General features: G+C 43.3%; 1 protein-coding gene and 1 long non-coding RNA gene across 3 annotated transcripts; both read right to left on the bottom strand.

Annotated features, from left to right (window-relative positions):
- Window positions 1–30020: 30020 nt before the first annotated feature.
- LOC115777755 (UDP-glucuronosyltransferase 2A1-like) lies at window positions 30021–44858 on the bottom strand. Its single transcript, XM_030725729.1, has 7 exons — window positions 44601–44858; window positions 32091–32580; window positions 31842–31990; window positions 31627–31758; window positions 31337–31424; window positions 30987–31206; window positions 30021–30732 (listed from the first exon to the last, which is right to left on the bottom strand). The coding sequence occupies exons 1-7, from the start codon at window positions 44856–44858 to the stop codon at window positions 30453–30455; spliced, it is 1617 nt and encodes a 538-aa protein (XP_030581589.1). The 3' UTR covers window positions 30021–30452.
- A 6630-nt stretch (window positions 44859–51488) lies between these two features.
- Window positions 51489–61517, bottom strand: LOC115777759 (uncharacterized). Of its 2 annotated transcripts, none has more exons than XR_004019674.1 (3): window positions 61395–61517; window positions 56277–56375; window positions 51489–53397 (listed from the first exon to the last, which is right to left on the bottom strand). It is a non-coding gene; the product is annotated as an uncharacterized LOC115777759 (long non-coding RNA). The 2 variants fall into 2 exon arrangements; XR_004019673.1 differs by lacking the exon at window positions 61395–61517 and adding an exon at window positions 57585–60509.
- Between the last annotated feature and the right edge of the window lie 10572 nt (window positions 61518–72089).

The raw sequence follows: 72089 nt of genomic DNA, 5'->3' as shown, positions 1-72089 counted from the left end.
TACTTTTGCCACCTCTGGAGAGCACTAGGGTGGGTAGGGGAGGGGCTGCCAGCCGAGACGAGCAGGATACTGTGATGGACACACAGCTTCCAGACCAGCAGTTCATGATAATGTTCATGATAAGATGGTACAGTCAGCCTTGGTTGCCAGGATACCAGTTCATACAGGTCACAGGGCGGGGGTGAAGAGCATCTGTTTACAAACATCTCCAAGAGGCGATTTAGATAGACAGCATCCAAGGCCGTCTGGGAGCCAAACTCCAAATACTCTCTGGAGCTTGAAAAAGGCGACTGGACTTCTTTTTGTTTCTTGAAGACGTTTCACCTCTCATCCGAAAGGCTTCTTCAGTTCTCAACCAAAAGGTGGAGAGACCCAGGTATTTAAACCCCTGTGGGCGTAGTCCCCTGGAGGTGGTTATGACCCTCTATTGATCATGTGCGTGAACACATGTGCCCAGGTGTGAAGGGGGCGTGGGTCATGTTTAATCAGTGGTTTCAGTTGAAACCAATTTAGGACTCCGCTCCATTGTTTCCTCTGGCCTATTGAGGTCACTGGAACAAAGGTGTGAATGGGGGTTGAGACGTCTGGGAAGGGAGCTCAGGACAGCACTGTAAGCGGGGGAAAGTTGGTGACGTAATCCACCTCCTCTGTTCAATGATGGTTGTTCACAGTGGACATAGATGGCTTCTTTCACTCCTCTTTCAAACCATCTGTCTTCCCTGTCCAAAATGTGAACATTGGCATCCTCAAAAGAGTGCCCTTTTTCCTTCAGATGCAGATGTACTGCTGAATCTTGTCCTGTCGAGGTGGCTCTTCTATGTTGTGCCATTCGTTTGTGAAGAGGCTGTTTGGTTTCACCAATGTAGAGGTCCGAGCACTCTTCACTGCACTGAACAGCATACACTACATCGCTGATCTTGTGTTTGGCGGGTTTGTCCTTGGGATGAACCAGTTTTTGCCTTAGGGTGTGACTTGGTTTGAAGTATACTGGGATGTCATGCTTGGAGAAAATTCTTCTGAGTTTCTCTGACAAGCCTGACACATATGGGATGACAATGTTGTTCCTCTTGTCCTTCCTATTCTCTGTAGTTTGTGTTTGGCCTTCATTCCTGTGCCTCTTAGCTGATTTGATGAAGGCCCAGTTGGGGTAACCGCATGTTTTGAGGGCTTTCTCAATGTGTGTGTGTTCCTTATGCTTCCCTTCTGCCTTAGAGGGAACACTTTCCGCACGGTGTTGTAGGGTCCTGATCACCCCAAGTTTGTGTTCCAGAGGGTGGTGGGAGTCAAAGAGGAGATACTGGTCTGTGTGTGTGGGCTTCCGGTAAACTTCAATGTTGAGGCTTCCATCTTCCTCAATAAGCACCGCACAGTCCAGGAATGGTAACTTGTTATCTCTGGTGTCCTCCCTGGTAAAACGTATGTATTTATCCACTGAGTTAATGTGACGAGTGAAGGCTTCTACTTCTTGGGTTTTGATTTTGAACTGAAGAAGCCTTTCGGATGAGAGGTGAAACGTCTTCAAGAAACAAAAAGAAGTCCAGTCACCTTTTTCAAGCTCCAGAGACTACTATGACCTGGATGACTGAGAATCTACACAGACATAACTCCAAATACTGCAATTGTTTTGGTTCAGGCCGTCATAACTCTTTGCTGACAGACTTACAGTTTTCTGTTACCTCTCAGAAGTCCAATAATCCGAATTTGGTTCTACTCCACCACACAGAACAGAGACTCCAACACTCCTCCAGATGTAATCCATTTCAATTCAGCTCTACTGAGTCTGATTGAGTTCGTACTGTTTCTGTATCCCTCATAGGCAGCCTTACTAGGGCCTGAACAGCTGCCCGGATACCAGGTATCCCCAGGTCCAATTCGGGAATAAAATCCTGGTATCAATATAAATGCCACGTCCACACAGTGCAGCCAGGAATGTTATCTTCCATCCCCACAGGAATCCATAACATAACCAGCCGGGTGTGTAGTCGGACCAGAGGAAAGAGGGTTCCCCTTCTCCCAATCTCCTCGTTATGAGAATTTGGCCATCAGTAGTGTTGAGAGACCAGCTGACCAGATCCATAATTTAATTTCCAGTTCGGGGATGTGTGAAGAGATGCTCTAAGCAGCGAAGCACCAAAAAGCAGGGGTAGATAGGGAAGGCTGGGGAGAAGAGGAAAATGCATCCGTCTCATCTGAGAGCAGGAAAGAAAAAAAAAAAAAAAAAAAAAACCCTTGGGGCACCTTTAAACTGATTATACATTTTTTATCTTTAGGTCCCAAAATGTTACAGCTGCTAAAACTATAAACATTCAGTGTTAATTATTTTCACCTTCACTGTATCTCCTTTTTATATACATTTTGGGTTAAAAAAACAATAAGTAATATTTTCCAAAAATAAAACTGCATTTTCAAGCTAACTACACAAATACAGCAGACCAACAATACAATCCAACACGTCTTACCTGCTTCCTTCTTGCACGTCACCGGGCAGGATTTTTAATGGCTGCTGTTAGGTTCGGACCACCGTTAAATAAAGAAAGACACAGAAACCCGTAGTTGATTTTTTAACCTGCAGGGAGAGTCTCAGTCAGCTCACACTCGTTTGCGTGTCTGAAAGAGAGTCTGACTTCCTTCTTCCTGCCGGTGCTTTTATTTTAGCGTCATGTAAGTGTGTGGGGGTGTGTGTATGTGTGTGTGACGTCAGGAAACAGGCGTTACCTGCTTTCCTCACCTGGAGGGTCCGGGTGTGTGTGAGTATGTTTTGTGCTTACAATCTGATGGTCATGTGCATGTTTATGATGAACACATTATGATACATAGAAAAACAGTTAAACGTTTATCTATTCTAACATTTCCTCCCTGTTTATCATGAACATAGCACATACAATCCTGAATGAGGTTGAGGCGAAAAACCTGTCATGCGGCTGTCTATCCTTCTTTTGACCCAAAGTCACTCTCTATTCTTTCAAGACAGGAAAACTCCTCAACGGCCCCGCCGCTCACGGCAGCCACTGCTAGTCAGTCTCACTCAGGGAAGCACCTACATACATTTGCAAAAATTAAACATTAGTTTGAAAACCAGTTTACATCCACCCCATCACTTGGTCTCCCATTTTCAATGGGGGTTTCATATTTGGTCTTCTGTTTCACCCTCCTGCTCACCCTGCACAAGGGTATACTGATAGAAAGCCGAAATGAAAACATTTGTCATCATTTTCCTTAAACATGGAACAATACAACTGAAAAATAAACAAAAGAGTAGCAGAATGACCCCTGGTGGCACTAAGACTTTCAGCAGAATTTGCCACCAGGCTCCAGTAGTCAGCCAAGAGAGCCAGTCCTGACTCCCTCCAGGTGTCTGCCGTTCTACATACTGCTGCAGGGTGTCTAAGCCAGACAAAGCAGTGTGGATACTCCCCCCATCACCGTTTTCATCAGGGATGAAGGTGCAACAAGTCTGTCCAATTATCTTGCATACTCCTCCTTGCGGGGCAGCCAGCAAGTCCAAAACCACTCTGTTCTGCATCACCATTGCATGCAAGGCGCTCAACTCCCGTGAAGTTCCTTTGCCTAAAGTTCTTGTGGCATTTATCAGATGGAGTAGGGCGTACCTGTTTATCTCGACATGATCCCGAACCAGTCCGACTCCGACCCATGGAAACAGGCTCTGTCCTATCTTTTCCCCGGTTCCCCATATTCTCCATTCCTTGGGAACATCCTCGACCCGTTCAGTCACTTCACGGAGGTGCCTGCTGGTTGTGCTTGTTCTTTGCATAAAGAACATGTGGTCTGATAATGATGCTATGGTACACAGTTCATTCCAGTCAGGTGGTAAGGAGACATAGGCTTTGTGTCCACATACAAAATACCAGTCCGTCAGTACCCGGGTTCCTTTAGGCCCAGGGGCTATGCGGGAGCAGTAACTCTGACTTCCATCTTCCAGCGGTAACGAGCGGTTGGTCATCGCACATGCTGCCTCTTGGAGCGTACTGTTCTTTGCACACGTGGGATTCTGGAGGCAGTACATGCACTTCGTCTCGTTCTGTCGTGGACAGTAGGAAAACGTCCTGTTACACAATGTGTGAGGCAGCTTCCCCACCTCTCGGGATCCATTGTTAACCACGCATGCTGGAAAAGCCTTTCTGGGAAGATGGGTTAGCATTAATACTTCTGGTAGTGCTACGGACAGCTGTGGCCATGCTACCAAATCTTCATTTGGGGTACATTCAGCTCTAGTGATCGGTGTTTTGGCCCAATTGATTTTTAATGGTTGACTGAAGTTAGAGTTCTGCCACAGTTTACCACTTCCTGGGTGGGTTGACAGGCCGTACAGGCACCATGACTTTGTCCACCTGACATTATATGGCCTGAGGCCTGAATTATGGGCTGCTACTGGCATGTGGGAGCACACATAGCAATTGGTGTAGTTTCTATTATAAGCTGTTGCGTTCATCAGTCGCCACCATTCGTGGTTGCGTAGGCATGTGGGTACTTGAGGTGGTTCAGTGGTGTTGCAGTCGCGATGGTCATCAATGCGCCCAGGGTCCAGATCCAGTTCCACGTGGTCATTGCACGTGAATGAGCCATCCCTATTTAGTGGGGGGTTCAGTTGTTTTCTTCATGGGTTTGAGACGAAAGTGGCCTAGGGCTCACTTCCCCCTTTGAACCCCGACTTCCGCCCCCTACTCAACGTTGATTGGCTCAATCCTTTTGCAATGGCTGAGGTGTATCCACGTGGATCTCTCTGCTATTTTGACTGCAGTTGGTGTGGTCAGTAGTACTTTGTAGGGTCCGTCCCACCGGGGTTGGTTCCAGCACTTCTTCTTAATCACTCTGACCAGGACCCAGTCTCCCACCGCCACCAGATGTTCCTGTGGAGAAGCAGAAGGGCCTTCCGGCAGTTTATTTGTATCAACAACATTTTTGCTTTGGAACAACTTTCTCATCCAATCACTTAAGTCTGTCTCTTCCTCTGCTTGTTGTTCTTCTGTGTATACTGTGAGTCTAAAAGGTCGGCCAAACAATGCCTCATAGGGGGTTATCCCTGTGTTGTTGGGGGTCACATGCATGTATGTTTTTACTAAGTCTATGCATTCTACCCAGGGCCTTCCCGTTTCTGCCATACATTTCCTTAGTCTGTTTTTTACTGTACCATTCGTTCTTTCAACGAGTCCAGCGCTTTGCGGATGATAAGAGCAGTGATTTTTTAGCTGTACCCCTAGGTTTTGCGATACTTTGCTCACTATTTCATTTACGAAATGTGGGCCATTGTCGCTCCACAGTTTTTCAGGTACCCCATACGTGGGTACAATAGTTTTGCACAAAGCTTTTGCTACTGTGAGTGCGTCCGCTTTCACTGCTGGAATTATTTCGACCCACTTAGTCAGAGGATCTATTAACACTAAGCAATAGTTATAGGTCTTACATGGGTTTAGCTCTATAAAATCCATGTGCAGAAATTGGAACGGGTAGCTGGGGGTAGGAAAGGTCCCTCGCATTGGCCTTATGTTGCCTTGGGGGTTATTCTTACAACAGATGATGCATGCCCTACAAAACTGTTTTGAGTAATTATTGAAGCCTTTAGTATAGAAATGCTTATTTATAATATTCACCATACCCCCTGTTGACACATGTGTTAAACCATGTGTCAATATGGCTGCTGTTTTGAACAGTGACCTAGGAAGTACAGGTTTTCCATTTATGTGGTACAGCTGGTTTAGTTTAGATGCCCCATCCTTTAGCCATTGCTCTATTTCAGGTTTAGGAGCTTGCTGCTGCATGTCGTGCAGCACGTCGGTTCACAAGGGTTCCACAGTTGTTGTATAAGCATCTGAGGTGCCATATTTACCCCTTGCAGACAGTTTTGCCACTTTGTCAGCGTAGTTGTTTCCTAGTACTATCAAGTCTGTGCCTGTTTTGTGTGCCGCGCATTTACAAATGGCCAGGGCTGATGGCAGTTTTATGGCTGCTAATAGGTTTTTTAACAGTTCAGCATGTTTCACTGGCTGTCACTTGGTGTTGGCTCTCACTGCGGTATTGTATCACTTCCTGTTCCTGTTTCGGAGCACAGTGTTTTGCTGTCTGTTAGCTGTTATATCTGTATAACTCGATTTATCTGAATAATAACATATTTTAGTGTAATCTTCACCTACTTTAAATAGCATTCTCTTTGCTGAATCACCTGTATTCACATTACTCACTTTATTTGTTTTTAGAAATTCGCTAGCTTAGCTCAGCTAGTAGCTTAGCCCTTAGCCGACTCACTACCAGCATGGCTTCTTCTCCTGTCTCTCCTGCACTTTCCTGCTCTGGGTGTCACATGTTTAGTTACTCCTCGGCCTCCTTTAGCAGTAACGGTACTTGTAATAAATGTAGTCTGTTTGTAGCTCTGGAGGCCAGGCTTTCTGAACTGGAGACTCGGCTCCGCACCCTGGAAAATCCTACATCTAGCCAGGCCCCTGTAGCGGGTGCGGACCATGGTAGCTTACCCGCCGTTAGCTCTGCCCCAGCAGATCCCGAGCAGCAGGGAAAACAGGCCAGCTGGGTGACGGTGAGGAGGAAGAGTAGTCCTAAGCAGAAGCCCCGGGTACACCACCAACCTGTTCACGTCTCTAACCGTTTTTCTCCACTCGGCGACACACCCGCCGAGGAACAAACTCTGGTTATTGGTGACTCTGTTTTGAGAAACGTGAAGCTAGAGACACCGGCGACCATAGTCAAATGTCTTCCAGGGGCCAGAGCAGGCGACATTCATGGAAATTTGAAACTGCTGGCTAAGGCTAATCGTAGATTTGGTAAGATCGTTATTCACGTCGGCAGTAATGACACCCGGTTACGCCAATCGGAGGTCACTAAAATTAATATTGACTCAGTGTGTAACTTTGCAAAAACGATGTCGGACTCTATAGTTTTCTCTGGGCCCCTCCCCAATCAGACCAGGAGTGACATGTTTAGCCGCATGTTCTCCTTGAATCGCTGGCTGTCTGAGTGGTGTCCAAAAAATGACGTGGGCTTCATAGATAATTGGCAAAGTTTCTGGGGAAAACCTGGTCTTGTTAGGAGAGACGGCATCCATCCCACTTTGGATGGAGCAGCTCTCATTTCTAGAAATCTGGCCAAATTTATTAACCCTCCTAAAAACTGACTACCCAGGGTTGAGACCAGGAAGCAGAGTTGCAGTCTTACACGCCTCTCTGCAGCTTCTCTCCTCCTGCCATCCCCCCAAAACCCCATCCCCATAGAGTCGGTGCCTGCTCCCAGACCACCAAACACCAAAGCTAAAATCAGCAAAAAGCTATTTAAGCATAAAAATTCAAAAACAATAAATAATACAGCTTCATCAACTGCACCAAAAAATAAAACAATTAAATGTGGATTGTTAAACATTAGGTCTCTCTCTTCCAAGTCCCTATTAGTAAATGATTTAATAATTGATCAACGTATTGATTTATTCTGCCTTACAGAAACCTGGTTACAGCAGGATGAATGTTAGTTTAAATGAATCAACACCCCCGAGTCACAGTAACTGTCAGAATGCTCGAAGCACAGGTCGAGGAGGAGGATTAGCTGCAATCTTCAATTCCAGCTTATTAATTAATCAAAGACCCAGACAAAGTTTTCATTCTTTTGAAAGCCTGACTCTTAGTCTTGTCCATCCTAATTGGGAATATCAAAAAGCTGTTTTATTTGTTATTATCTATCGTCCACCTGGTCCCTACTCAGAGTTTCTGTCTGATTTCTCAGACTTTTTATCTGATTTAGTGCTCAGTTCAGATAAAATCATTATAGTGGGTGATTTTAACATCCATGTAGATGCTGAGAATGACAGCCTCAACACTGCATTTAATCTATTGTTAGATTCAATTGGCTTCTCTCAAAATGTAAAGGAGCCCACCCACCACTTTAATCATACTCTGGATCTTGTCCTGACATATGGCATAGAAACTGAAGACCTAACAGTATTCCCTGAAAGCCCCCTCCTGTCTGATCATTTCTTAGTAACATTTACATTTACTTTAATGGATTACACAGCAGTGGGGAATAAGTTTTATTACAGTAGAAGTCTTTCTGAAAGTGCTGTAACTAAGTTTAAGGATCTAATTCCTTCATTGTTATGCTCTTCAGTGCCATGTGCCAACACAGTGCAGAGCAGCTACCTAAACTCTGCTCCCAGTGAGGTCGATTATCTCGTCAATAGTTTTACATCCTCACTGCGTATAACTTTGGATACTGTGGCTCCTCTGAAAAGGAAAGCTTCAAATCAGAAGTGCCTGACTCCGTGGTATAATTCACAAACGCACAGCTTAAAGCAGATAACCCGAAAGCTGGAGAGGGAATGGCGTCTCACTAAATTAGAAGATGCTCATTTAGCCTGGAAAAAGAGTTTGTTGCTCTATAAAAAAGCCCTCCGTAAAGCTAGGACATCTTACTACTCATCATTAATTGAAGAAAATAAGAACAACCCCAGGTTTGTTTTCAGCACTGTAGCCAGGCTGACAAAGAGTCAGAGCTCTGTAGAGCCGAGTATTCCTTTCACGTTAACTAGTAGTGACTTCATGGATTTCTTTACAAATAAAATTTTAGACATTAGAGAAAAAATTATTCATAACCATCTCAAAGATTATTCTTCATGTTCGGCTGCTTTCAGCACTGCTGGTATTTGTTTAGACTCTTTGGCTCCAGTTGATCTTTCAGAGTTAACTTCAATAGTTACTTCCTCCAAACCAGCAACATGTTTGTTAGATCCCATTCCTACTAGACTGTTCAAAGAAGTCTTTCCAATTATTGATGCTTCAATCTTAAAAATGATCAATCAGTCTTTATTAGTTGGCTATGTACCACAGACCTTCAAGGTGGCTGTAATTAAACCTCTGCTTAAAAAGCCATCACTGACCCAGCTGTCTTAGCTAATTATAGGCCAATCTCCAACCTTCCTTTTCTCTCAAAGATTCTTGAAAGAGTAGTTGTAAAACAGCTAACTGATCATCTGCAGAGGAACGGTTTATTTGAAGAGTTTCAGTCAGGTTTCAGAATTCATCACAGTACAGAAACAGCATTAGTGAAGGTTACCAATGATCTTCTTACAGCCTCTGACAGTGGACTCATCTCTGTGCTTGTCCTGTTGGACCTCAGTGCAGCTTTGATACTGTTGACCATAACATTTTATTACAGAGATTAGAGCATACTATAGGTATTAAAGGTACTGCACTGCAGTGGTTTGAATCATACTTATCTCATAGACTCCAATTTGTTCATGTAAATGGGGAGTCTTCTTCACACACTAAGGTTAATTATGGAGTTCCACAGGGTTCTGTGCTAGGACCAATTTTATTTACATTATACATGCTTCCCTTAGGCAGTATTATTAGAAAGCACTGCATCAATTTTCATTGTTATGCAGATGATACTCAGCTTTACCTATCAATGAAGCCAGATGACACACATCAATTAGTTAAACTGCAGGAATGTCTTAAAGACATTAAGGACTGGATGACCTCTAATTTCCTGCTTCTAAATTCAGATAAAACTGAAATTCTTGTTCTCGGCCCCACAAATCTTAGAAACATGGTGTCTAACCAGATACTTACTCTGGATGGTATTACTTTGGCCTCCAGTAACACTGTGAGAAATCTTGGAGTCATTTTTGACCAGGATATGTCCTTCAATGCACATATTAAACAAATATGTAGGACCGCTTTTTTGCATTTGCGCAATATTTCTAAAATTAGAAACATCCTTTCTCAGAGTGATGCTGAAAAGCTCATTCATGCATTTATTACTTCTAGGCTGGACTATTGTAATTCATTATTATCAGGCTGTCCTAAAAGCTTCCTGAAAAGCCTTCAGCTGATCCAAAATGCTGCAGCTAGAGTACTGACAGGGACTAGAAAGAGAGAGCATATTTCTCCCATATTGGCTTCTCTTCATTGGCTCCCTGTTAAATCTAGAATAGAATTTAAAATTCTTCTCCTCACATACAAGGTCTTGAATAATCAGGCACCATCTTATCTCAAAGATCTCATAGTACCATATCACCCCAACAGAGCACTTCGCTCTCAGACTGCTGGCTTACTTGTGATTCCTAGGATACTTAAGAGTAGAATGGGAGGCAGAGCCTTCAGCTTTCAAGCGCCTCTTCTGTGGAACCAGCTTCCAGCTTGGATTCGGGAGACAGACACCCTCTCTATTTTTAAGATTAGGCTTAAAACTTTCCTTTATGATAAAGCTTATAGTTAGGGCTGGATCAGGTGACCCTGAACCCTCCCTTAGTTATGCTGCTATAGGCCTAGTCTGCTGTTTATACTCCACTCTGCATTTAATCATTAATTGATATTAATCTCTGGCTCTCTTCCACAGCATGTCTTTCTCTCCCCTCAGCCCAACCGGTCGCGGCAGATGACTGCCCCTCCCTGAGCCTGGTTCTGCTGGAGGTTTCTTCCTGTTAAAAGGGAGTTTTTCCTTTCCACTGTCGCCAAGTGCTGCTCATAGGGGGTCGTTTTGACTGTTGGGTTTTCTCTGTATTATTGTAGGGTCTTTACCCACAATACAAAGCGCCTTGAGGCGACAGTTTGTTGTGATTTGGCGCTATATAAATAAAAATAAATTGAATTGAATTGAATTGAATTGGCTTTCCTGTAGAGGTCAGCATTCCCCTTCTCGCCCACTGCGCTGCAAACAAATGTACGGCAGAAAAGGCATACTGGCTGTCAGTGTAAATCGTGACTGCTTTACCAGCATAATGCTTGCATGCTTCGGTTAATGCGATTAACTCGGCTGCTTGAGCAGAGAGGTGTGAGGGCAGTTTCTCAGCTTTGATTATGGTGGTATTGGTGACTATAGCGTAGCCCCTGTCTGTTTTGCTTCTATCATTTTTCCGGCTTGAGCCATCCACAAACACAACGTGGCCTCTCGCCAGTGGTTCGTTTTGCAAGTCTAATCTGGGCTTACTGGTTTGTTCCGCCAGCACTTTGCAGTCATGAGGGTCGCCGTCATGTGGCGTTGGTAGTAGAGTGGCTGGGTTTAGAGTGGTGCAGCGCTCTATAGTTATGTGTGGTTGCGATAACAGGAGAGCTATGCAGCTCAAGTGTCTGGCTGGAGATAAGAATGTCATTTTGCTCTGTAAGAGCAAAACTGATACTGCATGTGGCACTTTAAGTGTAAGTGAGTGGAAAAGCACCAGTTCTCTGGAGGCCTCAACAGCGAGTGCTGCTGCACATACTGCTTGCACGCAATGTGGTAATGCTCGCGACACTGCATCTAGGCGTTTGGAGTAATAAGCGATTGGCCTTAACAGGAAATATTGGAGTGTTACATTTAGCGTCTGGCATTTCTATTATTATTCCAGCTTTGATCATGTCAGTTATTACTGGCTCAATTCCTGCTTGGGCGTCTGGTTTCAGGGGGTATTGCCTCACAATTGGCCTGTAAGCAGTTTTGTGTTTGATGATTACTGGTCGCGCAGTCTTAAGAAGACCTACATCGGATGGCCCTTTGGACCACAGATGGTCTGGAACGTCTTTTAGTTCGGGATGGTCCTCTAAGCTGACAAAGGATCATGCCTGATCTACAACGCCTGTGTCCGGGAATGGCAAAGCTGGACTCCAGTAATAATGTTTTCCTTCTTCTTCTTCATTGTGATGTAGTTCACTAATAGTCTTGGCTTGCATGCCGGTGGGTGTTGGGATAACAGCTATTTTCAGTTTGGCCATCATATCTCTACCTAGTAGATTTACTGGACATTCTGGGCTTAAGACCACTGTCCCTCTGACTTCCGAGTCCAGTTCAGAATTGTAAATTTGTACTGGGCTGGATAGTGACAGAGTACTCAGGTGTCCATTAGCTGATTTCACGTATACTTTATCTCTTGTTGGTTTGCGGTTTGGGAACGGTTCTCTAATTACTGTTCGGTCTGCCCCTGTGTCACACAAAAACTCTAAGTCTTTGCCATTTACTGTGAGTATTATTGTGGGTTTTTCACCTGGCTTGGAAAGCATGGCCAGTATGCTTTGGAAATCCACAGTGATTTCCTGGCCATGTTCTCGTGGTTCCTGGTCTAGTCATGCTATGTTGTGGTCGCTGTCATAGTCAGGATTGTATGGGGGGTCTCTCCTGCCTTTCCTGTGACCTGTCCTTTGCCGTCTTCCGTCCCTCCTTTCCCTCAGGCAGTCCCTGGTGAAGTGACCTTTCCGGCCACAATTGTAACATTCATCACTTTTGGCTTTCCCCTTCTGGTGTTGAAACCTTTTCCCTTGGCTGCTCTGAGAAGGGGCGACGAGAAACACTTGGGAGTCCTGTGGCATAGTGTCGGTCATGAACGCGCTACTGCCCCCCCCCCCCCCCCCCCCCCCCCCCCGATTTAGATTTTTCGCCTTTTTTTCTCTGTATCACTCACTCTGCGTGTGTTGCCCAGTTCATAATTTCATTTATATTAGCCGTCGAGTGATTTACAAAGTGTTTTCGAATAAAATCAGAATATTTGAGATAAGATAAGATAAGATAAGATAAGATAAGATAAGATAAGATAAAACTTTAATGATCCCACGACGGGGAAATTTGTGCTGAAAAATTTGGGCTGAAATCCTGACATTAGTGTTAGTTTTAGGTGTTGTTGGTAGGGGTTGTTTGGTTCTGTACTTTCAGGAATGCCGCTGTGGGCTTTAAAAACTGCTTCCAGGCAACCTTGGTACTCGTACACATCTTCACCCTCCTTTTGTCTGCATTGGCTAATTTTGTCATCATTTGGGGGTGGCACTAGGGTCTGTTTTGTTCTCAAAATTACTCCTTCCATCCCTTGCCGTAAGATTTCTGAATTATGCCTTAAAATGTTGCCGCCCTCATCTCTTCCTGTGAAGGTGTCCCTTACTCTTCCCCACTCCTGTTTAAAATGGTTGCGGAACACACGAAACATTTCATCCCCATTCAGGTTAAACGAGGTTTGTAATCCCCTTATATCTGTCGCCCATTGCTCTATGACAATTTTGTGTGGGGTTAAGCCTCTAACGGCCTCTTGCATTTCAGTTTCAGTCCAAGGTCGGTAAACCAAAATAGTAGGAGGTTGAGGGGCGCTTGCTGTCCCTATGTTTGGGTTCGCGACTTGGAGCATGGGGAAGGTTTGTGCCACTGGTTCCAGTGCAGGTGGGGGCCCTCCACAATTGAAACAATCCCTTTTATGCCCGTACTCTGATAAAACGGGATAACCTGCTGGCTTAGGTGTGGCATGCACATCTATGTGCGCGAGTGTTTTAAGTTCCCCATTTCTGGTGCGGCTGGCAATGGGAGAAAAAGCTGCGGGAGAAACAGCTGTTAAGCCTTCCCTTGCTTGGGTCTCATGTTGTTTTGTCCCCCTAGCTCCTCCCCCCTCTAAACATGGCGCGGCTTGTTTTACGCCGTTAGCTCCTCCCGCCTCTAAACATGGCGCGGCTTGTTTTACGCCGTTAGCTCCTCCCCCCTCTAAACATGGCGCGGCTCAGGGTGCCGCAGGGTCAGGCCCACTATGGTCTTGCTGGGATCTACATACAATGTGAGTTTCCTCATCTGCCTTTATTAGAGCTGCATGCACGTGTGTGGGTGGTTTTGCTGCTGTGGCTTTTGCCTTCCGCTGTTCCTGTCGGCGTTTAGCGTGTAACAGCCACAACTTAGCACACTGCAGTTCCAACTGCGCCTTTTTGCAAAATGCTGCTTTTTGTTGCAGCTGTGTTACTAAGTTTTCACATTCTGTCACTACCAACTTTCCCTTAAACCCATATTTTTTCTTCCATTTATTTATATATTGAGTTGACCCTTGTTTATGCCATCCATCCATCCATCCATTTTCTTCCGCTTATCCGGGGCCGGGTCGCGGGGGCAGAAGCCTAAGCAGAGAAGCCCAAGCTTCCCTCTCCCCAGCCACCTCCTCCAGCTCATCCGGAGGGACCCCAAGGCGTTCCCAGGCCAGCCGAGATACATAATCTCTCCAGCGTGTCCTGGGTCTACCACGGGGCCTCTTCCCGGTGGGACATGCCCGGAACACCTCACCCAGGAGGTGGCCAGGAGGCATCCTAATCAGATGCCCGAGCCACCTCAACTGGCTCCTTTCGATGTGGAGGAGCAGCGGCTCTACTCTGAGCCCCTCCCGGATGGCCGCACTCCTCACCTTATCTCTAAGGGAGAGGCCAGCCACCCTTCGAAGGAAACTCATTTCTGCCGCTTGTATTCGCGATCTTATTCTTTCGGTCACTACCCAAAGCTCGTGACCATAGGTGAGGGTAGGAACGTAGATCGACTGGTAAATCGAGAGCCTCGCTTTTACGCTAAGCTCCCTCTTCACCACGACGGACCGGTGCAGCGTCCGCATCACTGCAGAAGCAGCCCCGATCCGCCTGTCGATCTCCCGTTCCCTTCGCCCATCACTCGTGAACAAGACCCCGAGATACTTAAACTCCTCCACTTGAGGCAAGAACTCGTTCCTGAGCCGGAGATGGCACTCCACCCTTTTCCGGCTGAGGACCATGGCCTCAGACTTAGAGGTGCTGATTCTCATGCCAGCCGCTTCACACTCGGCTGCGAACCGTTCCACTGCGAGCTGGAGGCCCCTCCCTGATGAAGCCAACAGAACCGCATCATCTGCAAAAAGCAGAGATGAGACTCTGAGGCCACCAAGGAAGAAGCCTTCCGCCACCTGGCTACGCCTAGAAATTCTGTCCATAAAAATTATGAACAGAATCGGTGACAAAGGGCAGCCCTGACGGAGTCCAACACCCACAGGAAACAAATCCGACTTATTACCGGCTATACGGACCAAGCTCTCACTGTGGTTGTACAAGGACTGAATGGCCCGCAACAATGGGCCAGACACCCCATACTCCCGCAGGACCTCCCAAAGAACACCCCGAGGAACACGGTCGAATGCCTTCTCCAAGTCCACAAAGCACATGTAGACTGGTTGGGCAAACTCCCACGCACACTCGAATATCCTTGAGAGGATAAAGAGCTGGTCCAGCGTTCCACGACCAGGACGAAAACCGCATTGTTCCTCCTGAATCCGAGGTTCGACTAACGGACGCACCCTCCTTTCCAGCACCCTGGCATAGACCTTACCGGGGAGGCTGAGGAGTGTGATCCCCCGAAAGTTGGAGCACACCCTCCGGTCTCCCTTCTTAAAGATGGGGACCACCACCCCGGTCTGCCAATCCAATGGCACTGCCCCAGATCTCCACGCGATGTTGCAGAGGCGTGTCAACCAAGACAGCCCTACAACATCCAGAGCCTTCAGGAACTCAGGGCGAATCTCGTCCACCCCAGGGGCTCTCCCACCAAGGAGTTGTTTAACTACCTCAGTGACCTCACCCCCACCTCAGTGACCTTCGCAGCCCGAAGAGGTTACATGGGCCCGCCCTCCTGCAGGCCCACCACCCGCAGGAGGTGTCGTAGGGGTCGGGTGCAATGTGTGTCGGGCGGTGGCCGAGGGCGGAGGCCCTGGCGGACCGATCCCCGGCTATCGAAACTGGCTGTTGGGACATGGAATGTCACCTCTCTGGTGGGGAAGGAGCCTGAGCTAGTGCGTGAGGTTGAGAGATACCAGCTAGACATAGTTGGGCTCACCTCAACGCATGGCCTGGGCTCTGGAACCAGTCTCCTGGAGAAGGGCTGGACTCTGTTCCAGTCTGGAGTTGCCCTCGGTGAGAGGCGGCGAGCTGGGGTGGGTATTCTTGTATCCCCCCGGCTTGCTGCCTGTACGTCGGAGTTTTCACCGGTGGACGAGAGGGTAGTTTCCCTGCGCCTTCGGGCTGGGGAACGGGTCCTGACTGTTGTTTGCGCTTATGCGCCGAATGACAGTTCAGGGTACCCACCCTTTTTGGAGTTGCTGGGTGGGGTGCTGGAGAGTGCTCCATCTGGTGACTCCATAGTCTTGCTGGGAGACTTCAACGCTCACGTGGGCAATGACAGTGAGACCTGGAGGGGCGTGATTGGGAGGAACGGCCTGCCCGATCTGAACCCGAATGATGTTTTGTTATTGGACTTCTGTGCAAACCACAGTTTGTCCATAACAAACACCGTGTTCGAACACAAGGATGTCCATAAGTGCACATGGCACCAGGACACCCTAGGTCGCAGGTCGATGATCGATTTTGTAATCGTATCATCAGATCTGCGGCCGTATGTTCTGGACACTCGGGTGAAGAGAGGAGCTGAGCTGTCAACTGATCACCACCTGGTGGTGAGTTGGATCAGGTGGCGGGGGAAGATGCTGGACAGACCTGGCACACCTAAACGTATTGTGAGGGTGCGCTGGGAACGCCTGGCAGAAGCCCCAGTCCGGGAGATCTTCAACTCCCACCTCCGGCAGAACTTCGACAGCATTCCGAGGGAGGCTGAGGACATTGAGTCCGAATGGACCATGTTCCGCACCTCCATTGTTGAGGCTGCTGCTCAGAGCTGTGGCTGCAAGGTGGTTGGTGCCTGTCGTGGTGGCAACCCCCGAACCAGATGGTGGTCACCGGAGGTGAAGGGAGCCATCAAGCTGAAGAAAGAGTCCTATCGGGCTTGGTTAGCCTGTGGGACTCCGGAGGCAGCTGACAGGTATCGACAGGCCAAGCGGAATGCAGCTCGGGTAGTGGCCAAAGCAAAAACTCGGGTGTGGGAGGAGTTCGGTGAGGCTATGGAAAAAGACTTTCGGACGGCATCGAAGCGATTCTGGCAAACCGTCAGGCGACTCAGGAGGGGAAAGCAGTGCTTCACTCACACTGTTTATAGTGCAGGGGGGTTGCTGCTGACTTCAACTGAGGCTATAGTCGGACGGTGGAAGGAATACTTCGAGGACCTTCTGAATCCCACTGACACGCCTTCTGTAGTGGAAGCAGAGTCTGGGGATGAGGGGGATGACTTGACCTTGTTTATGCCATTCCATAAATTTTACATCGCCCTCTAATACGGCGGCCTCGCATTTCGAGAGGACTTACCCATTGTTCCCGATGTACAATCAGCCTTTTCTTTGTCTCGTACAGACCACGTGTCTTTATTGAGACCTAAACCCAAATCCGCCCTTCACTGTGTACTCCAACAGACCATGAAGTTGAAAACTGTTAGATTTTCTTCATGCTGCTGCTTCCACTTCAATGGCGGCTTTCACGCTCTCAGTCACTCACTTTCACACACACATACGCGTATTTATGGCGCCTATTTTAAATCTTTGTTTATGGTGAGAACACCAAAATTCCAAATTAAGGCCAAATTAAAATTCCTCCGTTGGGCGGGAGTTACCAATTTACTTTCTCCTGTCGGCGAGAACACCTGCGGTACCGTTTTATGCTTTATTTGCTTTTCCCTGAAAAGCTAACTTTCCCTGAAAGTTACTTCGGCTGGTGCCCCTCGTGAACCCTGTTCTGAGGGCGCTTTTCCCTGAAAAGCGAACTTTCCCTGAAAGTTACAACGGCGGTTACCTCACGAACCCGGTTCGGAGGACGTATACTACAGTTTTCCCTGAAAAGCCAACTTTCCCTGAAAGTTATCCTGGCGATCGGACCCGGTCCGACTCAGTAGTGTACGATTTGTTTGTGCTTTTCCCTGAAAAGCTCCGGCCGGTTACCTCACGAACCCGGTTCGGAGGACGTAGACTACAGTTTTCCCTGAAAAGCCAACTTTCCCTTAAAGTTATAATGGCAATCGGACCCGGTCCGACTCAGTAGTCTACGATTTGTCCTACCTGGTTTCTGTCGTCTTCACGTTGGTGGATCGGGTCTCGAGGAAAGCGTTCCCAGCGACCGCGGAGAAACCTATGAAGCCGGGCCTGGCGACAAACGTCATGCCCCAGGTCTTTTGTGCAGCGCCTCTATTGCAGCCGGCTGTCCGGACAGTCTGCCGGCATCGCTCCATAGTCGTTGGGAAAACCTCCTCACTGCCCGCCCGGCTCTCGAAGGACCAAAAAATGTTAGGTTCGGACCACCGTTAAATAAAGAAAGACACAGAAACCCGTAGTTGATTTTTTAACCTGCAGGGAGAGTCTCAGTCAGCTCACACTCGTTTGCGTGTCTGAAAGAGAGTCTGACCTCCTTCTTCCTGCCGGTGCTTTTATTTTAGCGTCACGTGAGTGTGTGGGGGTGTGTGTATGTGTGTGTGACGTCAGGAAACAGGCGTTACCTGCTTTCCTCACCTGGAGGGTCCGGGTGTGTGTGAGTATGTTTTGTGCTTACAATCTGATGGTCATGTGCATGTTTATGATGAACACATTATGATACATAGAAAAACAGTTAAACGTTTATCTATTCTAACAGCTGCTTTTCCTGAACGTAAGCCTGACTGTAGCGGAAGCTGCGGCGAACCGTCTGTAGGTTTAATAAGAAGCTGGAAAACATTTTTGTACATTGTAAATAAAGAGCATAAACACAGTGTATACATAAACATATTCAGGCAACAAACACAAACAACACCAATAGATCCTTACACACAATTATATCCCGGTCCACGCATTATGAACACTCACACTCGCGTTGTGAGGCGAACACAGTCTGTGGAAAATAAAGGTGAAAATAAATAAGAGTAAAAACATTTGAAGTTCTTCTCTCCTCCACACATTGAATACTGCTGCTTTGTTTCTGATTCTTACCTCTGCAGAGGATCATACCGGCTTTTATTGGATTCAGAGTTGTGCAGGAACTGCTTCCTATAAGATGAAACCAAATAAAAAAAAGAAACCAAATCACAATACGTCTGTCAGCTTACTGTGACCATTCCTCCACTCTTAGTATTTTTGTTTTAGAAACGACCAAGTCTTACCACAGTTTTCGGATTGCGCTGCCGTCTTTTCTTTGTTAGAGTCCAGAGCATCGAGTCTGTACACAATAGACGCCATCTTGTCTTTCAGCAACGCTAGTAGAAACTTGAATAACTGAGGAGATAACCCACTCATTGCAGCCAGCAGTGTCTTCTCGTCTGCAGAGGGGCTGGTTGAAGCTGGCCGGTAGAGAGGCCCGCTTTCACGAGGAGCTTCTGGGGTGTTGAAATATAGACAACCTCCATTGTCGTACCAGGAAAGCAGCGTAGACAAAGAATGCCATTCAGTTTGAACGGAAGAGAACGACCGCGCTGATTTCCTTTGGTCTTGCGAGACCTTCAGCGTGATCCCGCACGTGATCTGTATTGTCCAATCACAGGCGAGGACGGTGCCACACGGAATTTAATTCATTTCATTTGAATTCAATTCAATTCAATTCAATTTTATTTATATAGCGCCAAATCACAACAAACAGTCGCCTCAAGGCGCTTTGCTTGGTAGTCTTTACTGTCATTAATGCATGTGAACATTCACTGAACGTTTATGGCAGCGTTCATGGTGTGAACGTGAATTAGACTGAAAACTGAGTATGCTTTTCAATGAAAATAATGCTTGTAGTGTCACCAAAATCAAGTTATAGCCTTTGTTTATCTCCCTCAGTCCACTAAAGTTCAGGGTTCACAATAAACTCCATGACAAAGGCTCACAGACAGAAGCTCACAGACAGAAGCTCACAGACAGAAGCTCACAGCCTTATTGGAAAAAGGGACAAAAGCTGAAAACGTCCAAAAGTATATTTCCAACTAGATAATACTAATTTATAAATTAGAATGACTTCTTCTGAGTTTAGTCTTGTTTGAATGTTTCGCTGTATAATAATTTATGTGCAGTCACATTGTAATGGAAAAAGGCTTAAAAGATGATAATGTAAATTTGATTATATATATCTCAAAATAAAAATATGCTGCTTACAACTGTTAGGAGGGGAAGACCACTGGTGAGTACTTGATTTGCATTTGTATGACTCACAGAAACCTCCTTTACATATGAGAGCCTGCCCTAGACCTGAGGAGAGTGGGGGGGGAGCTGAGGGAGCTCTGATACAGAGAGTCCAACCAAAGCCTCCTGCTGAGAGCCCTAAAGGCGCGTGGCAATATTACATGCCAGAAACTGTCGAAAACCCCACTTTTCATGCAGTGTAATTATAGGCCAATCTCCAACCTTCCGTGCCTCTCAAAGATCCTTGAAAGAGTAGTTGTAAAACAGCTAACTGATCATCTGCAGAGGAACGGTTTATTTGAAGAGTTTCAGTCAGGTTTCAGAATTCATCACAGTACAGAAACAGCATTAGTGAAGGTTACAAATGATCTTCTTACAGCCTCTGACAGTGGACTCATCTCTGTGACTGTCCTGTTGGACCTCAGTGCAGCTTTGATACTGTTGACCATAACATTTTATTACAGAGATTAGAGCATACTATAGGTATTAAAGGTACTGCACTGCAGTGGTTTGAATCATATTTATCTAATAGACTCCAATTTGTTCATGTAAATGGGGAGTCTTCTTCACACACTAAGGTTAATTATGGAGTTCCACAGGGTTCTGTGCTAGGACCTGTTAGGGATTATTTTTACTCAGTGAATAAAGGACAAATGTTTAAAGGTAAACTCCAGTAAATTAATTAATAAACAGTGAATCAACCAAATAATAATCAATGAAATAATACATTAGACAGAGAGCAACTGATCAGAAAGTAGTAGACTAACTTCTCTGTTCCAGTACATCTTATCTTGAGGAACGGCCACAAGGACGTATAATTAAAGCATCAGGGGAGACAACAGGCTCCACTGTGGATGAGAGGAATCTGAATCATGAAAACCAGCTCGAACAAGACTGAATGATGAAGGTCAACTCGTAGCACCCAGAGATTGTTTATGTTTAAGATAAGAGGAGGCTGACAGTATAAAAATGTTGTGGATAGACAGGAACACAGTCTCAGAGAGAGAGAGAGCACACACACAGGCCTGTCTCTTCCTCTGAGTCCCCGCATGCATGTGTGTATTTTTTCTGATTCTTTAATTTAAAAAGTAAGACATTTAATATATTAAAGTGTTTCAGGTGTCTTTCTTCACAAAAAACCTGTTTACCTAACAAACCAATTTGATTTACGTTATACATGCTTCCCTTAGGCAGTATTATTAGAAAGCATTGCATCAATTTTCATTGTTATGCAGATGATACTCAGCTTTACCTATCAATGAAGCCAGATGACACACATCAATTAGTTAAACTGCAGGAATGTCTTAAAGACATTAAGGCCTGGATGACCTCTAATTTCCTGCTTCTAAATTCAGATCAAACTGAAGTTCTTGTACTCGGCCCCACAAATCTTAGAAACATGGTGTCTAACCAGATACTTACTCTGGATGGCATTACTTTGGCCTCCAGTAACACTGTGAGAAATCTGTCCTCACAACCAGCCCTTAGGCAAATTTGGCCCTAAACTCTGTCCAATATTTGGCTAGTGTACGCTCTGGGATGTTTGTGCCCTTCTAGAGGGTAGCTGAGAGCCCCTATCTTACAGTCTGCCGAATATGGCAGGTGATTATGTCTTCAAAAGTGCAGACTCAGCACAAATCTTAGACAAAGAAAGGGGAAGAGCATAAATACCATGCTTAGAAGAGGAGTAGTAGAAGGGGAGGATGTAGTGTTAGTCTTTGTCCATGTTGTCTGTTATTTCCAGTCATAACCTCCCAGGAGGGCTTTTGCTTTTATTTTTTGTTTTTTGCTTATTTGCTTTTTGTGTTTGTATATTTTTGAGTGCTCATAACTTCTTGCAACAGAGCTTGCTCATAGCCATGGATCATTTGGACAGTTTGATTTTGTTTGGACATTCACTCAGTCTCTGCACGAGATCCAGAGAGAGGATCTGCACGAGGGAGCCGGGGGCATTAACTATGTTACCATCTGTGTCTTGCTTTTTGACTATGCTGTGTGTGTAAAACTAAGATGACTAATAAACAGCCTGCACCAGAACCTGCCCAATCAAATGATTTTTTGGAAACTTTGGTTTTAATTGTGTTTGAATTATCAGCCAAAAGAATGAAGGAGACCCCCAAAATAGGACCCACAGTGGCCAGTTGCAAGTGTTTCTCCTCTTTGCAGCTTCTCTGAAGAGTGGCAACATGGGAGCCTCCAAACAACTCTGAAATGAGCTGAAAACACAGATTGTTCAACTTCATGGTTTAGGGGAAGGATCCAAAAAGCTCTGAGATTTCAGGAATCAGTTTCCACTGTGAGGAACATAGTGAGGAAATGGAAGACCACAGGCACAGTTCTAGTTAAGGCCTGAAGTGGCAGGCCAAGAAAAATCTCAGATAGGCAGAGGAGAAGGATGGTGAGAACAGTCATAGTCAATAAAAAAAGAGGAGGTCCGCACACCAAAGAGCTCCTTGAAAAATTTTAATCCATCAACGTTTAAAACAGTGACATTTCAGGCTGGAGTGCCCTTCTTCAGACTACCAGTCATAGTCAACCCACAGAGCAGCTCCAAAGACCTAAAACATCATCTTGGTGCAGATGGTGTCACTGTGCATCGTTCAACTATTCAGCGCACTTTGCACAAGGAGTGGCTGTATGGGAGCGTAATGCAGAAGAAGCCTTTTCCGTACACAAACAGAGTCACTGAGGTCTGCTAAAGCACATTTGGACAAGGCAACTTCAGTTTGGAATAAGGTGCTGTAGACTGATGAAACTAAAACGGAGTTATTTGGACATAACAAGGGGCGGTATGCATGGTGGAGAAAGAACACAGCACTCCAAGACAAACACTTGGTACCCACAGTAACATTTGGTGGTGGTTCCATCATGCTGTGGGGCTGTGTGGCCAGTTCAGTTCAATTCAATTCAATTCAATTCAATTCAATTCAATTCAATTCAATTCATATAGCGCCAAATCACAACAAACAGTCGCCTCAAGGCGCTTTGTATTGTGGGTAAAGACCCTACAATAATACAGAAAAAACCCAACAGTCAAAACGACCCCCTATGAGCAGCACTTGGCAACAGTGGGAAGGAAAAACTCCTTTTAACAGGAAGAAACCTCCAACAGAACCAGGCTCAGGGAGGGGGGGTCATCTTCCGCGACCGGTTGGGCTGAGGGGAGAGAAAGACATGCTGTGGAAGAGAGCCAGGGATTAATATCAATTAATGATTAAATGCAGAGTGGAGTATAAACAAAGTAAATAAGGTGAATGAGAAGAAACAGTGCATTATGTGAACCCCCCCAGCAGCCTAGGCCTATAGCAGCATAACTAAGGGAGGGTTCAGGGTCACCTGATCCAGCCCTAACTATAAGTTGATCATAAAGGAAAGTTTTAAGCCTAATCTTAAAAATAGAGAGGGTGTCTGTCTCCTGAATCCAAGCTGGGAGCTGGTTCCACAGAAGAGGCGCCTGAAAGCTGAAGGCTCTGCCTCCCATTCTACTCTTAAGTATCCTAGGAACCACAAGTAAGCCAGCAGTCTGAGAGCGAAGTGCTCTATTGGGGTGATATTGTACTATGAGGTCTTTGAGATAAGATGGTGCCTGATTATTCAAGACCTTGTAGGTGAGGAGAAGAATTTTAAATTCTATTCTAGATTTAACAGGGAGCCAATGAAGAGAAGCCAATATGGGAGAAATCTGCTCTCTCTTTCTAGTCCCTGTCAGTACTCTAGCTGCAGCATTTTGGATCAGCTGAAGGCTTTTCAGGGAGCTTTTAGGACAGCCTGATAATAATGAATTACAATAGTCCACCCTAGAAGTAATAAATGCATGAATGAGCTTTTCAGCATCACTCTGAGAAAGGATGTTTCTAATTTTAGAAATATTGCACAAATACAAAAAAGCGGTCCTACATATGTGTTTAATATGTGCATTGAAGGACAAATCCTGGTCAAAAATGACTCCAAGATTTCTCACAGTGTTACTGGAGGCCAAAGTAATGCCATCCAGAGTAAGTATCTGGTTAGACACCATGTTTCTAAGATTTGTGGGGCTAAGAACAAGAATTTCAGTTTTATCTGAATTTAGAAGCAGGAAATTAGAGGTCATCCAGGCCTTAATGTCTTTAAGACATTCCTGCAGTTTAATTAATTGATGTGTGTCATCTGGCTTCATTGATAGGTAAAGCTGAGTATCATCTGCATAACAATGAAAATTGATGCAGTGCTTTCTAATAATACTGCCTAAGGGAAGCATGTATAATGTAAATAAAATTGGTCCTAGCACAGAACCCTGTGGAACTCCATAATTAACCTTAGTGTGTGAAGAAGACTCCCCATTTACATGAACAAATTGGAGTCTATGAGATAAGTATGATTCAAACCACTGCAGTGCAGTACCTTTAATACCTATAGTATGCTCTAATCTCTGTAATAAAATGTTATGGTCAACAGTATCAAAGCTGCACTGAGGTCCAACAGGACAAGCACAGAGATGAGTCCACTGTCAGAGGCTGTAAGAAGATCATTGGTAACCTTCACTAATGCTGTTTCTGTACTGTGATGAATTCTGAAACCTGACTGAAACTCTTCAAATAAACCGTTCCTCTGCAGATGATCAGTTAGCTGTTTTACAACTACTCTTTCAAGAATCTTTGAGAGAAAAGGAAGGTTGGAGATTGGCCTATAATTAGCTAAGACAGCTGGGTCAGTGATGGCTTTTTAAGCAGAGGTTTAATTACAGCCACCTTGAAGGTCTGTGGTACATAGCCAACTAATAAAGACTGATTGATCATTTTTAAGATTGAAGCATCAATAATTGGAAAGACTTCTTTAAACAGTCTAGTAGGAATGGGATCTAACAAACATGTTGCTGGTTTGGAGGAAGTAACTATTGAAGTTAACTCTGAAAGATCAACTGGAGCCAAAGAGTCTAAACAAATACCAGCAGTGCTGAAAGCAGCCGAACATGAAGAATAATCTTTGAGATGGTTATGAATAATTTTTTCTCGAATGTCTAAAATTTTATTTGTAAAGAAATCCATGAAGTCACTACTAGTTAACGTGAAAGGAATACTCGGCTCTACAGAGCTCTGACTCTTTGTCAGCCTGGCTACAGTGCTGAAAACAAACCTGGGGTTGTTCTTATTTTCTTCAATTAATGATGAATAGTAAGATGTCCTAGCTTTACCGAGGCCTTTTTTATAGAGCAACAAACTCTTTTTCCAGGCTAAATGAGCATCTTCTAATTTAGTGAGACGCCATTCCCTCTCCAGCTTTCGGGTTATCTGCTTTAAGCTGTGCGTTTGTGAATTATACCACGGAGTCAGGCACTTCTGATTTGAAGCTTTCCTTTTCAGAGGAGCCACAGTATCCAAAGTTATACGCAGTGAGGATGTAAAACTATTGACGAGATAATCGACCTCACTGGGAGCAGAGTTTAGGTAGCTGCTCTGCACTGTGTTGGCACTGAAGAGCATAATAATGAAGGAATTAGATCCTTAAACTTAGTTACAGCACTTTCAGAAAGACTTCTACTGTAATAAAACTTATTCCCCACTGCTGTGTAATCCATTAAAGTAAATGTAAATGTTACTAAGAAATGATCAGACAGGAGGGGGCTTTCAGGGAATACTGTTAAGTCTTCAGTTTCTATGCCATATGTTAGGACAAGATCCAGAGTATGATTAAAGTGCAGGTACTGGGAATATTGTTAAAGTTGAGGGTCCCATGGATTCCAGTCAATATCGGCAGACTCTTGAGAACAATGTTCAAGAATCAGTGACAAAGTTGAAGTTGCGCCAGGGCTGGTTTCTCAAAGCCTCATTTTGCCCATCGCTAGCCCTCCTGTCGTGTTTGGGTCAAATCTGACCGATTTACAACTTAAAACACTAATAAATATTGTGTTTTACATCTGATCGCCTCAAGCCCTTATGACATCCTCCACACTGTGCACTTGAACATATAAAAGTGATGATCACCTCTTTCTTTGAATTTTGAGTGTTTTAATCAACTTTGTTACACCTGTGGTGTTCCCAGTCAAAAGTGACCGCCATAGGAAATGAATGGGTATCCAGACTATATTCATCCATCAGACAGAAAACATCCCCATACACACCACCCCAACTCACTCACTCACTCACACACACACACACACACACACACACGCACACACACATACACACACACATACACGCGCACACACACACACACACACACGCACACACACACATACACGCACACACACACGCACACACACACACACACACACACACGCACATACACACACACACGCACGCACATACATGCACATACACGCACACACACACACACACACACACACACACCCCTGCCCGCTCCAGGCTCACTCTGGCCCGGCTAAGGGTCTCCACAGCATCCCCTGGAGCTCCTCCAGGGGAGAGGGAGAGCCTCCACACACACACACACACACACACACACACACACTTTTGTATTTATTTTATTTTTATTGATATGATCTGTTATATTGTAACTACAGCACACAGTTGCAGAACAGTGACCTGTTATTTTACTACTAGTAATTTTAGCTAACCTGAGTATTTAAAAGCAGTGGTGGCGCTTTTACATATATACATATATGTATGTATATATACATATATACAATGTATATATATATATGTATATCTGTGTGTGTGTGTGTGTATTAGATACATAGATATCACATTAAATAGTTGGACCTTGGCCTCATGACATTTTGACCTCTTTAAATTTTCTTTGAATACCCCTGATGTAGAGGATGGTTTGTGATGGTACAGTTCAGTGTGACCATTAGATTTCAGTACAGCTCATCGGGGCAGACTGCCCTCTAAAACTTCAGGTGGCACTTAAAAACTGAAAGGAAAGAAAGACCAAGAAGAATCCTCAGATTTACTGTAAATTCAGTAACACATGTTCTAGTTTGGTGGGTTGGATCCTGCAGAGGACTCAGAGTTCAGCCTTTCACTCAGTTTAAACTTGTACACATTAAATATGAACATTTCTTTGACTTCAGTGTTTCTGATTAAATCTAGTTTGTATTTGAGTGACTGACTGTAAACCTGCTCTCTGCTCCCTGCAGATAATCGTGGACTCAAACCCACAGCATGCAGTTCATTTGTGTTTCTGTTTGTGTGTCCTCACACTTTCCCAGCATGCCCCGGCTGTGCTGGTGGAGGTGAATGAGGGGGCGGAGTCTGTCCCGCTGCCCCGTCAGTACTCAGGGTTTCCACCCGAGGAGCCCGCAGTGACGTGGACTCGCAGTGATCTGGATCCCAAATCTGTCCAGGAGGAGATGATGTTAGAGGACAAAACCAGCGTTACAGCGGACGCACATCAGTGAGGTCTGATGCTCTGGACTCTGGAGACTTCAGCCTCACTCTGAGGAACCCACAACTGACTGACAGCGGCAGCTACACCTGCTCCATCAGTGATGGAAGACGAGAACGGAGACTGGGAGACAGACAGCTGCAGGTCAAAGGTCAGCAATAAACCGTCAAACTTAAGGAAACATTTCCTAAATTGTTTTGACACAATATTTTTCTAGTGACACTGTGAGAAATCTTGAAGTCATTGACCAGGATTTGTCCTTCAATGCACATATTAAGAAGAATCAAGAAGACTTTATTGTCATATATATGTAAACATATAATGAAAACATATAATGAAACTTGCGTTCCAGAACACCCATCCAAGAACAAATATGTAGGATCGCTTTGATGCAAGCAGCCGAACATGAAGAATAATCTTTGAGATGGTTATGAATAATTTTTTCTCTAATGTCTAAAATTTTATTTGTAAAGAAATCCATGAAGTCACTACTAGTTAACGTGAAAGGAATACTCGGCTCTACAGAGCTCTGACTCTTTGTCAGCCTGGCTACAGTGCTGAAAAGAAACCTGGGGTTGTTCTTATTTTCTTCAATTAATGATGAGTAGTAAGATGTCCTAGCTTTACGGAGGGCTTTTTTATAGAGCAACAAACTCTTTTTCCAGGCTAAATGAGCATCTTCTAATTTAGTGAGACACCATTCCCTCTCCAGCTTTCGGGTTATCTGCTTTAAGCTGTGCGTTTGTGAATTATACCACGGAGTCAGGCACTTCTGATTTGAACCTTTCCTTTTCAGAGGAGCCACAGTATCCAAAGTTATACGCAGTGAGGATGTAAAACTATTGACGAGATAATCGACCTCACTGGGAGCAGAGTTTAGGTAGCTGCTCTGCACTGTGTTGGCACTGAAGAGCATAATAATGAAGGAATTAGATCCTTAAACTTAGTTACAGCACTTTCAGAAAGACTTCTACTGTAATAAAACTTATTCCCCACTGCTGTGTAATCCATTAAAGTAAATGTAAATGTTACTAAGAAATGATCAGACAGGAGGGGGCTTTCAGGGAATACTGTTAAGTCTTCAGTTTCTATGCCATATGTCAGGACAAGATCCAGAGTATGATTAAAGTGGTGGGTGGGCTCCTTTACATTTTGAGAGAAGCCAATTGAATCTAACAATAGAGTAAATGCAGTGTTGAGGCTGTCATTCTCAGCATCTACATGGATGTTAAAATCACCCACTATAATGATTTTATCTGAACTGAGCACTAAATCAGATAAAAAGTTTGAGAAATCAGACAGAAACTCTGAGTAGGGACCAGGTGGACGATAGATAATAACAAATAAAACAGGTTTTTGAGTTTCCCAATTAGGATGGACAAGACTAAGAGTCAGGCTTTCAAAAGAATGAAAACTTTGTCTGGGTCTTTGATTAATTAATAAGCTGGAATTGAAGATTGCAGCTACTCCTCCTCCTCGACCTGTGCTTCGAGCATTCTGACAGTTACTGTGACTCGGGGGTGTTGATTCATTTAAACTAACATATTCATCCTGCTGTAACCAGGTTTCTGTAAGGCAGAATAAATCAATACGTTGATCAATTATTAAATCATTTACTAATAGGGACTTGGAAGAGAGAGACCTAATGTTTAACAATCCACATTTAATTGTTTTATTTTTTGGTGCAGTTGATGAAGCTGTATTATTTATTGTTTTTGAATTTTTATGCTTAAACAGCTTTTTGCTGATTTTAGCTTTGGTTTTTGGTGGTCTGGGAGCAGCACCGACTCTATGGGGATGGGGTTTTGGGGGGATGGCAGGAGGAGAGAAGCTGCAGAGAGGCGTGTAAGACTGCAACTCTGCTTCCTGGTCTCAACCCTGGGTAGTCAGGTTTTAGGAGGGTTAATAAATTTGGCCAGATTTCTAGAAATGAGAGCTGCTCCATCCAAAGTGGGATGGATGCCGTCTCTCCTAACAAGACCAGGTTTTCCCCAGAAACTTTGCCAATTATCTATGAAGCCCACGTCATTTTTTGGACACCACTCAGACAGCCAGCGATTCAAGGAGAACATGTGGCTAAACATGTCGCTCCTGGTCTGATTGGGGAGGGGCCCAGAGAAAACTACAGAGTCCGACATCGTTTTAGCAAAGTTACACACCGAGTCAATATTAATTTTAGTGACCTCCGATTGGCGTAACCGGGTGTCATTACTGCCGACGTGAATAACGATCTTACCAAATCTATGATTAGCCTTAGCCAGCAGTTTCAAATTTCCATGAATGATAATCAGGCCCCATCTTATCTCAAAGACCTCATAGTACCATATCACCCCAACAGAGCACTTCTCTCTCAGACTGCTGGCTTACTTGTGGTTCCTAGGATACTTAAGAGTAGAATGGGAGGCAGAGCCTTCAGCTTTCAGGCCCCTCTTCTGTGGAACCAGCTCCCAGCTTGGATTCAGGAGACAGACACCCTGTCTATTTTTAAGATTAGGCTTAAAACTTTCCTTTATGATCAAGCTTATAGTTAGGGCTGGATCAGGTGACCCTGAACCCTCCCTTAGTTATGCTGCTATAGGCCTAGGCTGCTGGGGGGCTCCCATAATGCACTGTTTCTTTTCATTCACCTTATTTACTTTGTTTATACTCCACTCTGCATTTAATCATTAATTTGTATTAATGTCTGGCTCTCTTCCACAGCATGTCTTTTCTCTCCCCTCAGCCCCCTCACAGCAGATGACCCCCCCTCCCTGAGCCTGGTTCTGATGGAGGTTTCTTCCTGTTAAAAGGGAGTTTTTCCTTCCCACTGTCACCAAGTGCTGCTCATAGGGGGTCGTTTTTGACTGTTGGGTTTTCTCTGTATTATTGTAGGGTCTTTACCCACAATACAAAGCGCCTTGAGGCGACTGTTTGTTGTGATTTGGTGCTATATAAATAACATTGAATTGAATTGAATTGAATTATTTGATATTTATTGTGATGGTCACATTAATCTTAAAAATACATCTGATTAGTTTCAAACTCGTATTTTTATGGGTCATTATTTTAATTGTGATAAGAAACAACAAGGTGATCTTAACAGGTGTGCAGGCTTGAACAGGTGAGGTAAAAGTTAAATAATCATTGACTAATCGATAAAATAATTGACAGATTATTTGACTACCAAAAATTATCTTTAGTAGCAGCTCTAACTACATATAAGCTTGATCAAAAAGGAAAGTTTTAAGCCTAATCTTAAAAATAGAGAGGGTGTCTGTCTCCTGAATCCAAGCTGGGAGCTGGTTCCACAGAAGAGGGGCCTGAAAGCTGAAGGCTCTGCCTTGCGCCTTTGCACAATGTCAAAACATTTTCATGTATCACGTTAAAAATTTAAAAACTCCTTTCAGTCCTTCTTCTCTCTTCTTGCTCGCCATCTGCACCGCTGCAGGAAGCTGCGTATGCATGTCCACCACAAAGCAGCAGCGGTCATCAAGGCGACCAGCAGGGCAGCACCAGTGTCCAAGCTGTGGTACTGGAACCAGTTCAGGTCATGTGATGCTAACCGTAGGTGCCGTGCTCCACCATGTCGCATCACAAACTCCACCCAGAAGACGGCGGTACTCAGTGGTGTAACTGGCTGGTCACGGTGCACCGCTGACAGACGCTGCATTTTGGTCCTGTAGCTGTGCATCATGGGGAACAAACAGGAAGTCACACAGCTGTGTCACTGTTAAACAGTGGTACACTTTTAGTGTGAAGTACTGGTGTCAAAGACAGGAAATAAAACTTTGACAGGTTTAAATGTATGAAGATTAGGGTATTAATTCAACTCAGTTTTATTTGCATAGTGCCAAATCACGACAAACAGTCGCTTCAAGGCATTTTGTTATTAACAGGAAATGAAAAACCAACTGTGTCACAGTAAAATCACCCCTACCTCGGCTGGTTGATGATGGTGTGCAGCACCTCTGTCAGCTCCTCAGACGTCAATTGACTGATGTCGAGGACGATGGCGGTGCCGAGGCGACTCATACGGGCGAGATTATTATGCTGATCACCAAACAGTGGGATACCGACCAGAGGCACACCGTGAAACACGGCTTCATACAGACCATTAGTGCCGCCGTGAGTCACAAATACTCGTGTTTTGGGGTGACCTGAGGAGGAAAAAAACAGAGCTTTTATTGTGAAATCATTCTGGAAACAGATTTTTTTTTTAAATAAAAAATAAGAAGCCTCATTAGGCCTTTTATTTTGAAATCCTATGACAGGATGAATGAGTCATACCCAGCAGGTCATTCTGAGGAATCCAATTAGAAATCTTCGTGTTTGATGCCAGTGCAGTTGGAGCATCGCCACGGTAACGCCAAATCACCTGAAAGGAATGAAACACACACCAGGTGGTAGGGGAAGGAAACCCCCAGGTAAACAAATAAACCTACAGGTAAACAAACCATCTGAGCTTCTTGTACCTTCATCTGGTTTTTGATGATTACTGCAGAAAGTAATCAGTAATGTAATCAATAGCTGCTGATAACCCAGTCCCTGAATGTTTTTGAGTGGATGGAGCTTCTGACCTTCTGTGGGATTTGTCCAAAGGCAGTGGCGATGACATTAGCGCGCTCCATCGTCAGGTTGGTTACCATGGAGCCAAAGGAAACCACGACTACGCCAGCATCGCCTGAACTCTGCACAAACTCCTCAAGGTCCTGGAAGATGTGACACTATTAATACATCATCATTCATCTTGCTATTTCAGAATAAAAGTACTGTGAGTCTTCAGAGCTCACACCTCCGGCAGCTGATTGGCAGGTTTGCAGTGCAGACCGCCCACGTGTTTGAAGTTGGGCGGGATTGGCCGTGGGGTCTCAATGTCCCAGAATGTCCTGATGAGCCACACATCAGCCTTTCCCAGAGTCTCACACACACTGCTGGCACTTCCTGTCCACACAAGAAATAAGGAATATGACTTCAAAATAAAAGTTTTTTAAACTTCTTGAGTTCAGACAGACGATGACATCAGTATAATGTGACCTCTGACCTTTGATCTCACTGTAGTATTTATCCAGCGACAGCTTCCAGGCCAGTTCGGTTAGTAACGATGACGCCACGTACGTCACCATGTTGATCAGCCTCTCCGTGAATGTCATGCAGTCGCTGTAGGGAAGAGGAACTACTGGGACATAAGATGGTGGTGATGGGGCGTGACCACAGTGTCGCTCCATGACGCTGCCAATGCTGCAGCGTAGCGAGAGGACAAGTGGCACACCGAGGACGTCAGCCACCAAGTCACCGCACATTACCAATGAGTCTTGCAAAACGACGTCAAACGTGGCATCTTTCAGAATCGCCATCAGCCGCTCGTTCTTCAGCATCCCATCACACTGCTGCCTCCCAAAGTCTAAAGTCTGCCCCATGAAGTTGCTGGACTTCATGAATTTCTGCAGCAGTGAGGAGGTGTGTGACTCATACATGGAGAAGCGGATGAATTCCTGCATGATGCTCAGATACTCCTCCCTCCTGTATGGCACCTGCAGGAGGAAACACCTGATCAGGTCATTGATTCTATTTCAGTATCAGCCCAGTGATGTTGTGTAAACTTTCAAGGTGGACACAGATTACAGACAAAAACAAAGAAATCATGAAACATGGTAGAAAAACTAAGGCTGAGGTCTGATATCAGGAGGCTTCTGCAGAATGTGTTAAACAGTATGATGTGAGCCCCTGGATCATGTCTCACTGTTCTGATGAGTGGTTTCTGGTTTTCTAAATGATGCAAGTCTGTTTACTGTTCCTTTTGTTTTTTGTCCATTTCAGTAAATGACCAAATAAAACAATGGAGGAAAGGAGTCAAGCAGACCAGTGGCAGGAGCACAAGGAAGCTGGAGAGCTTAGAGGACCGTGGAGGATGGCCCGGGCCAGGGAAGGCAGCCGTTGTCTCAGGTGAGGGGGGACTGTTCAGGCGGCGGAGATACAATCCCGATGGAGGCTGGGCACAAGGTGGTGATATAGCCATTCACAAGGCCAAGCAGGTGGCTGGCAGAAGGGACCCCACTGGAGGTGGGTGCCAGAGAACAAACAAGGAACTGAGGCAGAAGAGGCGTGGAGCGGGCATGTGGTGTGAAACTGAGCTGGTGGAATGGACAGCAGCAAGGATGAAACACTTCCTCCACAAACATCAAACCGCTTATTCAGCAGAAGCAGGTCAGGACTGCAACAAGCTAAGATGGTGGGGACCCAAGGTAAGACTCAGTCCAGACTGCTTCTACTACAAGCATATGCTGTTTATTATGGAGGCTGAGACAGAAGCTGGGGTGGCTAGAGGCATTTATGATGGGTATAAAATTAATTAATGACCGTCGCATGTAAAAGCCAAGGCTGAGCAAAAAATAATGACTTTCACAGTTGAACCAACATGAGCAGTTATTTTGCTCAGCTTCAAGTGCTCTATTGGGGTGATACAGTACTATGAGGTTTGAGATAAGATGGGGCCTGATTATTCAAGACCTTGTAGGTGAGGAGAAGGATTTTAAATTCTATTGTAGATTTAACAGGGAGCCAATGAAGAGAAGCCAATATGGGAGAAATATGCTCTCTCTTTCTAGTCCCTGTCAGTACTCTAGCTGCAGCATTTTGGATCAGCTGAAGGCTTTTCAGGGAGCTTTTAGGACAGCCTGATAATAATGAATTACAATAGTCCAGCCTAGAAGTAATAAATGCATGAATTAGCTTTTCAGCATCACTCTGAGAAAGGATGTTTCTAATTTTAGAAATATTGCACAAATGCAACAAAGCAGTCCTACATATTTGTTTAAAATGTGCATTGAAGGACATATCCTGGTCAAAAATGACTCCAAGATTTCTCACAGTGTTACTGGAGGCCAAAGTAATGCCATCCAGAGTAAGTATCTGGTTTGACACCATGTTTCTAAGATTTGTGGGGCCGAGTACAAGAATTTCAGTTTTATCTGAATTTAGAAGCAGGAAATTAGAGGTCATCCAGGTCTTAATGTCTTTAAGACATTCCTGCAGTTTAACTAATTGTGTGTCATCTGGCTTCATTGATAGGTAAAGCTGAGTATCATCTGCATAACAATGAAAATTGATGCAATGCTTTCTAATAATACTGCCTAAGGGAAGCATGTATAATGTAAATAGAATTGGTCCTAGCACAGAACCCTGTGGAACTCCATAATTAACCTTAGTGTGTGAAGAAGACTCCCCATTTACATGAACAAATTGGAGTCTATGAGATAAATGTGATTCAAACCACTGCAGTGCAGTACCTTTAATACTATAGTATGCTCTAATCTCTGTAATAAAATGTTATGGTCAACAGTATCAAAAGCTGCACTGAGGTCCAACAGGACAAGAACAGAGATGAGTCCACTGTCAGAGGCTGTAAGAAGATCATTTGTAACCTTCACTAATGCTGTTTCTGTACTGTGATGGATTCTGAAACCTGACTGAAACTCTTCAAATAAACCGTTCCTCTGCAGATGATCAGTTAGCTGTTTTACAACTACTCTTTCAAGAATCTTTGAGAGAAAAGGAAGGTTGGAGATTGGCCTATAATTAGCTAAGACAGCTGGGTCAGTGATGGCTTTTTAAGTAGAGGTTTAATTACAGCCACCTTGAAGGTCTGTGGTACATAGCCAACTAATAAAGACTGATTGATCATTTTTAAGATTGAAGCATCAATAATTGGAAAGACTTCTTTAAACAGTCTAGTAGGAATGGGATCTAATAACCATGTTGCTGGTTTGGAGGAAGTAACTATTGAAGTTAACTCTGAAAGATCAACTGGAGCCAAAGAGTCTAAACAAATACCAGCAGTGCTGAAAGCAGCCGAACATGAAGATAAATCTTTGAGATGGTTATGAATAATTTTTTTCTCTAATGTCTAAAATGTTATTTGTAAAGAAATCCATGAAGTCACTACTAGTTAACGTGAAAGGAATACTCGGCTCTACAGAGCTCTGACTCTTTGTCAGCCTGGCTACAGTGCTGAAAACAAACCTGGGGTTGTTCTTATTTTCTTCAATTAATGATGAGTAGTAAGATGTCCTAGCTTTACGGAGGGCTTTTTTATAGAGCAACAAACTCTTTTTCCAGGCTAAATGAGCATCTTCTAATTTAGTGAGACGCCATTCCCTCTCCAGCTTTCGGGTTATCTGCTTTAAGCTGTGCATTTGTGAATTATACCACGGAGTCAGGCACTTCTGATTTGAAGCTTTCCTTTTCAGAGGAGCCACAGTATCCAAAGTCGTACGCAGTGAGAATGTAAAACTATTGACGAGATAATCGACCTCACTGGGAGCAGAGTTTAGGTAGCTGCTCTGCACTGTGTTGGCACATGGCACCGAAGAGCACAATAATGAAGGAATTAGATCCTTAAACTTAGTTACAGCACTTTCAGAAAGACTTCTACTGTAATAAAACTTATTCCCCACTGCTGTGTAATCCATTAAAGTAAATGTAAATGTTACAAAGAAATGATCAGACAGGAAGGGGCTTTCAGGGAATACTGTTAAGTCTTCAGTTTCTATGCCATATGTCAGGACAAGATCCAGAGTATGATTAAAGTGGTGGGTGGGCTTCTTTACATTTTGAGAGAAGCCAATTGAATCTAACAATAGATTAAATGCAGTGTTGAGGCTGTCATTCTCAGCATCTACATGGATGTTAAAATCACCCACTATAATGATTTTATCTGAACTGAGCACTAAATCAGATAAAAAGTCTGAGAAATCAGACAGAAACTCTGAGTAAGGACCAGGTGGACGATAGATAATAACAAATAAAACAGGTTTTTGATTTTCCCAATTAGGATGGACAAGACTAAGAGTCAGGCTTTCAAAAGAATTAAAACTTTGTCTGGGTCTGTGATTAATTAATAAGCTGGAATTGAAGATTGCTGCTACTCCTCCTCCTCGACCTGTGCTTCAAGCATTCTGACAGTTACTGTGACTCGTAAATCATTTACTAACAGGGACTTGGAAGAGAGAGACCTAATGTTTAATAATCCACATTTAATTGTTTCATTCTTTGGTGCAGTTGATGAAGCTGTATTATTTATTGTTTTTGAAGTTTTATGCTTAAATAGTTTTTTGCCTATTTTAGCTTTGTTTTTTGGTGGTCTGGGAGCAGGCACCGACTCTATGGGGATTGGGTTTTGGGGGGATGGCAGGAGGAGAGAAGCTGCAGAGCAGCGTGTAAGACTGCAGCTCTGCTTCCTGGTCTCAACCCTGGGTAGTCAGGTTTTAGGAGGGTTAATAAATTTGGCCAGATTTCTAGAAATGAGAGCTGCTCCATCCAAAGTGGGATGGATGCCGTCTCTCCTAACAAGACCAGGTTTTCCCCAGAAACTCTGCCAATTATCTTTGAAGCCCACATCGTTTTTTGGACACCACTCAGACAGCCAGCAATTCAAGGAGAACATGCGGCTAAACATGTCGCTCCTGGTCTGATTGGGGAGGGGCCCAGAGAAAACTACAGAGTCCGACATTGTATTTGCAAAGTTACACACCGAGTCAATATTAATTTTAGTGACCTCCGATTGGCGTAACCGGGTGTCATTACTGCCGACGTGAATAACGATCTTACCAAATCTACAATTAGCCTTAGCCAGCAGTTTCAAATTTCCATGAATGTCGCCTGCTCTGGCCCCTGGAAGACATTTGACTATGGTCGCCGGTGTCTCTAGCTTCACGTTTCTCAAAACAGAGTCGCCAATAACCAGAGTTTGTTCCTCGGCGGGTGTGTCGCCGAGTCGAGAAAAATGGTTAGAGACGTGAACAGGTTGGTGGTGTACCCGGGGCTTCTGCTTAGGAATACACTTCCTCCTCACAGTCACCCAGCCGGCCTTTTTTCCCTGCTGCTCGGGATCCATTTTCCATTTACATTTAAAAAGACCGCACCAAAGCAAGTTGTTGTAAGATGCGCCTCAAGACAGGTGGAAACAAGGGGTCTGTGGAGCTACAATAACAAAGAATTTATACCAAAGCATTGCAGTTCTACTTTATATAGACCTCATGTGAATGATTTACATATGAAAAGGAAGGATTTAAAAGCATGATATGTCCCCTTTAAGAGCCTGGTTCTGCTGGAGGTTTCTCCCTGTCAAAAGAGAGTTTTTCAATTGTATAAGTTTGTTTCTTTATTTTTATTGATTACAGGATGTAATGTTAATTACTTTGTGCTTTACATTATGGAGCATTATTATGTGTCTGGGAGCAACCTCGAAAATATGCTTATTGGATGTAGGTCCGCCAAGAAGAAGGGAACTGTAAGAATAGATAAGCGTTTAACTGTTTTTCTATGTAGCACAATGTGTTTATCATAAACATGTACATGACAATCAGATTGTAAAGACAAAACCCTCCAGTGAAGGAAAGCAGGTAACGCCTGTTTCCTGATGTCACACACCCCCACACACTCACGTGATGCTAAAAATAAAAGAGCCGGCAGGAAGAAGGAAGTCAGACTCTCTCTGAGACACACACACACACGAGTGGTGGCTGACGGAGACTCTCCCTAAAGGTAAAAAGATCACTATGGGTTTCTGTGTCTTCTTTTATTTAACAGTGGTCTGAACCTAACATTTTTAGTGGTCCTTCGAGCTGGATTGGGCAGTGAGGAAGTTTTTTCAACGATAACGGAGAGACGCCAGCGAGTCTGTCCAGACAGCCAGCTGCAATAGAGGTGCTGCACAAAGACCTGGGATGTGAAATTCGTTGCCAGGCCCGGCTTCATAGGTTTCTCCGCGGTCGCTGGGAATGCTTTCCTCGGGACCCGATCCACCGACGTGAAGACGACAGAAACCAGGTAGGAAAAAAACGTAGACTACTGAGTCGGACCGGGTCCGATTGCCAGGATAACTTTTAGGGAAAGCTGGCTTTTCAGGGAAAACTGTAGTCTACGTCCTCCGAACAGGGTTCGTGAGGGAAACCGGCCGGAGTAACTTTCAGGGAAAGTTCGCTTTTCAGGGAAAAGCGCTCTCAGAACAGGGTTCGCGAGGGACACCGGCCGAAGTAACTTTCATTGAAAGTTAGCTTTTCAGGGAAAAGCATAGAAAAATAAAGTATAAGACGGTACCGTAGGTGTTCTCGCCGAAAGGAGAAAGTAAACCACCTCCCCCACAGCTACAGGGGGCAGTTGGTGGTTCACAGGTTGAGGAGGAGGGGGAGTTAGTGCAGTAATTACATTTAATAGCAGGAACGATGTGGCGACATCTAAGGATGATATCTATCTTGTTTTTCTTTTTTTTTCTTTTTTTAAACTGTAGCATTAATGAGTCATGGGCCTTCCTATGCCTCAACAGGGGGGTGTAAAAGGGTATAAGGACACTGTGTTTCTGTGTAGAATGCAGAATTCACTCATGCCCCTCTGGGGGTATGGGTGACTTCTCCTTACATGAGTAATAAACCATGTAACATAGTCCCATATCACCCCAACAGAGCACTTCACTCTCAGTCTGCTGGCTTACTTGTGGTTCCTAGGATACTTAAGAGTAGAATGGGAGGCAGAGCCTTCAGCTTTCAGGCCCCTCTTCTGTGGAACCAGCTCCCAGCTTGGATTCAGGAGAGAGACACCCTCTCTATTTTTAAGATTAGGCTTAAAACTTTCCTTTATGATCAAGCTTATAGTTAGAGCTGGATCAGGTGACCCTGAACCATCCCTTAGTTATGCTGCTATAGGCCTAGGCTGCTGGGGGGGGTTTCTTTTTATTCACCTTATTTACTTTGTTTATACTCCACTCTGTATTTAATCATTAATTGATATTAATCTCTGGCTCTCTTCCACAGCATGTCTTTTCTCTCCCCTCAGCCCCAACCGGTCTCAGCAGATGACCCCCCCTCCCTGAGCCTGGTTCTGCTGTTGGTTTCTTCCTGTTAAAGGGAGTTTTTCCTTCCCACTGTCACCAAGTGCTGCTCATAGGGGGTCGTTTTTGACTGTTGGGTTTTCTCTGTATTATTGTAGGGTCTTTACCCACAATACAAAGCACCTTGAGGCAACTGTTTGTTGTGATTTGGTGCTATATAAATAAAATTGAATTGAATTAAATAGAAGTTCACTTTTATTTATATTCAAGCCCTGATATGTCAGAAAATGTTTGGATTAAGCTTAAAGCAGGAGAAACTTGACTGGTATCGCTTAAGAAAAGAGTAGTGTCGTCAGCTAACTGACTAATTCGGATTTCTTTACCAAAAACATAAATACCTTTCAGCTGATTTGCAGAAACGTAGTCAGCAAGAATATGAGTGGCTAACAGTAAGAGATAAGGGGAAATTGGGCAACCTTGCCTGATTCCTCGATATAAATTGAACCTAGGAGAGGTACCATTTTTTAGTTTGACAGGGCAATTAGCGTTATTATATAATGTTTTAATTGTATTGCAGAAAAAAGGACCAAATCCAAATTTATCAAGACAGCTTGTTGGGTTTGCTGCCGCTTCTTCCATGTCGTAAATGATCACACACTTTTTAGTCTCTTGACTCCTTTATTCTTAACTTCATCACAGCTCTGGAAATGTGCTCAGTAGCCATGGTTGTAAACGTTCACACTGCGTACACTTTGCTCACTGCCGTAAACGAAGGATCACAACAAGGTCGTAAAACAAAGTAAAAGAAGAACACTGTACTGTTCTCTCTATGTGTTGTACTCACTGAGCATGAACATAAATAAACAGCCAGCCAAACTCCTTTTCTGGAGCCAGGAAAGTGAGCGTACTTGCTCCTTTAATGACTTCGTATACAGCCATCACATTGAACTGACGTCCATGAACTGGAGTGAAACTACAAAAAACACAATAGTTTCTGCAGGAAGTTCCATTCGCCACACAGGACATATCAAAATAAAAGGGCTCACCAAAATAAAACATTAGTGTCTAACAGAAGAATTTGAGAACAGAACTTAACACAGCTAAAGATAAAATTGTGATTTTTGGAGTCAAACACTTTGTAAAAGGCTAAGAAGAGTATGACACTTATCAGTAATTAATTCTGAGCCCCACATGGTTTACACATCGTTTTCAGTGGCGGGGCCAGGCGGGCGCTAGGGGGTGCTGCAGCTCCCCCTGGAAAAGTCATAGCACCCTCGTAGCACCCCCAGGAAAATAGCTTGTGTCTGAGTGTTTAGAACACCCACAGACACAAGACACCGGCAGACCCTAACTGTGCGTTTGATTGGATGTTCTCCTAACTTGTCCCGCCCTGTCACAAAATTAAATCAGTTCTGATTGGATGTCATCCCCGCCAAGCATTTTCGTCTCGTTGACTAAAGTGTCAATTAATTTCGTCATCATTTTTATCCTTTTAGGTCATTTTTATTTAGTTATCGTCATGAAAAAAAGGGTCGTTGACGAAAATATTTCGTCAACAAAATTAACACTGCTGGCAAACAAGGTCAAGTTAAGAATGTATCCTCATCCATCGCTTATATTCTCTATGTTCATTGCACTTTAGCAAATTCTGAGAAATAAATCCCCAATTACCAAAGTGAGAATGTTTTTGTTTATTGCATTTTAGGAGTAATTGATTCCACTGTTACCAATAATTATTCAAATTAACTTGTAAAGACTAATACCCCCCCCCCCCCCCCCCCCCCCACACACACACACACTAAAACTGGCTAAAACTAAGAAGCATCCATAGGACTAAAACTAAAATGGTTGCCAAAAGCAACAATGCTGCACACAAACATTTGTGTGTTTGCTGATATTTGTGTTGCTGCATGTGAACAGACTGCTGCTTTAAAAGCTCTGCAGCTTACTGACATCCACAAACGCACTTCCGGGTCGGTCCGGCCCACTGCGCCCCGAGGACAGGTGTCGTGCCAAAGTAGTTATCCCCGACATAATTTGTATCCCCACCCTCGAGAGCGCGCAGACCGCCTCGGAGCCAGTTGCCATGCCTTAAAGCAAGCTCTTACGTGGTTCTGTAAGCTACTTTTTCATAGTGTGTATTCGCTCCAATAAACCTAAAACACTGAAAAACAAAAGTATCGTATCGTTTTGTAAGTAAATTGAATGAATTTTAATACAAATTTCAGGACATTGCAGTGTACTACTAGTTTAACTGCACTACACACACTGTGTTTCTCCGTCTGCCAACATCTGTGCGCCCCTGCCAGATAGTCACCGTGCCTGTGGTAATTTCTGGAGAAAATGTCGAGGTCGTAAACCAGTATAAATATCTGGGAACGACCCTTGACGATAAGCTGAACTTTGAAGCCCACGTAGATTTACTCTGCAAAAAGGCCCATCAGAGGATGCACTTTTGTCGGAAGCTCCGTGGATTTTACATTCATGAAAATGTTTTACTTTTGTTTTATTGAGTCTGTTCTTACATTTAATCTTACCTGCTGGTTCGGATTTTTAAATGCTAAGAACAGGAATAAGCTGCTAGGAGTTGTAAAGGTGTGTAGAAAAACTGCTGGCACAGCCTTAATCAACCTCACTGACTTACAAAAGGTGAGGTCAGTGAAAAAGGCCAGACTGATCCTAGCAGACCCACACCACCCACTGCACCTGGAGTTTAAGTTGCTTCCCTCTGGATGCAGATATCAGGTCCAAAGATGCAGGACAAATAGATTAAGAGAATCTTTTTGTTCCATCAGCAATTAGGTTTTTAAATGATTTGTTGTGATTCTATGCATTTTTATGTATGTTTTACGGTATAAATTTAATTTTATCTTTGTTGTACTGCTGGCTGTGGAAATAATTGCCCCCTTGGGGATAATAAAGATCTTTGAATTGAATTGAATTGCTATAATGCACCCTTATTGTCCTACCATGACTGCTTTTAGTTGATGAATCAAGCAGAGTATGCCTAATAATCTGGGTGATTTTCAAAATGATTCCTTTTTCCTACCAAAAGCTAGAGGGGGATACACATTTTATCAGGCTGTGTGTCTCCCTCTGCCAAAATCTGTGCCCCCCTGCTATAATGCACCCATTCATCAACTAAAAGCAGTCACGGTAGGACAATATCCTGAAATTTGTATTAAAATTCATTCAATTTACTTACAAAACGATACGATACTTTTGTTTTTCAGCGTTTTAGGTTTATTGGAGCGAATACACACTATGAAAAAGTAGCTTACAGAACCACGTAAGAGCTTGCTTTAAGGCATGGCAACTGGCTCCGCCTCCTCTGCGCGCTCTCGAGGGTGGGGATACAAATTATGTCGAGGATAACTACTTTGGCACGACACCGGTGCAGTCTGTGCTCGTTCATGTGTCTGTGTGCGGTCAGGCCGGTGATGGAGGCGCCGGTGCGGCTGTTTCATGAGTTTTTCTTCTGAGTCCTGTGATGTCTGAAGGCAGTGACCGGAAATACAATCTTCCCTCAGCTGTTAAACCGAAAGTAACGTAAGGATAAAACATATTAATAATACTTAAGTACAGATATTTGAAAGCTCTACTTAAGCACAGTATCTGTACTTCGTTACTTCTCACCTGTGGTGACGAATGCACAGGCAGTGGCGCAAAAAGGGGGTATGCACTATATGCAACGCATAGGGGCGCCGCACAAGCGGGGGGCGCCAAAACGATGTGGGAAAATATTTCTCTAGTTGCATTTTCTGTATTTAACAGCTGTGCATATGACATGATCAATAACAGAGGCGCTGCGCTGATTAGGCGCCCCTGCGCTCCTTCACCTCCCGTCCTCCTGTCCCATTTAAAGACAGTCGGTAAGTTATGTCATAGAAGTCTTGTATTTTATAAGTCCATGAATAAGTGATCTGCACACATGAACACAGTAAACATTGAGAGGATGCGGATGGTGCGTTTTGTGTGTGTGTGTGTGTGTGTGTGTGTGTGTGTGTGTGTGGTGTTCTAGCTAGCGGTTGATCGCAAGGTGCAGCGCCAGGCTGAGACGCTTCACTTTCGGAGCTCTGCTGTCTCTGCATTTAGCAAACAGGATTTATTTAAATCAGTAAAATAAATTTGAATGGCCAGAATACAGCAGCTTTTTTCCTCAACACATTAAATAAAATATAAAATTATATTATCCTTCAAAAATCACTTTAGAAAAAATGAATATATTTCAAACTGATGAAAAGTTGCAAATTTTTCAGGTAAAAACTGTAATGTGAATTTCTGCGCTTCACAGTCGGAAAAACGCTGCATAAACTGCGCAGTGTGTCAGTTTATCAGCAAATAGCGCAGCTGCAAACACAGCGGTGGAGACAAGTTATCACGCGGTCCAGTCCCCAAAGCTGCAGGGACGCATTAAGATGCTTCATGAGAAAAGTCGACTCTCAGCCACCTTTCATCCCGGAGCCCTGCTGAGGCTTTTCCTTCACTTTCTATGAACTGACAGATTAACTCAGGCAGCTCATCGCACCTGTGTAATAAGGCGCGTCACCACATTCAGAAACTATTTACTCCAGAAAAGACTGAAACTGCCTCTTACAAAGTTCCCAGTCTGTGTTTCGGTGTTTATGACGCGTTCTGTCTTCAGGACTTTGCTGCGCAGCGTTTCCTGCTGTGTGACGCAGTGATGCACTGTCAGCTCACCTGTGCAGGTCTCTTCATCTTTTCCGTATCTGTCCCACCAATCCGCTCTTTCCCCGGAGCGCAAGTGAGGAAAAGAGACAGATGGTTTACCTCCGATGTCAGCGTTCAGGTCTTTTGCCTCCCACCTGTTTGGAAAATCCCTGTTTTCCACTTTTCCTTTGGTCATTTTTGGGGAGTCAGTCAGCTTAAATGTCACTGTAAAAAGTGCTGACCGATGTTTTATCCGCTGATCACTGATCAATCGTCAATAGGGAAAACGGGTTAGCGCACAGTTGTTGGCCTGCCTGCAGCTGCTGCAGTGCGTGGAATTTGTAGTATTAGTGGTGGGAGCACATTTACACACGGGTTATTAATAATAGCTATATGAAATTATCTTGCTGGCCTATAAAATTAGATCGTGGGCCGGAAGTGGCCCGCAGACCTTGAGTCTGACACATGTGACATAGAGAAAAACTGCAGTACGGAAGTTAAAATGTGCAGATGAATTGTTAGTACGAAAAATTATTTCTTATCCGATTACTTGAATAATTGATGGAATAATCGATACAATACTCGATTCTGAAAATAATCGATAGTTGTATTCAGTTGTATTCAAACATTAGTTTTCAGCACCAGTGGAGCTGTGAAAGGCCTTTAAGAAAAATGACCTGCACCTCGAGAAATGTAACTACAGGTTCACGAAGACTGTGATTAGGCTTTAGATGTGCTTTCTGGTTACATGTGTAGGCCCCTTCACTCAATTAACAAGCGGGAGCAGCTTTCAGCGGTTAGTATTAGCTTGCTAATTAGCATTACCACCACCGCCCCTGGGGGGGGGGGGGGGGGGGGGGGGGGGGGCGCCTAAAAATGTGTCCGCATACACCTCAGAAAGTATATAGCTGCGCCCCTGTGCACAGGTATCCCTGCCTCGGACAGGAAAGACCGTGATATCCGTGGAAGTGATCGGCAGTGATTGATCTGTGGCTCTGGGTTGTTTCTTTGGGTGTCACTACAACTACAAACACGCTGCATAAATGCCAGCCTTACCTTGAAGACCAGGAAGTTGAACTTGGCGGCCTCGTAGCTGTTGTTGTAGTTGATAGATGGCGATGCATCGGGCACTAAGACGGTGACAGAGTGGTTCCTCTTCAGTAGCTCTTCTAAGATGGTCCGCATGTTCAACCAATGGCTGAACTCTCCTGGAAAAGCCAGAACATGTCCGCCATGTGCCGGAGCGACAGGAAGAAGGAGCAGGAGTGCGAGGGGAAGAAGAAGGAGAGGAGGAAATGTGGAAACCCGCATCATGTGTGAAACAACAACAAGATCCTGAGTTTGTGAACAAATTAAAGTCAGACTGCAGCTGCAGGTCCAGAGTCCAAACTGCAGAGGGCAGCTACAGATGAGAGCTGCGCTCTGATTGGACGACAAACACAGAGGACCGGTTTCCGGTTCAGGGCTCGAATTAAACCGGAAGCTAATCTGTGTAAACTAATCCATGTTTTCGTGAGCCGTTACTGAGCTTCTCCAAATAGTAAAGTGACTCCCTAACGGACCCGCAAACCGGTCCGGATCGGAGTCCACTTGCACAGTTGGACGGATCCGGGATGGATCAGGATTACGGATCAGGAAAAGCGCAGGACCGGACCCGAAAAGGGCTTTTCCCTTTCATCCGGCCCGGATCACTTTCGGATCCGTTCATATGTCGTCAGCTGTCCGGACAGCTGCAACAACAGCTGTTTATAAGCTGACATTATGGCAGTTAACTTTAGACCCGAGTGCCCTAAAAGCCCACTTTCTCTCTGATGACATTATCACTAAGTATGAGTTTATTCTCAGTGTTGGAGGTCAGTGATGATGGATCCACTTCAAACACAGCGTCACTAACAGAGGCTGGCAGCAGCATAAACACCAGGGCCCACTGACTGAGGTCAGGATGTCCTCAGCAGCTCAGCTCAGCATCACTGACACTGCTCAGCAGCTTCACTCACTTTTATTGAACTCCTTTAACAAAGTTTTCCAGCCTCCTCCAGAGTAACGTGGACGTTTCTCACCGGCACACTGACAGCAGAGTTACTGAGAGCAGCACTCACTACACACAACATTTAACTGACGCACATTTGTTCCTGATCTTTTGCTTAATATTGATATGATTCAAACATGTTCAAATATAGTGTGTACAAAAATGTTTTTATACACAAACAGCTGCAGAAACTCGGCCGCTTTTAGTTCAATGTTAAAGAAGAAAACTGGGTTCATATTAATAGTAACTCTGTTGTGGCTGTCAGAGAACCAACATCTAAGATAAGATAAAACTTTAATGATCCCACAACGGGGAAATTTACAGCAGCTCAGTACAGAGAAAAAAGAAAAGGAAAACAAATGAACTAAAATAGAATAGACTAGAAAAACTATACACATATACATAAGCAATATATACATAAAATATATATCAATGTCAATACAATACACACATATACATATACACACATGTACACACACATCCAAACACTATATATAGATATCAAAACATTATATACATTTGTAGCCAGTAAGGTACACAACATACACGGTATGCATTATATGGATGAGTGTAATAAAATGCATATGGACTGCAAGGATAAAGTGATGGCAGACGAGGTAAAGTGTCCAAATGACTCATGACATCTTGATGTGTTGTACAGTCTGACTGCTGTTAAAGCTGAATGAATGAGCTGCTCAGCTGTCTCATGCAGAGGGTGATGGGGGTTGTTCATGATGGATGTCAGCTTTGCTAACATCCTCCTCTCACCCACCACCATCACAGACTCCAGAGGACATCCCTCTGGAAGATCAGTGAAATCTGATCTTAGGTCAGATTATAAATGTTTACATTAAAGCAAAGCTGAAGTTTCTGTCTGGAAACCTTCTAAAACATTTTGTATCCAGTAAAGCAGAAATAATAAAATCCTCAATAAAAAGTGAGTTTGTTGCAGCCCATCAGTGTCATGTTTACTAAACAATGACTTAATAAAGGAAATGGTCATAAACTGTGGCTAAACTTTATTAATCTAAAGCATTTTAACTTTAACAACAGTTCAGACATTCAGACATCAGTTTTAGGCAATTAAGCTCAAAATAATTATTTACAGCTCAGATGAACCAAACTAAGGAAACCCATCAGACTGTCTTACATTCATGTTTGGAGTTATAAAACATCCTCATACATCCACCCCATAGAGTGTGTGGGAACCACTGAGAACTGAGTTTGACTCACCGAGTCAGAAACTGCTTCAGCTTCTGTTTGCATCTCTGGACATAAATCACTGTTTCACAAGTCTAACAAAAAGCTCTGGCACCATAAAGTCCTCATGTGTTTCCCCATACCTACACACACACACACACACACACACACACACACACACACACACACACACACACACACACACACACACACACACACACACACACACAGACACGGAGGTCTCCTCATTCACACTTTCAGTTGCAACTTTTACTAACAATTTCATGCCAATTTATTAGTCTCTATTTATTCACAACACTTTTGTTACAATTTTTTATCTGCCAGCATATACCATGAGAGTTAATCCAATGAATTCATAATTCTCACTTTATCTTAAGACTACCTTAGTCTATGTAGCAATAATGTTAATATTTTAATCGTCTTGGAAGCTATGAGCCGCTGCCAAAGCCGATGTCTGTCCAGAAAATGAGCCCTCTGGGGGAGGCCAACAATTAAATTAACAATACTCAGTACTTTTGCAGTAAAACATCACTATTTTAATTGTCTCTCATGGGATAAAGCCAATTCTCGCACACCATTCTTAATGCTGTGGATATTAGGAGTTATCTCTATTCAACAGAAAAGTTTCCGGCCACACACACTTCTTAGTTTTAATAAATAAATCAATTTGCTCAGTAGACTAATACTATAAGGCAGTTTTACGTTTCCAGTATCTCTCACAATCATTTTCTTACTTATTTCAACTCTTATCACTTCACTTATTTTGTCTATTTTACCCATTATCTATTTATTCATTTTTTTAATGTCAACCCTTTTTTGTTTTTCCTGATGCTTCAATATTTTCAAGCTTTAAACAGTTTAACTGATCCTCTAAAATTTGTTTTCTCAAGACCTTACCTCCTCCTCACTCACAAAAAAATTTTTAACATCCAATTCTGCAGAATTCGGTTATTTAAAAACAGGACATTTCTGCTTACCTTATTTATGAGGCCTCCTGTGAGTGTTTTGAGGAGTTAAAGTCCCAAGGTGAGTCCTGGAGAAAATATTCCCCTTTGTCCTCTTTTGCCAATCATCCTCCTTCACAAATCACCTGTCATGAGCACATCTTCTTCCTGATGTTCTGATTTAATCAATACAGAGAAATCTTGTCCAGATTAATGACAGAACATGGTGGTGATGTTGGCGATGTTCTAATTGTACGTTCGGTGGCCGGTCCTCAAGATAAGGTGCCCTGAAAGAGAGAAGTTAGTCTAGAACTTTCTGATCTGTTGCTCTCTGTCTAATGTATTATTTAATTATTTATTATTTGGTTGATCCACTGTTTATTAATTAATTTACTGGATTTTGCCTTTAAATATTTGTCCTTAATTCACAGAGTAAAAAAATAATCCCTAACAAGACAAAGAACTACATAAAACGCAGCTGGATTGCAGGTCATTTGAGGAATTGTCACAACAGACGTTAAGAAGTCTTATTATCACGTTTGAGCATCATTTGGCTGTGCAACAACCACTGTGGCCAGCAGATGTCACCCAAGAGTACTGAATGAAACATGGAGTGGCGAACCAATTTTTGACACAATGGTTCAAAACGTTTCAGAGCTTCAATGAGCCTCGTTTTGCAATCACTAGTACTCACCTTCTCCTGGTTTTCACCTCAGCAAAAGAGCAAAAGTGTGAAATGAACTCAGCCACCTGTTTATGAGCCCCTGGAGCAAACCAAAGTGTCATTTGTAGTTGAGTTGCTGCCCTGCGATTGGCTCATTAGATATTTGTGTTATGAAGCAGTCGAGCAGCTGTAGGTAATAAAGCTAGTTAGTGTATATTGTTAGATTAAAGAAAGAAAACATGCCCAGGAACAATGGCTAGGATCAGCTCACAGATTTACTTTTGTTTGAGTCCTGCCTTAAAATGAAAGCTTCAAAAATGGTTAGTATTCTTGGTGATGTGAAATGATGCAGCAGCTGCCATCATTTAAAGATGTCAGATTCACCTGTGGTGGACGGGTGACCCGACCGGCGTGTGGCCTGTCTCTTGCCCAAAGTCCGATGGTGCGACCCTGAACATGGATGGATGTCAGCTGCCTGCAGATGCTGAAACATGCTTCCTCGTGTTATGACTGGACTCCTGACGCCATGTGGTCCATAAAGTTAAACTTGCCAGAGCTGCAGAGCGCTTTGCTTTACATTAAGTGGCACCAGACTGTTTTTAAGGCGTTGCATGGGTCAGCGCCTTCGTCCCTCTCCGATCTTATAAGCCTGCATACTCCCACTAGATCACTGAGGTCTGGTGAGCAAATGGTCCTAACTGTACCGAAGTCAAGATTAAAACAGAAGTGATCGGGCCTTTGCAGCTCTTGCTCCGAAACTCTGGAACAAATTGCCCCTTCATATCAGGACCTCTCCTACAGTCGACACTTTTAAAACTCGTTTGAAAACTCATTTTTATTCTTTGGCTTTTAAATCAGAATGAGTCCTGGATACATTAGTGATGCTGTTTTCTTTTATGTTTTATTATTTTTTTGTTTCCTGTTTTAACTGTCTTCTTATCTTGTGTTTTATGTTATTTTATTTATTCTAATTGTACAGCACTTTAGTCAGCTGCTGTTGTTTTTAAATGGGCTTTAGAAATAAACTTGACAGTATTTAGAGTGTCACACTAAGCTGTGGTGGAAGGTTAGGGAACACACACACATATGCACACACAACTGCTGTGTGTAGGCAGTGTAGATGATTCAATTCAATTCAATTCAATTTAATTTTATTTATATAGCGCCAAATCACAACAAACAGTCGCCTCAAGGCGCTTTGTATTGTGGGTAAAGGCCCTACAATAATACAGAGAAAACCCAACAGTCAAAAACGACCCCCTATGAGCAGCACTTGGTGACAGTGGGAAGGAAAAACTCCCTTTAACAGGAAGAAACCTCCATCAGAACCAGGCTCAGGGAGGGGGGGTCATCTGCTGAGACCGGTTGGGCTGAGGGGAGAGAAAAGACATGCTGTGGAAGAGAGCCAGAGATTAATATCAATTAATGATTAAATACAGAGTGGAGTATAAACAAAGTAAATAAGGTGAATAAAAAGAAACCCCCCCCAGCAGCCTAGGCCTATAGCAGCATAACTAAGGGAGGGTTCAGGGTCACCTGATCCAGCCCTAACTATAAGTTGATCATAAAGGAAAGTTTTAAGCCTAATCTTAAAAATAGAGAGGGTGTCTGTCTCCTGAATCCAAGCTGGGAGCTGGTTCCACAGAAGAGGGGCCTGAAAGCTGAAGGCTCTGCCTCCCATTCTACTCTTAAGTATCCTAGGAACCACAAGTAAGCCAGCAGTCTGATTATTCAAGACCTTGTAGGTGAGGAGAAAGATTTTAAATTCTATTCTAGATTTAACAGGGAGCCAATGAATAGAAGCCAATATGGGAGAAATCTGCTCTCTCTTTCTAGTCCCTGTCAGTACTCTAGCTGCAGCATTTTGGATCAGCTGAAGGCTTTTCAGGGAGCTTTTAGGACAGCCTGATAATAATGAATTACAATAGTCCAGCCTAGAAGTAATAAATGCATGAATTAGCTTTTCAGCATCACTCTGAGAAAGGATGTTTCTAATTTTAGAGAAATTGAGCAAATACAAAAAAGCGGTCCTACATATTTGTTTAATATGTGCATTGAAGGACATATCCTGATCAAAAATGACTCCCAGATTTCTCACAGTGTTACTGGAGGCCAAAGTAATGCCATCCAGAGTAAGTATCTGGTTAGACACCATGTTTCTAAGATTTGTGGGGCCGAGTACAAGAATTTCAGTTTGATCTGAATTTAGAAGCAGGAAATTAGAGGTCATCCAGTCCTTAATGTCTTTAAGACATTCCTGCAGTTTAACTAATTGATGTGCATCATCTGGCTTCATTGATAGGTAAAGCTGAGTATAATCTGCATAACAATGAAAATTGATGCAGTGCTTTCTAATAATACTGCCTAAGGGAAGCATGTATAATGTAAATAGAATTGGTCCTAGCACAGAACCCTGTGGAACTCCATAATTAACCTTAGTGTGTGAAGAAGACTCCCCATTTACATGAACAAATTGGAGTCTATTAGATAAATATGATTCAAACCACTGCAGTGCAGTACCTTTAATACCTATAGTATGCTCTAATCTCTGTAATAAAATGTTATGGTCAACAGTATCAAAAGCTGCACTGAGGTCCAACAGGACAAGAACAGAGATGAGTCCACTGTCAGAGGCTGTAAGAAGATCATTTGTAACCTTCACTAATGCTGTTTCTGTACTGTGATGAATTCTGAAACCTGACTGAAACTCTTCAAATAAACCGTTCCTCTGCAGATGATCAGTTAGCTGTTTTACAACTACTCTTTCAAGAATCTTTGAGAGAAAAGGAAGGTTGGAGATTGGCCTATAATTAGCTAAGACAGCTGGGTCAGTGATGGCTTTTTAAGTAGCGGTTTAATTACAGCCACCTTGAAGGCCTGTGGTACACAGCCAACTAATAAAGACTGATTGATCATTTTTAAGATTGAAGCATCAATAAATGGAAAGACTTCTTTGAACAGTCTAGTGTAGGATACATTCTAGGGGTCTCCATGTTCCTTTTTGACTGCAAATTAAAACCCAATTAAAACCATAGTTACCAACAAATCACAGGGTTGAGCAGGTTCTGATGCAGGCTGTTTATTAGACATCTTAGTAGCACACAAATAGTTAAAAAGACAGACAGTAGCATATGAAGACTGAGATACACACACAGAGTAACAGAAAAGAAGAAAGAACCTGTTGATCATGCCCCGGCTTCCTCATCACTCCCTCCGACCGAGGAGAGCCCGTGCAGGGATTAAGTATGAGTCTAAATAAAATCAAACTGTCCAAATGATCCATGGCGATGAGCAAGCTCTGTTGCAAAAAGTTACTAGTACTTAGAAATATACAAACACAAAAAACAAAGAACATAAAGCAAAAAGGTAAAAGCAAGAAGCCTTCCCAGGAGGTTGTGCCTTAGTAGTTGCTGGAAAAACGGACAACACGGACAAAGACAGTCGCTACATCTTCTCTTCTTCCCCCTCTCCTCTTCTAACTGTGGTATTTATACTCTTTCCCTTTCATTGTCTACGATTTGTGCTGAGTCTGCACTTTGCAAACTTTCATTAGAAACTGCCATTAATTCTACTGTCATTATCTGAAAGGGCACAAACATCCCGGAGCATTTTCAATACATCAACAAGACAGTAAGAAAAATTCATCACAGTAATTGTCAGGCACAACCTCCTTGAGGCCATCCTAAGGCACTCTTGGAGAAGGATTTACAACCCCTCACACATATGCTTGACCAGATATGAGGGAGAAGGACCAGATATGAGGACGAAAATGAGGCCCATTTTGCCCCCGGACCTGTTGCATGGACAGCTTTATACTTTCTTGATTTGCATTTCCAAAGTTTTTGGCCGTGCTACACAAGCAAGTTAGCCTTCAGCTAGGTCCACTGGACAGAATTATCCCTATATCCAGTATAAATCAAAAAATGGGCAAACAGGATGACTGGTGTCCTGTACACGAACCCAAAATCGGGCAGTTTTATGAGTTGAGACCGCTTAGCATGAATTTAATGAGCAACAGGTTCATCACGGGGCTAGGGCAGAAGATGAGTATGCTCTGAGGATAGTCTGAGAGGGCCTGCTGGGCCACAGCAGACTGATAGGGAGGGGAAGCAGAGCTTCTAGGGCCCTGAACACAAATAAGAGCAACTCAAACAGGCCTCAAATTTTCCTGCTACACAATATGCATTTATTACATTGTGGAAAGCAGTTTAGCTGCAAATAAACAGAAGTAGGAATAATAACTTTAAATGTCAGTATGGTTGATAAAAATAAATCCCAACATTCCCCCCTTGATACCCTTCTTAGGGTATCACCTACAGAATATGAGGGCCCTGTATGAGGCAGATCCTGGTGTAGTCTGCTCAGTCAATTTTGACAAACACGGTGAACCTCAAAACTACTGCGTGAGCTTTGTTTGGTTAAAATACTTTTTAGCAAGCTTCAGAAACTACATAACCACAAAAATAGGTAACAGAAACTCTTTGGCACAAAGCATAAGGCTTTGGGTACAGACTACTTGATAAAATACTCGTTGCATATGATATATAAAATGTGAGAAATATGAGCCACTAAATATTTAATATATAAATTGAAAAAATACTGGGTACAAGAATACATGATATAAAAACTTGGTACAAATGCAGTAATAACTAGACACTCAGTGTAGGACAGGTCAGATTTCAGGACAACATGATCATCTTTGGAATCATCACTCAGTCCTTATGATGTTACAGCTTCTTCAGGTGGTGGAGGTCGGGGCCTCATCCTCTGTTTTGTCTGTCCCCCCTCCTTGATGATCTGAAAAGGCTAATGAAGATCTTAAGCTTGGAGTTCTCAGCATCTCTCCTTAAATACAGAGAAGACTAAGGAGATGATTTTTGACCCGAGGAAGAGAAGAGACCAGCATGCTCCATTATTCATCAACGGGACTCAGGTGGAGAGAGTGAAGACCTTCAAATTCCTTGGCACCCACATCAGTGAAGACCTCACCTGGACCTACAACACAGCACAGACTGTCAAGAAAGCTCAACAGAGACTCTTCTTCTTAAGGAAACTGAGGAAATTTGGATTATCCCCCAAGCTCCTCAGCAACTTTTACAGATGCACTGTGGAGAGCATCCTGACAAACTCCATCACAGTGTGGTGTGGAAACTGCACCAGTCAGGACAGGAAGGCTCTCCAGCGTGTCATCAAAACAGCACAATTCATCTGTGGAGCTGCCTTCCCATCACTACAGGACACTTATAATACCCGGGTAATAAAGAGGGCACACAACATCATCAAGGACCGTACCCACCCACAGCACACACTGTTCACACTCCTGCCGTCTGGCAGACGTTACAGGAGTGTAAAAGCAAGAACAACCAGACTAAAAAACAGTTTCTATCCACAGGCCATCAGGCTGCTGAACCACTGACTGATTACCAAACTGTGATTACCTGCCTTTCTTTCATCTGTATATATCTGTATATATTGCACTTGCTTTATTATTTATTTATTTTTATTTTCTACTTTTACTTTCCTAATATACTAGTTCTTAAATTTTATTTTAACTTAGTTGCTTATTTCAATTGTTTGTAAAGCAGTCGCAAGTAAGAATTTCATTGCTCAGCATAACCACAGTGTTTTGCGGTGTACATGACAATAAACTTCTTGAATCTTGAATCTTGAATTGAGCCTCTGAATGGCCCTGGCCTGTTCTCCGACAGCTGTGGCCAGCTGTTAGGAGGCATAGACTCGACTGCAGCTGAGCTCAGCAGCCTTACTTTGCTGCTAGTTTAATTCACGGAGCAAGTTTTCATTTCTCTCAGCATGGCCTGGGAGGTCTTTATTTCTCCCATCTTGAAGTGGATTTTCTGCCCCACATGCTCTCAGCAGCATGAGCGTTAGGAGGCACTGGCCAGCTGTTGTCATCAGATCTCCAACTGGCTGGGGAGGCAGCTCCCAGAAGTCATGGATGTGATGTCATCTTGTAGTGAAGACCCATCAGATGACTCGACTCTACTCCTGGTAGCATCCTTAGTCAACGTCACACCCTTGTTGAATGGCTCCTTCTGCGTTTCCAGAAGCTCTAGGTCCTGACTGGACACCCGCTCTGCTGATTCTTCCCTCTCCTTCAGTCGTCCCACAGCACGTAGCGAGTCTTCACTGGTCACGGATCTCAGCAGGATTTCCTCCAATATGAGGCCAGGCTGGGCCGCATCCTGGCTGGTATAGGCTGAATGGAACTGTCAGAGAACTTTATCCTCCATTCTGGTTCTGCCATTACTGCTTATAACACAAGACAAGATTAACAGTATCCATAACATACAGTGCTATATATGCCTAAAATGAAACTTTCCCTTGCTTCCAATTAAGTTGCTTTTTATAAATCTTCTCTTTATTTTTCCTGACTTTATGGTGTTTACCAGATGGATGGCATCTACAGTTGTTGTCTTACTTGGTTAGTTCTTACATCACACAGTAGTTAGTGTGTTTCAGAAGACAAAACATACTCAGTCTATTTCACATTGGTGTTGATAATATTGCATGCAGTGTCCTCTTGTAGACCCTCAGTTTATTTTTCTGTATAAGCTTTTATCTGAGCTACGTTAGAGTCAGAAGCTAATCTTATGCTTCTGTCTCAGGGATGTGCAGGTATAGTTGGAGATAAACTTTCTTAAACTGAATAAAAACAACACAGAAATTATTATTTTAGGACAACCCCACCTCTTACGGTACAACAGTGCTATTGGTCATTTGGTCTCTTATTATCACTCCGATGTAAGGAACCTTAGTGATTTTTGATGGTGCTCTAAAATTTGATGAGCAAATTAGTTCTGGTATTAAATTGAGCTTCTTTTAATTAAGGCTCCTCAGTAAAGTGAAGGCCTACTCCCATCACATGACTTTGAGAGTACCCTATGCTTTTATTACCTCTTATTTTAAACCATTATAATTCTTTATATGTTAGTAGCAGTCAGCTGCTACTTTGCTAAGCCTGGTCATTTAACTGAACTTTTGAAACCCCTTATTCCTATCTGCAGTCTACCAAAAAACTAAATACAGGCTGAAAACAGAGGCAACAGAGCATTTACAGTGGTGGCATCTAGTCTTTGGAATAACTCACCCTTTCACATAAAAGCATCCCAATCATTCTCAATCATTAAAAAAATGTTTAAACCCATATTTATACTTGTTTGTGTGCAGATATAGTTGATCTTAGTATTCTGGGTTTTACTATGCTACACAACTTTTACTTGTGCTCTAATTGATTCTTAGTATTTATTTGTTGTTGATTTAGTGTCAAAATTTTGACCTTACCAATTATACTGTCATATTTAGACAAGACTGACCCCCCTTTCTACACTGTGTTACCCATGCAAAGCATTGACACTGTTATTGACACTGTTATTGTTACTAATGACATAGCAAATCATCAGCCTCACTTTTTAGTTTCCTTCAACAATCATATTATCCCCCCTTGAGGCTGATGAATGCTTGTCCATAACTTCCTACTTTGGCTCCACTACTTGTCTTTTAGCTTCATGTTGACAGTACTTGCAGTCATTTGACTTATGTCCAGTGAAGTGTCACTCTTCAGTGCTCCACCTCCTGGAAAGACACAGTTAACATTGACTAAGGTATTCCCTGGATTACACCTTTGAGGAGCTATATTTTTTATCCTTTATTTTACCAGGTAAAATGTTTGAGAACCAGTTCTCATTTACAAACATGACCTGTTCGTAATGCATCAATTTACTGTAACACAGCCTCTCCACATACTAAAGGATTGCCATTAACTCTCAGAAATCCTCTCCATCTCCAAATGTTAGCATTAGCATGACAAACCTCATAAACAAAGGCTGAATCAATGCACAAATTAAGTCTCTTACCTGTAGCCGGTCTACAAGCTGTTAAAGCTTTCTGTTCTGAGATCACTGATGAACTCAGCAGATCAACCTTCTGAGCTTCTAGAGTGGAAAAATTTACACCTGCAGAATCAAGTTAAACAACTGTGTAGCCCACATTACAGCCACGCTCATCCCTAAAGCAAGAACCATCCAAAAACAGTCTTAAATCTGCTGCAATAAATTCATTATACAGGTTCATTTTCTCAAGCTGTCAAATTCGTTGGTCTGCAGGACACATTCATGAGAAGTTCCTTCATTAAGTAGTATCATTTTGAAAACAGGGTTAACATTATTACACCCTCAACAGTTCAGGGCCAGATAAATTTACCTCCTACCCCATAGTCTTATTTGAGTGATACCCAGTGGTGGCCAAAGTACTGACATTCTGTACTTAAGTAGAAGTACAAGTACTTGTGTTAAAAACTACTCTGGTAAAAGTTGAAGTACTGGTTCAACTTCTGTACTCAAGTAAAAGTAAAAAAGTACAGGCTCTGAAATCTACTCAAAGTAAGAAAGTAAAAGTAGCTCCTTGGAGGACGTTTCTACCTCTTTCTTACATCTTTCTCCATCTGAGTGAAGTTATCTCATTCTTGGCTCTCCCTTAAAATACAGCAGCTGTTCTTTTAGCTGCAGACACACTGTGTGACAAACTGCAGACACTTTTTTGTCCTCTACGTTTTCTGTCATTTATTTTCCTCACCGTTCCGGTGTGCAGCCTCTAAGTAAAGCGCAACTTCCTCTGGCTCTTTCCGGTCTCCGAGCGAGCGTTGCAGGAGCATCTCCCTCTACCATGTGGGGTGTCTGTTCCCTCCCTCTCACCCTGTTGTTGCGCCTTCCAAGAAAAAACCCGCTTACAATCAAAAGCCGGCTCCCGCACTGACCGGAAATGGAAACGTTTCTCAGACGCATTAAACCTAAAGTAACGAGCTTGTTTTGAAAATGTAAGAAGTAGAAAGTACAGATACTTGTGTAAAAATGTAGTGAGTAAAAGTAAAAAGTAGTCAGAAAAATAAATATTCAAGTAAAGTACAGATACCTGAAAAATCTACTTAAGTACAGTAACGAAGTATTTGTACTTCGTTACTGTCCACCACTGGTGATACCAAACCTCGCGTTTAAAGGACAAAGCACACACCTAATGTGATGTATACAGAATCACAAGATGACCTAGAGTTAAGAATCCTAGATTCTGAAAAACAAAGGCTGCTGCCATCAAACCTTGATAGCAAGATGGGAAGTCAACCTTCCTGTTGTCCAGTTTTATATTATAATAAGGCAAGGGCTGCTTACCTCCTGGGGTGTCCTGCATAAGGACAGCATTACATAGCCCCTCCTATTAGCCTCTTATAGATGGAAAGGCTTTGAGTAATCTGATTACCCAATGCCAGGTCAGATTGTGTCCTGCTCCAGTGCAACAGATGTCGCCTCAGCTCCCATCGACCACTGCAACTAAGGATCAGAGTTAGTTTGTCCTGCTGCCATTATTGAAGCAGCAGAGATCCAGTTTTAAACACACTTTCACAAATCCACCGTCTGCTGAATCCTGCCCTTCCCGAAAAATGTCAACATTAGCCAACCGTTTACGATTTTTGGGTTTTAAACACAGTTTCTAATTAGCCGTTAGCTTTCTCTGTCCACTAAACTGTCTTCCTACATATTCAGTGGTTTGTTGACAGAATTTCAAGAATTCTCCTCATTTTGTTCTTTTAGAGGACTATAAATCAGCTGCACACTGTGAGACAGCACTGAGAATATTCAGATACTGCAAATCTTACACTAAAATTTGGTTAAAGGCACCAGGGCTGTTAATCAGTTTTTACAGTTATCCCAGAATGCTAAAAGCTACGTACCACTTAAACCTGGTGCACAGTTAGAAAGCAGAGTTATGGATCAGGAACCACAGATGTGTCAGAAAAACACATTTAGAGGACTATCGAAATTTGGTTTCAATGTAGGATAAATAGGCGTATTACATGGACTGGTAGCTTTAATTATCCTGCCAGCCTCCAATAGCTCATCAGAATTAAGCCTGGTAGCTTCAATGGCATGTGACTTAAGTGAATATTGTCTAATATAATAAGGTAATTTGATCCCAGGTTTCAGCTCAACCGTATCAGGCTGGGTAAACTTGACCCCTCCCACATTTGTTTTGCTCAGTTGAGATGGAACCTGTTTCAACGACTAATCATATCCAACTATTTATTAAATTTGGCTTAAACATGTTTATTTACTGACACTTTAGTCACTACCCTTTATTGAAATCCTACTCCACTGTGTTTTTAGAAATGAGCATGCATTTATTGTTTGTGAGATCCCCTCTAAGATAAGCATTGTCTTCCTAAACCCTCGTACATGAGAGCCTGTCCACGAGCAAACAGCAGAATGACATGAGGTTCAGCATTTGGGCCTTGTTCTCAGTCTTTTAGTTCATGGGCAGAATAACAGCAGCAGCCACGTCCTGTGGAGCAATGTAGATTTATCATTAACAAAAAGAAAAAATCTTCTTTTATTAATCAATTCATCAAAGCTCAGTTCATGGTCTTTAAATCCTGTTTCATCAAACAACAAACTTTGAGCTATCAGTGTTCCTCAGCTTCTCAGCCTCCTTCGTATCCAAAACTCACATTTCCCATCGTTCGTTCAGCTTGGAGTGTTCAGTCCTTGGCTGCCACCAAAACACTTTAGGTTGAATCTGAGACACAGTCTCTGTGTTTGTTTGCACCTTCATACTTCCTCCTTTGAAAATCTGCATACAGTTCATCAGTGGTGCGCGTGATTTTGCTCTATAGGACACAGGATGTCTCCTCCCATGAGATTTATTGAAGTGTTAGTTGGGTACAATAATTGTGAGACAATAGCTTTACCTGCCACCCTCATCTGGAATCATCTGGGTTGACGGATCACTTGCGTTTTTCCAGAGAAGCCAAAGGTGTTCACAGACGATGAAGACGAGGGGAGTCCTCCTCCCTCAGTTACAGTGCATGAGTAGGTGTCCCCTGTATCAATCATAATTAAAGGATACAGCAGGTCGCTCCTTTTTCTCAGGCTTCTCCATACACCTTTATGGCCAACATGTTGTTGGCCCAGCCCAAAGGTTTATAGGGCAGTCTCTCTGGAGGTTACCTGTCTGGCCACACCCACAACATATGATGTTACCTCTAGGCAGGTTATTCCTTTGAGTAGGCTGAAGCGAGTCCAAGTGGATGTACTGGCTGTGATGGTCCTCCTCTCCTTCCTCCATGCCAGGTCACTCTGCCTCTTATCTGCCTCCCTTCTCTCCCACAGGTGTACAAGTCTGGATTGTCACCTTGATTAACCTGCATGTGTATACCAGGCACAGCAGATTCAGTTAGTGCATTAGGATCAGTTGGGGCAGGAAATCTCCCCATTACCTGTGTGGTGCTGACAGCTGGAGGAGCAGGCTGGGTGTGTCTAAGATTGAGCTCCAAGACTCTGTGCAGTGTTAGCAGTCAGCACTGGGGTCTGAGCCTCAGTGTGCAGTTATCAGAGGTGCTGAGCCTTCTCCTTCCTCTGATTGGTCAGCTCTCTCAGTCTCTCCTCTGCTGGAAAGCACGCAGCCATTTTGTTGGACTCTCCTCCTCTGTCAGGATTTCTCCTATCTTAGAAGATCTCCACCATCAGGATGTTGTTTCCTGAAAAACTTCCATAATACAGTTTGATGCACCTCCAGATTCACATGATCAGGCAGGTTAGTCTGGCATACTCTGCTCAGCGTGGCAGCCTCTTGGTTAACAGAGCTTGAATGTTACCAAGTACAGAGCAGCTCCTGCAGCATTTTCTCCCAAGGAAATGATGACTTACTTACTCTTTGTGTGATGTTGAAACCAGTCTGTCAGCCAGTCTCACCATGTCCATAAACATCCACAGCACATGGGTGGACACACTGGCACACTGCACTCCCACTCCTCCCATTCAGGAATGAAGGGTCCTCGTGTGTCTGGAAGTCGTTTTGCAGGTTGCCCATCTGCTGCATCATCTTTCAGTCGTCTCCCTCTCACTCCTGCCTCCTTTGCAGGAAGGCCATCCTCCTCCTTCTCCAGTTGTTGTTTGGGAAGGTTACTGTGGAGATCTGCAGCATCATCTGAAAGATCATCTCTGGACACATTGTTAGTAGAAGAAAAGCAGATTGCACTCTGTTTGTGCACTGTTCTTTGTTTTCTTCATGGTTCTTGTTTAAAAGTCCACTTCCTGTGTGACGTCACTCACTGCAGTTTGCTCAGAGGACACGCCTCTCAAGAAATATCACTGTACTTAAAAATAGAGTGGAGGCATTTTCTGCCACAATGGGGCAGAAAGAGACACTTCAGGATTTCCTATGTATGTGTATATATATATATATATATACACATACATACACACCCACACACACATATATATACATATATACATACATACACACATACATATATATATATTTTTAGTGTTTCACCTGCACTCCATCACATCATTTTATTTACCATAAATTTTGCTTCAATCTATTTCCCTTCTATCATAACCCCCCAAACCACTTTTTTATCTATCAGTAAACACATTCTCATCTAATTTTAACTCAGCAACATGCCATGTTAAAAGATACCAGGTGAAAGTCAGAGATGGAAGTCCATCATTGTCATCTTGCATACACCACCCTCCTGATTAGGGTAGGTTTTACCGTTAACTACCATGTGCATGGGGCTGTGGATCACCCCCCCTGTTTTAGAGCCTCTCCATGGGTTCCTGCTCCACACTCCCTCTCTGAGAGTCTCGCAACGTCCACCTGTAAGGGAGACCTGTGAAACAACTGTTTCTCTGCCTACAAGTTCCACTCTTTTTATTTTACTTTCAAGAGGTAATCTCTAAACTTCATCAAGTTTATTTAATTAATTTGCTTATTTATTCTAAATTTGGTACATTTACAGCTTCCTCTATAACTATGATGGGAACCAGGCAGACACACAGCAGAGAGGTCAATGCAACTCAATTTTTCTTTTCCCCCGTCCTCTAAACCCTCTGTTAAAGAATGAGCTGAGGTGAAGACATCATCTGCACTGAGAACACACACAATCCAAATAACACAACAATTACCAAGGACCAACTTACAGCTTTTTCTCTTTATAGGAACTCCTTTCAACTTCATTTTAAATTAAAGGTTCTTGTGAGTTGTCAAAGCTTCAGGTTGATCAGCTGAATGTCCTGCAGTCTCTCAGACCTGTTACACAGAAGTGTTTCTCTTAATCAGATTATCTGTTCCTAAGTTTCTTTTATTTCCTCGGAGGCTCAGCTGTTATTTTATCCTCCATAATCTATACTCACCACTCCACACTCCTCACTCAAACCTGCCTTTATTTCTAGTTCAGTCTTTTATTTTAAGCTCAGTTTATGCCCAAGCTATATTAATGTTATTTTATTATTTATTCTTACTATTGTTGTCATTATAACTATTTTATTTAAGTCTCTTTTACCTATAATTTTCCCAAATATTTCAGACTTTATTTCCCTTTATTCATCCATCTTTATTATTTATTCATACTCGTTCTCTAAGCTTTTTAATTTAATTTGGCTCTCTCTATAATTAATTTTACTTTCGTTATTATTACTTTTAACAAATCCAGTTACTCTCAGAGGTTTGTCACACTTAAATGGGTTATTCTTTTATTCAAACTTCTTCCACTCCTCTTTTCCCTTTTTGGTCCTTTATTTATCCCTTCTAACCCTCCAGATTATCTAATTTTAGACTTTTTACACTCTGCAGTATTAACTTCAAACCTCAATGATTAAGTCTCCTAGTTTATTCCTCCCAATTTTAAGCAAACTTTTATTCACCAATTGCACAGAAAAAGGAAACAAAGTTTCTGCTTCTAACACACACAGTGATTGATGAGCTGAGCCGCTGCAGGCCGAGGCCTCAGGCCCACAGCAGCCCACCCCCCACTCACTCTCATAACTCACTCCTCCACTACATTTACCACCAGTTTTTTTTTAAATTATCTAATGTGGCTTATTTACTCTAGGCTCAGATTATTTTAAAGATATTTTATTAATACCTTTGCATAATTGTATCTGTTACTCCACCATTTACAGATATTTAATTAACCTACCCACTATCTTCTAGTGTTCCCCAAGTATTTCCACCCTTATTTTTCTCCCTTTACCTGTTTAAGGCATTTGCTCTCCCCCATCTATTTTATACTTCTAATTCTAATCAGCTTCTATTGAGTTTACTTCTTGACCAACACCACTTTCTGTATTTGTGATTGACTTACTGGCTTCAGCAGGAGCTTTGTTTTGTTCACAGGATTATTTCTGATTTGAGCTCCTCCAGATGGTTCAATTTTAAACCTTTTATTTTTATATAAGTTTAATATTAATCCCAAATTCATAAACTTTTGTTCACATTTACTTTTAAATTTTACACACTTTCCCTTTTTTAGAGCAGAGGGAACTGCTCTCTCTCTCTCTCTCTCTCTCTCTCTCCCAAACTCCCACTTGCTCACTTACACACACACACACACACACACACACACACAAAGACATTCCACTCATTCCTGCAGCAGCTCTCTCTCATTCACACCACACACAACGTGACTAATTGTATTTACACATATATGTAAGCAACTTTACAACAGTTTCTATCATCCGATGTATTATATTTTCAAGGCAAAACTTAAAGCCAAAAGTGGATCCATTCGTGCACAACTCATGCCCAAGCTAATCACGGCTTGCTCAAGCATATCATTTTCCAACCAATATCCGACGTCAATCCTTCAGACCCGTATCGATGTCTTGTCAAAAAAATCTCAGAATTTCAATTCTGAAAAATCCAAGAGCGTATCTCAACCGCCGAACTGTTAGCCCCCAACGCCCTGCACTGGACCTCCTTCCACGCCCGGTCCTCTCCGGATGCGGAAGGACGAAGGCAGCAACAGTCTTGTGGCTTGCTAGCTTTTTATTCAATAAAACCTCCAATCCGAATCCTCGGGCTTTGTAACAGCAAAGGTCTCAAAATCTAAATAATGAAACCCCCAAATGCTTCCTCAGATTCGCGCCTTGGGCAGGGTCCTAATCCCCGGTGTGCAGCCCCGTTCTGTGGTGCCCGAAAAAAGTTCGGGCAGGACGAACCCGGCGGTAACCCCCGTGACGGACTGTAGCGCTATATTACCCAATACCATAAACACAGATCAACCAAGACAAGACAGACAAACACTCAAAACTCCACACACGGCAGCGATTTCAGTCAGTCCCACGCACATTCATTCACAGCCAGCTCCCATTCACACACACAAACCGGTTACACACACACACACACACAAGGCGCCATTTACTCTGCCTCCACGGTACACTTCTCCAGTTAGAACATGCAAGAGATAACACAACACAGAAACCTGCTCAACCAGTGATCCTTAATTTAAACAATGCAATATTTTATCCTTTATCAGCTCAGTGGAGACCCTCTGTTCTTTATTTTAAGGTAAGATGACAGCTTTGCTTTAAGAGGTGATTTCCTCCGATCCGAGCAGAGCTCTCACTGCCTCTCAGACTGCACCAAATTTATTGCAGAAAAACTCTGCTTTACTGAATTTTGGCTGCGGCTTTGGTGCGTTCTGAGCAGCCGGCAAAAACCCGCACGATCGTTGGACGCTGACATCTTTATTACCTCAAACCCTGCTCGCAGCGCCAATTAATGTAGGATACATTCTAGGGGTCTCCATGTTCCTTTTTGACTGCAAATTAAAACCCAATTAAAACCATAGTTACCAACAAATCACAGGGTTGAGCGGGTTCTGATGCAGGCTGTTTATTAGACATCTTAGTAGCACACAAATAGTTAAAAAGACAGACAGTAGCATATGAAGACTGAGATACACACACAGAGTAACAGAAAAGAAGAAAGAACCTGTTGATCATGCCCCGGCTTCCTCATCACTCCCTCCGACCGAGGAGAGCCCGTGCAGGGATTAAGTATGAGTCTAAATAAAATCATATTGTCCAAAAGATCCATGGCGATGAGCAAGCTCTGTTGCAAAAAGTTACTAGTACTTAGAAATATACAAACACAAAAAACAAAGAACATAAAGCAAAAAGGTAAAAGCAAGAAGCCTTCCCAGGAGGTTGTGCCTTAGTAGTTGCTGGAAAAACGGACAACACGGACAAAGACAGTCGCTACATCTTCTCTTCTCTCCCCTCTCCTCTTCTAACTGTGGTATTTATACTCTTTCCCTTTCATTGTCTACGATTTGTGCTGAGTCTGCACTTTGCAAACTTTCATTAGAAACTGTCATTAATTCTACTGTCATTATCTGAAAGGGCACAAACATCCCGGAGCATTTTCAATACATCAACAAGACAGTAAGAAAAATTCATCACAGTAATTGTCAGCCACAACCTCCTTGAGGCCATCCTAAGGCACTCTTGGAGAAGGATTTAAAACCCCTCACACATATGCTTGACCAGATATGAGGGAGAAGGACCAGATATGAGGACGAAAATGAGGCCCATTTTGCCCCCGGACCTGTTGCATGGACAGCTTTATACTTTCTTGATTTGCATTTCCAAAGTTTTTGGCCGTGCTACACAAGCAAGTTAGCCTTCAGCTAGGTCCACTGGACAGAATTATCCCTATATCCAGTATAAATCAAAAAATGGGCAAACAGGATGACTGGTGTCCTGTACACGAACCCAAAATCGGGCAGTTTTATGAGTTGAGACCCCTTAGCATGAATTTAATGAGCAACAGGTTCATCACGGGGCTAGGGCAGAAGATGAGTATGCTCTGAGGATAGTCTGAGAGGGCCTGCTGGGCCACAGCAGACTGATAGGGAGGGGTAGCAGAGCTTCTAGGGCCCTGAACACAAATAAGAGCAACTCAAACAGGCCTCAAATCTTCCTGCTACACAATATGCATTTATTACATTGTGGAAAGCAGTTTAGCTGCAAATAAACAGAAGTAGGAATAATAACTTTAAATGTCAGTATGGTTGATAAAAATAAATCCCAACACTAGTAGGAATGGGATCTAATAACCATGTTGCTGGTTTGGAGGAAGTAACTATTGAAGTTAACTCTGAAAGATCAACTGGAGCAAAAGAGTCTAAACAAATACCAGCAGTGCTGAAAGCAGCCGAACATGAAGAATAATCTTTGAGATGGTTATGAATAATTTTTTCTCTAATGTCTAAAATTTTATTTGTAAAGAAATCCATGAAGTCACTACTAGTTAAAGTGAAAGGAATACTCGGCTCTACAGAGCTCTGACTCTTTGTCAGCCTGGCTACAGTGCTGAAAACAAACCTGGGGTTGTTCTTATTTTCTTCAATTAATGATGAATAGTAAGATGTCCTAGCTTTACGGAGGGCTTTTTTATAGAGCAACAAACTCTTTTTCCAGGCTAAATGAGCATCTTCTAATTTAGTGAGACACCATTCCCTCTCCAGCTTTCAGGTTATCTGCTTTAAGCTGTGCTTTTGTGAATTATACCACGGAGTCAGGCACTTCTGATTTGAAGCTTTCCTTTTCAGAGGAGCCACAGTATCCAAAGTTATACGCAGTGAGGATGTAAAACTATTGACGAGATAATCGACCTCACTGGGAGCAGAGTTTAGGTAGCTGCTCTGTACTGTGTTGGCACTGAAGAGCATAACAATGAAGGAATTAGATCCTTAAACGTAGTTACAGCACTTTCAGAAAGACTTCTACTGTAATTAAACTTATTCCCCACTGCTGTGTAATCCATTAAAGTAAATGTAAATGTTACTAAGAAATGATCAGACAGGAGGGGGCTTTCAGGGAATACTGTTAAGTCTTCAGTTTCTATGCCATATGTTAGGACAAGATCCAGAGTATGATTAAAGTGGTGGGTGGGCTCCTTTACATTTTGAGAGAAGCCGTCTCTCCTAACAAGACCAGGTTTTCTCCAGAAACCAATTATCTATGAAGCCAGCGATTCAAGGAGAACATGTGGCTAAACATGTCGCTCCTGGTCTGATTGGGGAGGGGCCCAGAGAAAACTACAGAGTCCGACATTGTTTTTGCAAAGTTACACACCGAGTCAATATTAATTTTATATATATATATATATATATAAAACTATCAATTATTCCATTGATTGATTGATTGGATTAGAAATACTTTTCTCGTTTTAACAATTCATCTCCATATTTTAACTTCCATACTGCAGTTTTTTTGCTGTGTGAAACAAACAGCAGTGGATGGAGCAGCCACAATGTTCTCTCTTCTTCATGTTGGCACTCACTGATCAGGTGGTTGATGAAGGACCTCCAGTTGTTTCAAAGTAAAGGTTTTAACGGTGGTTCCAGGAAAAAGCGGTGCTGCTTTGGACGCCAGAAAAACATTTCCGTTCGCTCCATCCGAGCTTTTTGCGCTTGCTGCGCTTGCACACACTGCACATAAAACAGCTGCTGCTGTTGATGAAAAACTGTTGTCGAATGATGTGGGTTGAGGTTGAGATCTTGGTTATTCGATGGCCTAACTGGTACTGGGTGGACAATCATACTTCTGATTTATATAAAAATGATAGAGTTGATTGTGAAATGTAACAAATAATGTATGATTTCTACTTAAAGTTGATAAGTGTGTGTGCAACACAGAAATGATTCAAGCATAGCATGTTAAGGAAGTTGTGTAATCTTGGAGATCACTGAGCAGGGGAAATGAGGAACGGAAACCTGTTGCCTAGGAATAAGAAGGAACAGAGGGGAAAAACAAGTTAAAAATAGTCTTAACTGGAAAGTACCAAACAAGCCATGTATTACGAGAAATATCAAGGCCAAATACCATAATTGGTAATCAAGCAGTGGAGTGATAATTTGTCATGATGATGTTTTAAAACTAGGATGTGTCTTAGATGTAAGCTATAAAAAGAGATGCACAGAAGCATCGAGTGAGAATTTACGGAGCCCTTCCCAGCACCAAGACAAGTCTGCACCTTGGACCAAGCCAATCCATATGTGGACAGTTAATTGACTTCCAATGTCTTTGTGAGAGTTCTCCCTGCATTGTCAGATGAAGATTGGAAGTACCTAAGCTGTTGGATTTCTAAAAGGACATCCGATGAACAGTAAGGATTATAAAAGAAGGACAGTCAACTGAAGGAGGATGACATCTCTCTTTTGGACTTCTCCTTTTCCCCCCAACTTCACTGAGGCAGTAACGGACTAGACGTTGGGTGTGGTTGCTTCTGGCCAGGCACCCACTTGGAGTCTTTTCCTCCAAAAAGGATTTTAAACGATTGGACAATTTCAAGCCCCTTCATCATCAACCCAGCTCATAAGTATTTACTCTGTTCAAGAAATGTGATTGATTTACAATAATTATGAGATCTGATATTTAGGAGTGATTACTGCATGTTGAGAATTGATTAAGGATTGATTCAGAGCTAAATGCAAACTGCTTGAGCTGAAAACCTGCATAATAAAATTTGACTCTAAAAAGTCAGTAAAATTCGTTGAGAATTCATTCCCTATTTATGCAACAGTAAAGCCATAGACAAGTTAAGCTATAACATCAGGTTCTGTTTTGGACACACTAGTTTCCAATAATCCACTTCAACCTACTTATGTCCCTTGGGCTCACTGTCCGAGCCGATAAAAGAATCTGGTCGGTAACAAGCGCACTGATCAAAGGGGCTGGCTGCTATAACTAATTGGACTGTATTCTGGGGTCGGCTGTGTGAGCCTTCTTGACCGATCGCATCAGAGTACAGAGGAAGCGGGGCAGATGTTAGGATTATTAGCAGTTAGAGCCAGACGAGCAGCCCCGCCACAGCTTAAGTAGTATCACTGAGTTACAGGAGAGGGTAATACCCCACTGACAGAAGTGATCAGGACCCTCTGAAACGGAGTAGCTGTCACAGAGGTAAAATACCTGTGGGATCTAACACTGTGAACATAATTTTATAATGCTTTTTATCTTGATGCTTCTGTCATGACGCTGTTGGATATATTCCGAACCAAAAAAGGTGCGTGTGTGATGTAATCACGCAAATGCATCCTCGTGTTAGTGGAATCGATGAGCGTAATCATTAAGCAAGCAGACTAACGATTCAAAGGAATTGAATTACTGGGAACCGGTTCTCGATTCCCATCACTAATTATAAATGAAACGTGCTTTGTGTCTATCAGTTGTTTGCATCTAATATTATTAGATGCAGATACATTGTAGGCTCAGCAACTGAGACGAGAGAATCCCCCGCCTGCTCCTTTCCTTCTGTTACAACCTGTGTCATGAGGAGTGAGGACCTCTAAGCAGACACCAGAGACGTGGGGTAAACTCAAAACACAACTTTAATGCTGGAGATAGGGTCGCAGACACACAAAGGGCGCAAACTTAAACTGACTGACTGAAGACCGCAGGACGAGTACTGATGACAATGACACGACAGGGACTGACTGGAACACAGACAATATAAACACACTAGGTAACAAGGGGATAAGGAACATCTGGGAAGGAGACACAGGAAGGAAAGCTAAACAAACTACACTAGAAATCAGACAGTACCAAAATAAGACAGGAACTACATGAATGAACAAAACCCGGTACAAACTGGAAAACATAACAAGGACTCAATGAAAACAGAAACCAAAAGAACTAAACACAAAATACTGGGCACATGGACCAGGATCATGACAATCAATGTGTGTGTGTGTGTGTGTGTGTGGGGGGGGGGGGGGGGGGGGGGGGGGGTGTTCATGCCGCCCTAGATGAGAAGCTGCCCTGGGCGGCTGCCCATGTCGCCCATATCAGGAACCGCCACTGGCTATGAAGGATCATTTGTTCTTTCAGTTCTCAACACACACAGACACAAGCTATTTTCTTGGGAGTGCTACGGGGGTGCTATGACTTTTCCAGGGGGAGCTATAGCACCCCCCGGGTGCTGCCACTGTCCAGAGTCCTTAATGTCCGAGACCAAGACAAGACCGAGACCATCAAAAAGTGGTCTAGAGTACTGCAACACTACCTGGTGGTGTGATTTTCTCCTCTTCTGTTCACGTTCGTTGTTGTTGTGCAGGGTGAAGCCGTGGCATGTGCCGTGTTTCTCCTCTCCCTGTGTCTTGACCACTGTTTAGTTCTTTCTGTGTGCCAGTCCTCCTAGATGTTAAGTCTGCGTGCACCATGCTGGGTTACTTTCTGTTTTTCAGTCTAGTTTTTCATCCCCTCTGTTGTTAGTTTCATTTGTTTCACCTGTTGTTCCCTGCTGTTTCCACTTGACCTGATTACCTAGTGTGTGTACTTAAGCCCTCAGTTTGTCTCTGTTCTTGGTTGGATCCTTGTCTGCCTAGCCCTGAATGTTGGCTACTGCTGTGAGCAGTGGCACAAAAAGGGGGTATATACTATATGCAATACATATAGTGCATACCCCCACTTCACTTTGGCGACCCCCCTCTTGTGCGGTGCCAAAGCGAAGTGGGGAAACTATTTCTCTAGTTGCATTTTCTGTAATTAACAGCTGTGCCTAAAAATGTGTCCGCATACATCGCAGAAAGTATATAGCTGTGCCCCTGGCTGTGAGTGCTATATTTTGAGTTTTGTGTTTTCGTGTGTAGTTGGCACCTGTCGAGTTTTGCTATTTTAAGTTATTTAAAAAATCTTTCTTCAAGCCTCGAGTCTTGTATTGGGGTCCTCTGCCATACCTGCCACAGCAGAAAGTGACACGTGACTGTTTCTGTATAAAAATACAATGTTACCTTCAGTAGTCTTGCATTGTGTTCAGTATGGTGTTGAAAGTCAATCCAGTATCAATTCATTAAGTATTTATAAACATGAATGTCAGTTTTATGACCATGAAGGGTTAGGATGTAGACAGCAGGCTGGAATCCATGAACAGCGTGCACATGTTTAAGACTGATTAGAGATTTTTTTAAAAAATAAGCCCAATTACAGGAAGAGCTGGTGGTGTATAAAATACTGTCAAAAAATGTACAATACATTTCAGTGCAATATTATGTAAATTTAAAAAAAGAAGTGTAAGAATGGATCCCTGTGGAAAACCATTAGTGAGAGAAAACTTTGAGTCTAAGTTCTACCAAACACAGCAGCATTTAATGCGGCGTGTTAATATGTTATCAATCTGTTATTGATAATTGGTTATCGGTTTGGCTGGAGCTGCAATGATATCCAAGATGGCGCCGCGAATGGATGCCCTGGTACTTCGGTGCGCTCTGTTTTGTTTGTTTTTGTGCGTTATTTCTGTGTCTGGACACTCTTCTGGGTATTCTTACACCAGAGAAGAGCTTTTCAACATTAGGTCCACAACACCTTCGGATTTATTTCCTGTTTTTGTCGCATCTGCGGCGGATTTATTACACACTCTGGCCCAGAAAGTGAGACGCCGAAAGAGAGGGAAGCGCGCTGGCGTCCTTGTGAGGCTAAGGAGACGTGGATTACGCACAGCCTTACCTGGGATTTTCCTCTCCAACGTGCGTTCACTTAGGAACAAAATGGACGAACTGACACTGATGAGGAGCATGAATAGAGACTTTTCCATATCCTGTGTGTTATGCTTCACGGAGTCATGGCTGTGTGAGGAGATACCGGACTGCGCGCTCCAGTTGGAGGGATTTCATCTCCTCCGCGCAGACCGGCAAGCTGCGCTTTCCGGCAAGGCTACAGGTGGAGGAGTCTGCTTCTACATAAACAGTGGCTGGTGTACGGATGTGACAGAGATTGCTAAGCACTGCTCTCCCTCACTGGAATATCTTTTCATTCACTGTAAACCGTTCTACTCTCCGCGGGAGTTCGCTTCATTCATACTGGCCGCTGTTTACATCCCGCCGGACGCGGACGTGCACGAGGCCCAGTGCGCACTCACAGAGCAGATTCTGTGCATGGAGCGGACATACCCGGACTCTCTTATCATCGTACTTGGGGACTTTAATAAAGCCAGCCTGAGACAGGAACTTCCCAAATATAAACAATATATCACATGTCCGACCAGAGAGGAGAAGACACTAGACCACTGCTACAGCACGATAAGCGGGGCTTATCACGCAGTGCCCCGCGCTGCACTCGGCCTCTCTGACCACGACATGATCCACCTGATTCCCGCGTACAGACAGAGGCTGAAGCTCTCAAAACCTGTGGTGAGGACAACAAAGCAGTGGACCCGTGAGGCTGTGGAGGAGCTCCGCACATGCTTCGAAACTACAGACTGGGACTCAATGAGGGCTGCCTGTGACAGTCTGGATGACTACACGGACACTGTAACCTCGTATATCCACTTCTGCGAGGACAGCATTGTGCCATCACGCACCAGGGTGTGTTATAACAGTGACAAACCCTGGTTTACTCCCAAACTGAAGCAGCTGTGGATAGAGAAGAGGGAGGCTTTTAAAAGTGGGGACAAAGACTGCTACAAAGAGGCCAAGTACAGGTTTAGCAAGGAAGTGGCCACTGCTAGATCACATCACTCTGAGAATATACAGCAGCAGATCTCAGAGAACGACGCGGCCTCTGTATGGAAAGGTTTTAGGCAGATTACCAACTACAAGCCTAAAACCCCCCACTCCACAGACGACCTACAAACTGCAAATAGACTGAACGAGTTCTATTGTCGTTTTGATGATCAGTTCAGCAGCCTTCACACCTCCACCAGTCCCAACTACAATACAGCCAACACAAATATTCACCCCCCAACCTCCCCCACTCCCCACACCTCAGAGAAGCCCACATCATCAAGGACTCCCACCCCAGAGTCCCCCTCCTCCCCCACCCCCACAGTCTTTTGTATTCAGGAGGACCAGGTGCTAAAGCAGTTCAGGAGTGTCAAAGCTCGCAAAGCTC

Source organism: Archocentrus centrarchus, unplaced genomic scaffold (assembly GCF_007364275.1).
Source record: "Archocentrus centrarchus isolate MPI-CPG fArcCen1 unplaced genomic scaffold, fArcCen1 scaffold_71_ctg1, whole genome shotgun sequence".
In the NCBI taxonomy this organism is placed as follows: domain Eukaryota; kingdom Metazoa; phylum Chordata; class Actinopteri; order Cichliformes; family Cichlidae; genus Archocentrus; species Archocentrus centrarchus.
Note: the sequence above shows the minus strand (reverse complement) of the source record. Positions and strands in the feature narration are given on the sequence as shown.

Coding starts and splice junctions, on each gene's coding strand:
- LOC115777755 (XM_030725729.1), bottom strand. CDS start 44,858: ATGATGCGGGTTTCCACATTTCCTCCTCTCCTTCTTCTTCCCCTCGCA. Junction 31,425..31,626: donor TTGGACAAATCCCACAGAAG/GTCAGAAGCTCC, acceptor CATTCCTTTCAG/GTGATTTGGCGTTACCGTGG. Junction 31,207..31,336: donor TCCTCAGAATGACCTGCTGG/GTATGACTCATT, acceptor TTTCCTCCTCAG/GTCACCCCAAAACACGAGTA.